Source organism: Microtus oregoni, unplaced genomic scaffold (genome assembly GCF_018167655.1).
Source record: "Microtus oregoni isolate MIOR12 unplaced genomic scaffold, Mior012 000005F_ref0000423, whole genome shotgun sequence".
In the NCBI taxonomy this organism is placed as follows: domain Eukaryota; kingdom Metazoa; phylum Chordata; class Mammalia; order Rodentia; family Cricetidae; genus Microtus; species Microtus oregoni.
Window position 1 is genome coordinate 8943657 of NW_024543064.1, and position 51194 is coordinate 8994850.

Below are 51194 nucleotides of genomic sequence, written 5' to 3' on the forward strand. Positions count from 1 at the left end.
AGACCTTACATACTTATATAGTTCAAATGTTTGACTGGCCCAGCTGTGACAGTTAAGATTATAAAGGTAATGAAAGGAAAAGATAGAGAAAAATATCTCCATCCCTTCCAGGTGAGGAAGGCCCTTTCAACCATGGTCTAATGGAGAATATTGCTGGGTTTGTGTTACATTAAAACTAAGAGCCCAGCGGTGGTGGCATACCCTCTAATCCCAGCACTCAGGAGTCAGAGGCAGGAGAATCCTTGAGTTGGAGGCCAGCCTGGTCTACAGATCGAGTTCCAGAACAGCCAGGACACATACACACACACACCACCATCCCACCACCACCACCACCACCAACAAAATACCCTGTCTTGAAAAACAAAACAAAAAACTCCACAAAACAACACACACATAAACTTTTTAAGTGAATCTTAAAAATACTTTGGATTATCTTAGTTTCTTTCTAAAAATTACATTTGTTTATTGATATATGGGGGGTGGGCAGAGGAAGAATATGTACCTGAAGAGGAACAACTTTCAGGAGTTGGTTCGTTCCTTCCACCATATGGTCCCTAGGGATCGCACTGAGGCTGCCAGGCATGGTGGCGCTCACTTTCTACCTGCTGAGCCTTATTAGCTGTCCAGTTAAGGACTTTTTAAACAGTAAGGGGAAGGCATGAATGAGGACAGCAAACACATACCAGAACAGAGGAGGTATTTCTGCTATCTGAAAAGGACAAGGGATTAATATCTAGAAGATACAAGGAATTAGAGCAGATCTACAAGAAGACAGGAAATAATAACGATCGGATGAAAGGGTGTTGAAAAGCAGTTCACAGAAGGGGAAACCCGATGACTCAGCAGCAGAGAAGAGAAGCTTAGACACAAAAACTTCACAGAAATGCAAATGAGGTACCAGCGGGTTCCGCTTCACACCCGCCACACTGGCCCTAGGAAGAAGCCCGCTGATGACAAGTTCAGGGGGAAACGTGCAGAAATAGGAACTCTCTGGCCCTGCTGGTGGGGTGTGACAATGTGGGTGGCAGGGAGGAATCGGGCAGTGTTGGGGAAATAGATACACATGTACCCGGTACCCTGTGGTCCCACAGCCCACTCCTGAGACGCTCCAACACCCATGAGCCACACCAGCTTGGTTTACAAGGATGGATGGATTGTAGCAGTAAGGATGCTATGGAAAAGGTTTTCGGTCAGGCCCAGGACACACACACACACACACACACACACACACACACGTGCGCGCACACACATACACACCACACACACGCACACCACACAATACACCACACACATACACACCACACACACACACACACCATACACACACACCACGAGCCTTGTATGGCAGGATGTGAATAACGTTTGTTCTACCCTTTAGATCCAAAATCCAATAAGCAAGTGATCAAGAGGAGTTATATTAAAAACAAATTACGCTCAGACCAACCACGGAATTACGAAACACCTAGGAAATACAAGAAAATACAATAGAGGGCAGAGAGGCCATTTACAGAGGGAAGCAGAGAAACTGAGGCAAGGGCGAGGGCAGCTATTGCTTGTCCACAGAGGGGACCAGCATCTCCCTATGTCCCTTACAGACAGAGGGAGAGAGGCAGTGAGATGTGGAGGGGCAGTGGGAGTGGGTGGTTGGAGAGAGGCAGAGAACATGGAGAAAAGGAGAAGAGGGTGTGGAGTCAGAGGGGTGAGGGATGGGGGAAGGGCTCTCAGACATCAGGTGAGAGGGGTCAGGCCACGGTGGGGCTGAAGGGAGGCAGAATTGAAAGCACTTTGAAGATAAAGGGGGCAGGGCTGGAGGTGTAACTCAGGTAGAGTTTACAGAGCTCTGGGTTCTAATCCAAACACCAGAGAGAGAGACAGAGACAGAGACAGAGAGAGAGAGAGAATAAAAGGGGGGCACTCATGAACCCTGGGTCCCATTCCTAGCATGGCATGAACAGACTCCCTGGTGAACACTCTGGTAATCCTAGCCCTAGGAAGGTGGAGGCAGGAGAATTGGGAGTTCAGGGTCATCCTTAGCTACAGAGTAAGTTTGAGGCCAGCCTGGGCTGCATGAGATCCTGCCTCACAAAGAAATCTTAAAAAGTTTGAGAGAGAGAAGGACGAGAGGAGAAAAGATAGCTGTGAAAGGGACCACTCATGGAGGTGAGATGGCACGCAGATGTGGGTCCTGGGAGTAGGGAGGTCACAGGGCAGGACCCAGTGAAAGTGAGAATGTGCGCCACCTCCTTCCAGAAGCCCTGCTTTCTAGGTTTACCACCTGGGGCAATTCTCTCCTGTGCCTCCAACAAGACTGTGTTTGGCAATACACCAGACAGAACGCTGTTCATCCCCAAAGTCCACAGCTGGACAACAGTGAGACACCGGGTGGATCTTGGGGGCAAGTACACAGCCCAACTCCGCACAGCGGGGGGAGAGAAGTAAGCCAGAACTGAACTCAGCAATGTGGGGATGCTCTCACTTCCGAGACAGTGCTGTCTGCAGGCAGGACCATGCTCCTGCTGTTTGGGTTTGTACAGCTGAATATGCATGCATATGGAAGACAGTTTACCCTTCAGCATCTCCTGGGATGACATCCAGGAAACCCAAACCCATGGATGCTCACATTCAGGATCCCTGCTTTTCAGTATATCCATACCACACATGTAAAAGAGCATGGTGCTCACGGATAACACACACATTTTCCTATAGATTCCAAGTCATCTTTATACAGTACCTTTATAGCTTTATAAATTATCTTTCTATAGTACACCTATATGAGTTTAGCAAATAAACAATAATGTCAAGGGAAAAGCTCTGTATGTGTTCAGTATGCACATAGGTTTTGCTTGTTTGGTTTCTAGAACATGCCTAATCCCTGGTTGGGTAGCTCCCAGGATGTGGAGCTTACAGATCTGAGTGTTCACTGGAGTCTTCTAGCACAGAAGACAGCACGTTTGTTTTCATAGGAAGCCCCAAAATAGACTAGAGAAACAGTGAACTCACCAAGTTGTCCTCGGGAAGAGATTGCGGGAGTGAGAACTGGAGCTCAGAGTCAAAGACCGTTAGTTTAATGATCAAGTGAACGAGTTGGAAAGAAGGGGCTGGAGAGATGGCTCGGCAGTTAGGAGTGCTTGCCGCTCTTTCCGTTCCCAGCACCTGTGGCAGGCTGCTCAGAACCACCTGTGACATCAGCTCTAGGGGATCTGATAGCCTCTTCTGGCCTCTGAGGGCTCCCATAGACTCTACATCCACTCCTACGCATCAATAAAAATAAATCTTAAATTGGGTCCTCTGTGAGAGTAGTAAGCACTCTTGGCCTCTGAGCTATCTTTCCACCCCATCTATTTAATTCTTACTTATTCTTTTGTGTCGTGTGCATCTTGTGTGTGTCTGTGCACACGTGGACATTTGAAAATGTGTGTGGGGTGTAGAGGCCTGAGGTGGATGTAGGATGTGTTTCCCTCCACCATTCTTCGCTAGATTTGGCTAGTCTGGCTAGCTAGCTTGCCCCGGGGGTCTGTGGTCTTCATTTCTCACATGCTGGGATTCCAGATTGCCTACCACACCTATACAACATTTTGTGGGTGCTGAGAATCTGGACTCTAGTCTTCAGGCTTGCAAGATGAATGCTTTATCCGCTGAACCCCATCTCTCCATCTCCTTATTTATTTCTCTTTCAAAGTGGCATTTATTGATCATACGTTAAAAAGAAACACCCCTATATCACAACTATATACGATGCACACCTGTATACAATGTACACCTATATACAAAGTAATCTGTCCTTCGGGAGGGGTCAGGTCCAGGACCCACCTCTCTTAGGTAATGATTTAGCAATAAATTCTGTTCAAGAATTTGGCAGCTGTTTTTAGAGCGCCTGGGATAAGAAAACTCAGATTGAGAGATTTTGCTTGCTTCTTAGCAACCTTCCCCAATTACCTGGGCCCTCTTGGAGGCCTGGAGGTGGAAGATGTGTGTCCCCAAGCCTTCCCTTGGTTCAGGGGGAGCTGGGGACAGGAGACAGAATTTTGGGGTCAGTACCCCACTTCCCAGCATGAATGACTAGCTTAGCCCAAGATATGCAGTTGCAAGCGCGGGCTTGTGTGTTCGTGTGCACTCATGCGTGTGTGTCTGGAGGTTACAGATGGGAAGACAGCTAGGGGAGACAGTTGTGAGTCTGTGGCTAACACCAGGCTTCCTGTTCATGCCTTAAGACTGTGACTCACCAAGGGGCTGGCCCCGCACACTCAGGGTTTGGTGATAAGCACAGGCAAGAGTCAGTCAAAAAAAAAGGTCCTGGCTGGGACCACTGAGCGGGAAGTACAAGGGCTCCCTTTGCCCTGAAGCATCCCTATATGATGAAAGTCCCTGGACCTCTAGAGGCCACATTGGAAGGAACTTGCTTTGTGGCTGTTTCCAGGCGTTCACGTTGACAAGAATATCAGAGATTCTCCCTCTCAGTGGAAGTTGCCTCTCCCAGCATACCTTGAGCCACAGTGTGCTGCACCTTAGCCCCTGATAGTTTCTCTCAGTTCCAGGTATGTGTATGGGCTCATTAAAAAAAAAAAAAAAAAAAAAAAAGCAATCAGACCATCAAGGGGCTGGAGAGGTAGAGACACGATCCGAAGAACAAGCTAACTAGACCAACCAGGGGAGTGCTGGGCTCAAGTGAGGGCTCTACCTCTACATATAGGGAATTGAGGAAGACGCTTGCCATTAATTTCTGGTCTCGATGCTCACGCACACATGTATGTGCCCCTGAGTGCGTGCGCATACACACACACCACCACCACCACCACACATGCATGCTGCTGCAGAAACCATTCTTTCTAGAAAACACTGGAAGAGCAAGAGTGTGCAGCTATGTGGAAGTTATTATCCATGCTGGGTGAAGTCTTGCCAGTGTGGATGCCCTGGGGTTACCCGTGCTCTGTAAGGAAGTCCAATGAACTCATCGGTTTCCCGGGGTGAACCCTCGTAGAATCATACGAGGAGGGGGTAGGCCAACACAGGCACATCACACAAACAAACGAACAAAAAGGTCATGGGATCCTGGCACTGGGGCCTTTGGGGCACAATTTCTGGCTCCATTTCTCTACACCGACTAGAGCTGGAGTGCTTGCTCCCAAAGGCTTGCTAACCAGATACAGTAAGTGCTCAGTTAGCAGCCTGGTCAATCCTGCACCCCTTGCCTTTCAAAGGTGAGTCTTCTGTTGGCAAAGCTGCCAGCTTTTGGGGTGTGAAATGACAGGTTGGGGCTGCCCTGGGAAGTGGGGAGAGGCTCAGGAACCCCATGGCCAGGTTCATATGTTATGTCTTCAGGCCCTGAGCAGGCCACCATCCTATCTCCGCTAATTCAATATAAGAACAATGGGGCCTTTCTGCACTATAGGGTTTATGGGCTAAGAAATCCATGGTAGGGTGGTTAGAGCCAAGGACTGACTGGTTTAGACTGGATTCTAACTCCGGAATGTACTCATTCCTTCATGCCCCCCTCCACTTGGTGTTTTGAGACAGGGATTCTCTGCGTAGCCCTGGCTGTCCTTGTCTTCACTGTATAGACCAGGCTGGCCTTGAACTCACCGAAATATACCTGCCTCTGCCTCCCTAGGGCTGCCACTAAAGCCGTGCACCACCATGCCTGGCTGGTTTTCATCTCTTTATCGCCTCCTGTGTATACTTAGAAGTTCTACTCATTTCCACTCTATCGAGCCCTGCGATGTGTGTGTTTCCTGGGTACCAAGGGGATGGCCAGGGCAGGCTGGTGTACCTGTGCTGTAGAGGACTGTACAATGCAGCAGTGTGAGCAGCCACTGTGCTGGGTAGGAGCTCCTTGGCTGCAAAGGCAACTAAACTGGGTTTGAACCTAAGGTACCCCCTCCTAGCTGTGTAAGGTCCTACAAAACTGCAGGAGCATGGGTAGGTTGGTGACCGAGAGTGGCCCTCCAGCAACTGCTAGTTTCACAATTACTAATCGTTATTAGTGTGAACCATGAGTGATCCCTGGTGAACACTTGCAAGGCATCTGCACAGGTGCCAGGCGAACTGACGGGGCCGGTGGAGGGTGGGGTGTTTTCACAGAAGAACAGCTGATGCTAGAAATAGCCGTGACTAACATTAAAGTCAGGGTGCAGCCCCCATGATTGGTCTTGGTGGCTTTATGAGAAGAGAAGCACACACACACAAACACACAATTTATGTGTACCCCCTTGCCTCTTGCTTTGTGGATTTTGCCGGCAAGGCCATCATCATCGACTGTGACCCCTTGATCTTGGACCAGAACCATGAGCCCAAATCATCTCCTTCTCTCTATAATGTACCCAGTGTGCGGTGCTGAGTTTTTAGCCACAGAATACAGACTAAGATAGGAACTAGCCTGTGGCCTCCTGTGTGTGGCTCCTCATAGCATTGTTCCCTAACTGGAGAGGATGGATCAGTTGGACCCAGCAGGCAGGATCCAGGGCAGACCACTGACTCTTGCTTCTGACACCCATCCCTGACTTTCAGCTTTCTCAGATACACCAGAGCGCCCCTGATCTTCCTTAGGAGGCTTAGTGGCTGCCCCTCTTCAGGGTTAAGGTTGTGGATTGTGTCCTGTGTCTCAGAAACACGCGGTCACCAGGTGATTTCCCAGGCTCCTGACCATCAGGTGGGATTTTCCATCCCAAGAAGGTCACTTCCCAGTTTCTTCCCCAGCACCTAGAAGTACCGTCCTTTGGGTTGCTCTCCCAAGGGCCGGTGGCTGCAGGGCTTGCTCCTGTCAGCCTACAGTGGAAGGGTGTGTATAAGGAGGGGGGCATCTGTCTTGCTGCCCATCCCCCCTCACCTTGTGCGGGGCTGGAGGAATACATGCTGACTTTGGGGCTGGTACTCAGGTGGTAGCTAGTGTGAGCGCTCTGATGGGGGTCTGTTCTCGCCGAAGGCTCCACGCATGTTCAAGGGAACTTGAACAAACGAAATGTTTTAAAAAGAGCTGTACCTATGCAATGCTGTACAGTGTGACAGCCCACTCTGAGGAAGCAGGCATATGCCGTATGTTACGGGGCCATAGCATATAGCTTATATTAATAAGCTCTGAAAAGATGCAAATAGTCACATAGTCTAGCTCTGGAGCAGTGGTTCTCAACCTGCGGTTCGTGTATCAGACATCCTGCCTGTCAGATGTTTACATCATGATTCATAACACTAGCAAAATTACAGTTATGAAGTAGCAACGAAAATCATTTTATGGTTGGGGGGGGTCACCACGACATGAAGAAATGTATTAAAGGGTGGCAACATTAGGGTTGAGAACCACTGGTCCAGGGTCTAAGTGAGTGCATGATCTAAGATCCTTTGGTTCCCCAGAGCGGGTGTCAACTTTGGGACTGTTTTCCCCAGGGTCCTACGGCTGAGAGTGGGGAGTCGATGAGATTTGAACCGAGTAACCAGAGGCAGATCAGCTGAGGGGAGGCCCACCTTGGGCAGCCAGTCGCAAAGCCAATGGGCATCTATCTCCAGAGCCAGTCTTGCTCTTCACTGGAAAGGCGACTCGAAGGGAAAGGGTCGATGGAGAGAGACTGAGTCACTCGGGGCTGGAAGAGATGCTGGAGGAAAAGAGCCCCTGAACCCCTAGGGGAGTCCAGGTGGAGGTGCCCAGGGCCAGCAGAGGACTATGCGAGGGGGCGTGTCTTCAGACCCGTGGCCCCGCCCCTTCCCGCCTCGCCTCCACTTCCCTACCCCCTTGGTCTGCCCTAGCTCCCGGCCTGGGGCTTTCGCTTTCAGTCACCAGCTAGAGCGCAGAGGAGCCAGTAGAGCTCCAACCTCAAGGGCGGGAGCCACTGCAGCCCCTATGGCGTCCTCCACCCTCTGGGTCGCTCTGGTCATCGAACTGCAGCTGTGGGCCGTCGGGCACACTGTGCCCGCCCAGGTGGGTGACTCTCAGGGTCACGGGGCAGGGGGAAAAGCAGCGCATTACGCAGTGCCCATTGTGGCAACACCACAATTCCGGGACAGCTCGCGCTGTCCCATCCCCAGCCGACACGCGCCACGCGCCCCTGGGGAGCAACCAGGGACCAGAAGCCCGGCACATTGGGAGCCTGGGGTGGAATTCGGGTTCCGGCAGCCTTAGGTTCCAGAAATGCACTGTGGTTCTCTCCACGACGCGGCCAGTTCTTGGGTAACACCCAGCCAGGCTCGGGAGTACCGTTCATTTCTGTGACGCTGCGAAGTCCCTTCTGTCCTGCACGCTTGTGGCGGGAAGGACCCTCCCGGGGTCACTGCCCCACTGTCCGAGCGCGTTGCCTATTCTGAAGACTTCCTTCTCTGGGCCATGGTTAATCTCTTTCTTAGAATTACTGGGGCTGCTAGTTGTCGACCGGGCCAGGAGTCTAAGTAGGCGCCTAATAGACAGTTGGGCAGTGAGTCACTTCTCTGCCACTTAAGAGAACCCTTCCAAGGATCCGCCTGTTTGTTCAGGGGCCATTTCAGAATGTTCTGTGTGTGCTGGGGACAGTGGAGGCGAGGGCAGCTACCCAAGGAGCCCCAGGAAAATGGAGAGAGGAAAGACCCTAGTAGCCAGTATTCTCATTACTTACACAGGAACGAGGTCAAGTCTACAGAGTGGTCTCTTAAATTTTTCCCCCTTCCTGTCTCCGTGGTGGGTAAGACAGGGTAAAGGAAACACAGATTTGGGGTATGGGAAGCGAGACCCGGAGAAATGGAGGAAGCTCGCAGCACAGGATATGTCTTTGCTTCGCTCCCCAGCTGGGCTGTTGGGCAAGCTTTCTGCCTACGGAGCCCACCCTGATGGATAGAGGGTATTTACCTGTCTGCAGGAGAGGAAAGTGGGAGGTGGCTTCTGCGGTGTCATGAAGTGATTCAATGGCTCAAGACCGTTGGCTGTTCTCGGGGCTGAAAGGAATGGACCCATCCGCAAAGGATGCTGGTCCTCGGAGGTATCAGGGATGGACTCCAGATCAGGATGGTCCCAGTTCTGAGAGCTGGGTTTGAATGTGCATGGCTGTGGTCACCGGCCCGACTGGGGATTGTGCTCAAGGAAGAATAGATCTTTGGGTACTGAGCTTGGGCCTGTCCCTGGGACCAGGGAAGGGCAGCGCAAGGCCCTGTGGGACTCAGGTGGAGTGCTGGAGTGACTGGAGGGACTTCCTTCACACTCCTCTACATGACCAGTCCCAGGTCAACTTAGATTCCTATCTTCTGCGACTATTGCCATGGACTCTTAGCTGGTTCGCCTGTTCCCACTCCCACAAACCCTTCTCTGACAGAGAGACCTTGCTCACGCCCAGATGTTTCTCTCTGCCTGTCCGGGAAACCTCTGTGGCTCCCAGTAGTGGGGGCTGGACCTTACCTTCCATGTCTCCCAGGCCAGAGGGAGGTTTCTGTGCTGGCTGCTCACATGCTATGATTGCCCTGTGAAGCTGATGTCTAGGTGACTGCCAGTGTGCATGTATGTGCCCTGTACACGTTTTGTCCCCTCTACAGCCTTGCCTCTTCCGAGCCTTTTGTAAATACCAATTCTCCAGAAATGTCTGTCCGTGTCCCCCAACTTAGACATGACCTGCTCATTGGAACACGGATTCCATGCTACCCTTTATTCTCTGTATGTCTTACCTGCCTTAAAGATGGGAGGGACCTGGTGCTAAGAACCGTGTACTCCTCCTTCTCATGATTAATTCCACAGTAGCTCTTGGTTTGGGACACTGAAGAGCCAGACACTGTTGGGTGCTTTGTCACTGATTGGCACTGAAACTTCCCTTCCAGCTGTTACTACAAGGTGGGTTCCACCGTTCCACTGAAAGGTGTGACAAGCTGTGGCATTTCCCAGGACTGCAGAACGGGCAGGTGATGAAGTGGGATTTGAAGGCAAGTTGGCCTCACTCCCAGCGTTATTGCCCCTACTTCCCACTCATAACCCTGTTGTGGGACTCAGAGACGTTGTGTGTAGCTTGACTGTAGTCCTGAGTACATTGGAGCAGGTCCTAGGGCCAGCAGATTTACTTTATCCTTGGGGCTCTTGTCCTCTTTGATGGGGACCCCCCAATTTACCTATTCATTAGTTGGCAAATAAATGCATGTGAAGACAGGATAGGTGGGCACTGATTCTGGGCAGAGATAGGGCATCCCTACCCCTGGGAGTCTCGGGGCTGAGGGCCACTGCTGGTTGGGCCACGGTCTGCAGCATCTCATGCTGGCACTGGAGTGGAGTTTGGTACCCGCAGCACTGCTGAGTTTGAGGGCTCTTTCCTCCCTTTCTCATGTCATTGTCTTTTGTTCACTGGCTGGCATCCTTCTGGGGCATCTGTATTGTGACTGAGGATGTAGCCTGGTGATTGGAACCTTCAGATGGCAGTGGGCTGGTGGCCAGGCCCCCTAATACAGTGCCATCCATCCATCAATTCTCCCAGTGTTCATGGATACCTGCTTCACACACTACCTACTTCCTAGCTCTGGGAAGCCACCTCCAGAACCCTAAGAGCCACACTGCCAGAAGGTTACATACCTTAGAGATGCAGGTTTTGCTCAGAATGGCGCTTGTGACCTTGGTCAAGTCTTTTGTTTACCTCCCTGTTCATGGAGAGAGAATTTGCTTGGCCTTTCTTCTTTCTTCCTTCTTTCCTTCTGTTGAATTATCTCGGGTTGAGAAATAACCAGGCTAGCTAAAAGATAGAGCAATTATATTTTTCTTTATTATAAGGGGCAAACTCACAAAACAGGAACGAGAAGTCCAAGCTCAGCTGTGTAGAGTGGGAACCACAGAGAGAGACCGCACCTGAGCCTCACTGGCGTTTTTCTCTGGGTACCCAGAAAGCCACGCCCTAATTTGGTCCCACCTCTTAAAGTAATTGGCTGACAAAGATTCTCCATCATCCATCCATCCTTCCTTCCTAGTTCCTTAGTTGGTGAGGATGACCTTGAACTCCTGATCCTTCTTTCCACAGCTCCAGGGCTGGGATTGCAGCTGTGTGCCATCAACACCTGACTTATATAGGTGTGTCCTAGGCAGGCACTCTACCAGCTGAGCTATATGCCAGGTACTTGCCTGGCAGTTTTGGGTTGAAGAATGGCCTGGACTATTGTCCTGGTGCCTGGCCCATTGGCTCCCTGAAGCATTTTTCCATCCCCAGGGCTGGGTGACACTTTGACACTTTATGGTCCTTGCTACCCAATACTAGAGGAGTAGCCAGGATGGCTTTGTCAGGGAAGGGGAGGTTTGTCACCAGGGCTGGTTTATGTGTTACATGTTACATTTCTTGTTGTTCTTGTTGGCAACTTAATCCCGGAACTCAAGGCAGAATCATCAGTTCAAGGCCATCCTTGTATACATATGGAGTCTGAGACAACCCAGGACTTCATGAAACTGTCAAAAAAAAGAAAAAGAAATGAAAAGCTACCAAAACATTAGACTAAATGTCAAAGATATTTGTCTGACCTTTGTAGTGACTCGTGACCCCATTTTACAGCTAAATGTGACAGGTTTGGTGGGTTGACTCAGGTTCTGGTGACCTTCCTCTTTCAAAGTGTCTCAGAGCTCACAGCCTTACTCGGCTGTCCAGTGGGTGTGTGGTCTGAGCCCCCGCCCCCTAGTACAGTGGAAACACTCCCCTGCCGGCGGCCTGGACTACGGTGTTTCCCAGGCTTTAAAGCCACTGGTGGCTGTTTGAACCACAGGTAGCCTGTCCTGACTTGTTTATAGGCAGTGCTCATAGCTAGGCGGGGAGCCACAGTGTGCTTAGACTCCCTCTCTGGGAGCCATAGGACCCCAAAGCTTAGGTGTCAGATATTCAGTTGCCCCAAGTTCCTGCCTCAATGGCTTTGCTGCCTAGCACTCCAAGACCAACTTCCTTCCTGTCACTTTTTCCTGCTCTACTTCCTGCCCCATGCCCCCTAGTTGGGCCCCTCAGTTCACTTGCCTGCCAGCCTGGGGTCTAGGACCCCATGTAGCAGCTATGTGGTCAGGAAGTCTCTGCCCCACCCCTTCAGCGGCAGGTGCTAAATGTCATTTGTGGGTGATGAGGAGTATGTTTGATGAAGGAGTCCATAAGGCCCTAGTGCAGTGGTTCTCAACCTATGGGTCACGATCCCGTTGTGGGAGTTGCCTGAGACCATCCTGCATATCACATATTTACATTATGATTCATAGCAGGAGGAAAAATCATGGTTATGAAGTAGCAATGAAATAGTTTATGGTTGTGGGTGACCACAACACGAGGGACTGTATCAAAGGGTCGTAGCATGAGGAAGGTTGAGAACTACTGCATATAATACATGTCAGTAGATCCCAGGCTTTCTCTAAGCTCTCTTCCACCTGCTTGTGTGTGTGTATGTGTGTGCGCGCGCGCATATTCCTGAGATTCTGTTTACTTATGACCCAAGATGGGGAAGCCCTCTTCTGAATGGATGCTGCCCGGTCCCCAATGCCCAAGTCACTTCTAAGACAGCACAGCCTTGAGGAAGGAGCATGGCCTGGGTGTTAGCAGAGCCATCTACTGGCTTGCTGTGTGTCTTTGTGCAGAATATTTAACCTCTCTGAGCCTAGACCTTCCAGCAGCACCAGTCTCCACGTCTCCTAAGACTGGGGTGGGGGATGGTAGCTATGTGACTCAGCAGAGAAACGGGATGATATCTGTTCCTCTCATTTTTTCCTCATTTCTTGCATGTACATATGTAGATTGTTGTGTCTGCACGTGTGAAGGTGCATGTCTGTGTGTACGGGTGTCCAAATTGTCTTCCTCCATCCATCTCGACTTTATTTAATTGAGATGGGGTCTCTTGCTGAACCTAGAGCTCACTGATGGAGTTAGTCTAGCTATCTGATTTGTTCTGGGGTCTCTGTTGCTACCTCCCCTGTGCTGGGTTTATAGTTAGCTGCCACATTCATGTGGGCCCTGAGAAGCCCACCTCTGGTCTTTAGCCTTATATGTAGGCAAGTGTTTATCTGCTGAGCCATCTTTCCGGCCCTTCTGGCTCCACTTTAGTCTCTTTTGTTTGGCCTGGGATTATTTCCTTGTCTTAGGCCCCATTGACATCAAGACTTCATGACTGCCGTCAGTCAGCTTGCAGAAAGCTGGGATGCAGATGTCCCAGACAGGCCTGGGAGTTGGGAACTTAATGCCTTTTCTGCGTCAGCGGGAAGGCGTGTCCCCAGGCGCTGAGGAAGTCAGAGTTTCCTAGCAGTGAGCAGCACAACTGTCTGGGAGCCTGCAGGTTCAAGGAAGCCCTAGTGAGGAGGATGTTTCCTCGAAGAAGCTCTTCCTCACCCGTGAAGGGCACACTCTGATGCCGATTCTGGCCTGACAGTGTGTCTCCCTGTCCTGGGATGCAGGGTAGGGGCTTTAGGTTTGGGGCCCACCCCTCCTGTGGGACAGGGGCTCTGCAGCTCCAGGACCCACCCCTCTGGGACCCACATCTTGTTTCTACCTGGATACCCTGTGATGTCATAACTGGCAGTGACACCAGTGTGGTTTGGGCTGCTTGGCTGTGAGCCAGGGAAGAGGAAGTCTTCTTAGGTCACCAGCGGAAGGTTGAGGGGGAGAGAGTTCCTTGTACCCCGAGTGTGAGCCGTGCTAGGGCTCTGATGAAAAGGTACCCAGCATGCTCCACCTGGGACTCTGCCTGACTCTTGCCAGCTTGGGTAAGATGAGGCAGACTGCCCGACCTCTCTAAGGTCTTCCCCGCACACCCTGTTTCCTTCTTGCTTTTTGAAACAGAATCTCACTTTGTAGCTTCAGCTGGCCTGGAACTTGTTTTGAAGACCAACCAGGCTGGCCTCAAACTCATAGAGTTCCACAGGTCTCTGCTTTCCAAGTGCAGGAATTAAAGGTTAGCGTTCCCATACCAGGTTTCGTTTCTTCCTTGTAGGGGTTAGGTCTGTGGATGCTGTACTGTTCCTCATTTAAGAAGGGCCTCCTCCCAGCCCGTTCGTTCAGTGTGGGAGGCTGCAAGAGGGCACGCAGCCCCAGTGAGTACACTCTACTGTTGAAACAGCGTCCAATGACCTGCTCGTGGGTGCTGGGTCCTTGAGAGGCCTAGGGAACCAATGCTGTGTTCTCTTTGGGATCCGTGGCCCTGGGTTAACCCAGCCCCTCTGTCAAGACATGGGGAAACCCCCACTACTGGGTATGCTGTTTGTCAGGGTAGTCAGGGTGGGTTTCATCTGACCTTAGCCTTAGGACCATAATGACCTGGTGGGGTTCAGGGAGCTGAGTTGGTGATGTTGAGAACTGAGTAGGAAGTGACACGGAGGTAGGTTTTACAGGCCATCCACAAAGACATTTTCTGTCCTCTCAGGACAGGGCAGAGTTGTGGATCCTGAGTTTGGAGTCTGGGGCCCAGGCCTGGTGTGGCTTCCACTGTGGGCAGGAGTTGGGTCTCTAGTTCTCTTCTCTGTTCAGAATCTTCATTGCCCCAGTCCTGACTAGGTCAGCAAGGACCTCTCAAATCCAGCATTGGAATCCAGGCCCGCAGCTGTTAGGAGGGGGCGGGGAGGGTGGAGCTCAGTAGTTTGAGCAGAGGGTGGAGTATAGCTCTGGACTGGACAGTGAATTAATGGAAGGGCTCAGTTAGCAGAACCCCTGCCAGTGCCCTAGCTAGCCCCAGAGCGTGGCCTCCCCAGCTGACCTATAGCCCTGGCTTCTGCCTACAACTCAGAGCCAAGGTTCCTAATGAGGCTGTCTCCAGCTGTTCCCTCCCAGACTCCCTAGGCCTCTGGCCATGAGCCTGGGTCCTGCTCCTTCTTGGTCTCTCCTGCAGGAGTCCAGTCATCTCCACTCTTTGCCCATCAGGCCCCTGTGCGCTTGCCTCCCCATGGCTTCGTCATGTGGTCACACTCCCACCTTCTCTTGTTACCCTCTTGATTCTCCCCACATTCTGTCCTTGTGCTAGGACTCTGGGAGAGCTTTCCCAGCCTTGAGTCCCAGAATGTAGCAGACTGGAGATGAGTGGACACCAGGTGGAGGCTGGAGCGACCGGGGACGTGTGGGGCAGGAAGTTTGCTAGAGTCAACAGCGACACTTGAGGCTGTGCCACTTGAGGCTGTGCGTCTATGGGCAGTTTGTGAAAGAATGCCAGTTACATTGAACAATTGCTGGGCCGGGCGTGGTGGGTTGCATATGTAATCCCTTGGGAGGTGGAAGCAGGAAGATGGAGAGTTCCAGACCAGTATTGTCTTAAGAAAAAAAAAAAAGCCAGGCAGTGGTGGTGCATACTTTTAATCCCAGCACCGTGCAGGAGGCAGAGGCAGGCAGATCTCTGTGAGTTTGAGGCCAGCCTGGTCTACAGAGCGAGTTCCAGGACAGGCACCAAAGCTGCAGAGAAACCCTGTCTTGAAAACCCACACCCAACCCCCCAAAAAAGAACTATAACTTTGCAAAAGTTATATTGTATATTATTTAATGTCTTTATATCAGACCCAGGAAATATGTTGTCAGGTTCATTCTACAGAGGGAAAGACCTTTGTTTGTTTGGAAATACAACAAACAGGTTGGGTCTGGGGCTGGGGAGATGGCTCAGCAGTTGAGGGCACTGGCTGCTTTTCCAAGGACCAGGATTTGATTCCCAGCAACCACATAGTGGCTCACAACCATCTGTAATTCTAGCTGCAGGAGAACTGATTTCCTGGGGCATCAGACACACACATACATGCAGGAAAAACTCTCATACACATAAAATTAAAAACAACATGTGGGATGTTGGTGGCTCATGCCTTTGATCCCAGCACTTGGGAGGCAGAGGCAGGAGAATCTCTGAGTGTTTGAGGCCAGCCTGGTCTAAAGAGCAAGTTCCAGGATAGCCAACGCTGTTATGCAGAGTAACCCTATCTTGAAAAACCAAAACAAAAAAACTAAAAAAGCAGGCTGGGAAGGTGATTTGGTCTTCCTCTACTTGCTGCTCTTGTAGAGGACATGGGTTCTACTTCCGGCACCCAGATGGCAGTCAGCTGTCTCTAACTCCAGTTCCAGGGGATCCGAGGCTCGCTCTGACCTCTGCAGGCACCAGGCACACACATGGTACATAGACAAGCATGTAGGCAAAGCAAAGCCTACATAAAATAAAAATAAACTCATCCTTTAAAGATGTAACAAATATACAAAGATACAAACAACTGTGCAAGAAAGAAGTCATGCTTAATGTGTACAATAAATTAATAATTAATAATTAAAGAATAAACCCCACAGAAAAATAGTTCCTTCAAGACACCTGCTAATTAGGGACGCAGTCTGAGCTCAAAGCCAAGCTTCCTTACCCCAGTGCCTGCTGCCAACTACCACACGCTCCCCGCATCAGGAGACAGGCAGTGGGAGCCACCGACAGTTTGGAGGGAGGCGTGGCCTGAGGCAGGGAGTAGATGAGCTGGCATTCCGGCCACAGTGTGAAGGACAGATAGGGTGGAAAGGCTGGAGGCTGGGAGGCTGCAGTGGTGACTCAGGTGAGGTGGAGAGAACTGCAGAGCAGGGAGGGCGAGGGGGAGCTGAGAGAGAGGAGGCTGGGGATCAGGGCATCCCCCCCACCTGTATTATCTCCGTCTTGCATAGATTACTGCCCAGCCTGAGCCAGATGACCGTTTTGGTCATTGTCATTGGCTGGCCTTGAAATCACTGTGTGTGGGAGGATGAACTTCTGTCTGATCCTCCTGATTCCCGGCCCCAGTTGCAGGATTACAGATGTGCATTCATGGCTCTTTAGAGCAGTGTTGAGCATGGAACAGGCCTCATGTATGCTAGGCAAACTCTCCTGACTGAGCTGCACCCAGCCTTTTCTGGGTCTTTCACTGTCAGCCACAGGAATGACCATGCCCACAGCCACCCAGGCTGCCTACTCTGACTGGGGTGGATTTAAAGCTGGTGTCTGCGGTGCCTGCTGAAAGCCAGGCGCGGGTCTGATGCCTTGAATGTGGATGCATGGAGCCCTTCCATCCTCAGCCAGCGGGTAAGAGGGCTAGGCCTGCTCATGGGCCGGCCTACTGCTCTCCCCAGCCAGAGCCGGGCTTCCATCCTTCGGGATGCAGGGTCACGCTTTGGCTACCACCCAGATGTGATGGCGGTTGATTGGCCCACTCCATAGGCCGTGATCTGAATGCCACCCTTCAGTCTCTGGGGACGCCATCTTGTCCATTTCTTGTCCAGTTCTCATGTGAGCCAAACTCAGCTCAATGAATGGGAAATGAAGTCTTCTGTTTTTGTTGATTAGAGCTGCTTCTATTAGATACCTGCCCCAGCCGTGTGCGGCACCCGTCTCTTCACATGCACTGGCTCAGTGAATCACAACACTTGGTACAGCGGTCACGGCACTGTTCTCATTTTGTAGATGCCAAAACCAAGGTGGGAGGAGAAGAGAAAGGGAGTTTAGCCAGGCTCTGACTCAAGGAGAGATCACAGTAGGGTGTCAGGGCCAACACAGGGGAAAGAAAGAATTCACCTAAATCTGGTCTAACCTGGGAAACATAGAAATAGCCCTGGGTTGTCACAGGAGCCCCCTGGAGGGATCTGTGGCTCCTGTCTAGGGTTCAGAGGTTTCCATGAGAGTGAGATGACGGTGGGGGGTGACTCTGAAGAAGCTAAGGGGTCTACTCTGCAGAATGTGTGCTCAGAGGTAGCAGCAGGGGTCAGGGTGCGGAAGAGGAGTGTGGGAGCCGATGCTCTGTTTCTGTATCAGGTGGCAGGTGAGCCGAGGGCAGCAACAGATACCGGAGTGTTTTTGTTCCAGCCTGAGGGCAGCAGCATTGCTGAATACTTTTAAGGAGGGCCAGTCTTGGAAGTAGGAAGGTGGCGTAGGTCTGCCGGCAAAGGGATGTTTGCTGGGGACCAACAGTGAGGAGACTGGCGAGCTGCGGGAGGTTGAGAAAGCTGTGCCCAAGGGCCTCAAGGAGGAGATAATGGAGAGGGTGGGGCATTCTCCATCACCCAACCCACTATTACCCGGGGCAGAGACCTTGGCATGCAGCACCCTAAGAACCGGATCCCAGCGTGGGTTTCCTGTCTGCTGCAGCTCACTTCTGAAGCTTATCACAGAGGAGGGATGTGTCACCCCTGGGCCACCCACCTGTGATGTGGTTGGTCCTTTCTGACGCCAATGCTCTTTGTTTCCATGATGGTTGACAGGCCTGGCTGCCTAGGCTTTGCGTCGCTGTGACAGCCTGGCTTGATGTGACTGTACCCTCACAGTCCGCAGGGCTCCTGTAAACCTCCGAGGTCTTGCCCCCCAACACTTACCATGCAAATGATGTGGTCTCTTTAGTGCTTGAAGACAGCTTCCAGCTGTGTGTGTGTGCTGGGGGGTCCCAGGGCAGATGTCTCTGCTTGTCCCCAACAGCTGTCTCATTTACCCTGGAATGTGGTGGCCCTTTTGTCTGGAAGCATCGTTGAACTGTTCTCTATCCTGTGAAGCAAGACAAGACCATGGGGTGTGGGCTGGAGAGATGGCTCAGCAGTTAAGAGCACTGACTCTTCTTCCAGAGGTCTCAGGTTCAATTCCCAGCAACCACATGGTGGCTCACAACTATCTATAAGAGATCTGCTGCCCTCTTCTGGGTGCAGGTACACATGCAGGCAGAATACTGTATACATAATAAATAAATAAATCTTTAAAAAAAAACCACCTATGAGTGAGTGAGTACATGTGATAATTTAAAAAAAAAAAAAGACCATGGGGTGTGACGTACTTGCTGCACAAGCAGGAGGTCTTGAGTTTGATCTCTAGAACCCATGAAGAAATACCAGGGGTAGCAAATGCTTGGAACCCCAGTGCTGGAGAAGTGGAGATGCGCAGATCTCGGGTTCACTGAGTGGCCAGCCTAGCCAGATCTGTGTGCCTCAGACCAAAGGGAGACCTTATCTTGAGATGACGATGGAGTGTGCGCTGAGAAGAGACCACCTGGGTTGCCCTCTGGCACACACGCTCACACACATGTACCCCTGTGTATGCACTCCCATATGCACACATAGGACAGCTACATGTACACCCCCACACACATGTGCACCTGCACACACATGGAGAGGTGCAGATTCATGTTCACCCTCCCTGTCTACCCATCCATGCATGTGCACCTGCACATACACAAACAGACATGCACGCTCAGACACACAGACACACACAGACCACAATGATATAAAGTTGTCACAGCCACGGAGGTGGATGTAGCTATAATGAGTGCCCAGTCTCCTGCTCCCTCCATTTCTGCACTGTGAAACGGCTTTGGCTTAGTTTCGATTGCTGTGAAGAGACCATGACTAACACAATTTATAAACGAAGGCATTTAATTGGGGGCTGGCTTACAGTTTCAGAGGGTGAGTCCACGACCATCACAGAGGGGAGTGTGACAGGCAGGCAGGCAGGCAGGCAGGCAGGCACCAGAGCAGTAGTTGAGAGCTTCTATCTGATTCACAAGCAGGGTAGGGAGAGGAAAGAGAGAGAGAGAGAGAGAGAGAGAGAGAGAGAGAGAACTTCCTGCCTGACATGGACTTTTGAAGCCCCCTCCCATGTCACACTTCCTTCAACAAGGCCACACCTCCAAATCCTCCCCAAAACAGTTCTACCAACTAGGAACAAAACCTCAAACATATGAACATAGGGAGCAGTTCTCATTCAAGCCGTCAAAGGCTTGCACTGATCTCAACGTTTGGTTCAGAGAGAAAAATGGAGAAGTTCATGTGAGCGTGCCCAGAATGGCACCTCCCACAGTAGGTCCTTTTTTGGGGGGGGATCTAAGCCTTCCCAGCCCTTCCAGCTCATACAAAGGGTGTGTTGGTGGACACATACTCTTTACCACAAGCTGGTAGCTTCATGTCACCTTCTCCATCTTGTTTCCTTCCTGCCTCAGTGGTAGATTCATGCCCAGGGTCTTGCCATCTATCATCCATTTATCTCTCCATCTGCCCATCTCTGTATCTATCCATCTGTTCACCCACCTATCTATCTGTTCTTCCATTCATCGCGTTATCACCCATCTGTCCATCCTTCCATCCATCCATCTTCCATCTATCCCTCATCCACCCATCCATCTACCCATCCATCCATCCATCCACCTACCCATCATCCATCCATCCATCATCCATCCATCATCTATCCATCATCCATCCATCCATCATCCATCCATCTTTCCATCATCCATCCATCCTCCATCTGTCCTTCCTTCCTTCCTTCCTTCCATCTCCATTTCTTTCTCCCTCTATTTTTTTTTTTTTTTTGGTTTTTTCAAGACAAGGTTTCTCTGTGGTTTTGGAGCCTGTCCTGGAACTAGCTCTGTAGACCAGGCTGGTCTCGAACTCACAGAGATCCGCCTGCCTCTGCCTCCCGAGTGCTGGGATTACAGGCGTGCGCCACCACCGCCCGGCTCCCTCTATTTTTAATTCATCCATTTTTCCATTTCTGTCTCCACCTCCACCCATTTATCCTCTTTTAAGTCTCTGTCTACCAGGCTCAGTAGACCTGTTCATATTTGTTAGTGGGTGCTTAATTCTTACCCTAGTTCTGACCTGGGGGGGGTGCTTCCTCTTCCTCCTTTTTCTCCTCCTCCTTCTTTTTGGCAGAGTCTCTCTATGGAGCCCTGACTGTCCTGGAACTTTCTATGTAGACCAGGCTAGCCTTGAACGGAGATCTTCCTGCCTCTGCCTCTTGAGTTCTGGGATTAAAGATACAGGCCACCTCTCCACCCCCTGTTTGAGGTTTTGTCTTTTGAACAAGTGGCTCAAGTAAACATGCTGACAGCATGAGAGCAGTTAAGTTCACTTCCTCATTCCTGGGTGTCAGATACCCCACAGACTGCGGGTGGGGGTAGATCTGCATTTCTCCAATTCAAAGCAGAAGATTGGAGTCCTACCCAGCCCCATGAATCTCAGGACTTGTCTGCCCACCTCCCCCACCCCATCCCAGTTTGCATGGTCACTGTAGCAGCCCTGAGGCCCAGCTCCCAGGGCTATGTTTTGGAGCTCTGGGGAGCTCCCCATGCAGGCGTGACCTTTCGTTCTGTGTTGTGTAGGGGCTTTCTGTTCCTCATTGTTTAGCCCTGACGAGGTTGTGGTTTGGTTTTTTTGTTTTTTTGTTTTGTTTTGTTTTTCTCAGTCCAAAAGAATAAACAGGCCTCAAGGTTGTTGTTGAGGGAGGGCTGAGTCCCATGCCAGCTGCTGGGGCTGGGGTCGCACATGGCTGAGGAGAAAGCACCAGAGATCTTATTCATAGTGAAGCTGGGGACTAGGAGGGCCCTGGAAGGCAGGAGCTGAAGGCCATGGGCGGGTCAGTAACACGGTCCAATTTGGCTGAGGCAAGGCCCTTTCCCATCAGGCCCTCTAGGTCTGGCAGGAAGTTGTCCCCTAGCCAATCAACTTTTCTCTGGGCCACTAGAAACTGCTCAGGCTCCAGATGAATTAGGGGCTCCCCTGGTTACCACCACTCAGGACACTTGAGGGGATAAACTCCAGGACTGGCAGGGATAGGATCCAGGCCACCGACAGCCCGTTTGTGGGGAGGGAGGCTGCTGTTTGAGGAAGTGGAGAGGGTGGGGTGAAGGGAGAAGGTACTTAGCGACAGTTCCTCCAGGAAGGCTAGCCTGGGAGTTTTGTAGGGGGACACTCAGGCCTTCTATGTCAGCATTCTGTGGAATGGTAGGTATAAGAAGAGTTATGGCACTGTAATTTCTGGGGTTCAGGGTTCCCCGAGTTTCACTCTGTATGCCTTCCTCATTCCCTTCTCCTAGTTTATCTTGCTTTGTCCATGGATAGAATGACCAGACTGGATGGAGTCCAGCAGAGGACTCTCGATGCCTGGGGAGAGTTCTTTCTTATCTTTCCTTTTCTCTTTTTGAGCCGTTTGACTCCCTAGCCCAGAGACTACCCCATAGGCGTAGAGGGGTTAACCAGCACCACTTTGCTTTGGACACAGGCAGTGAGGCCCCGGGCAGTGTGGAACGCCCTTGTAGTGGTACTCAGCCCCAGTGGATCCTTTTGTTGTGAAATGGAAAGGGGAAGTGCCAGGATAGTGTGCGTGCACACGTGTGCATGTACTTGGTTGTGTGCGCCCCTGTCCAGAAGGAGTTGCAGTGACTTTTTCAGACTGGGTATCCGGCATGGCTGATTCTGAGACTTTTTCCACCCAGCTGCCTCCATGACCTCCCTGGAGAGGATGGCTCTGTTGGGGGACAAAGACAGGCCAGAACGGCAGGTACATTTCCATTCAGGCTTCTTGGCCCTGGTGCCCAGGGTGAGGATCTCTCCTTCAGAAAATGATATTGGAATTGCTCTCCTGCTCAGGGTAACATCTTCTGATCTCTCTTTTCTGTCTGGCTCTGGGTAGCATAGCTCACGCTGCAGCCCCAGAGCCCCCGCCCCATCTAGGGATACTGGGTGAGCATGGAAGCAAGGTAGGGGCCTGCATTGGGTTGTTCATCCAGGGCAGGTTTTGGGCGGTGGCCTGCAAAGGGACACACTCTGATGTGTGGACTTTGGCCAGAGGTCTCATGAGACATGGAGAGCCCAGGGGCAGGACCAGAAGAGCCGAAGACTGTCCACATCAGGGAACCCCAGTCCCTTGAGTCATAGCCCCTGGTGGCTTCTAGCTTGGTGATGAACAGGGAAGAACACTGAGGGGACAACACACGTGTCACTTGCTGCTGAGACCATGCCACTGGCCACAGGGCAGCTTGGTGATGTTCCCCAGACAGTGCTGGGGATGGGGATGGGGAGGGAAGGCAGAGGGCAGAGCCACAGCCCACTGATCCTGGGCGTTTGACCAGTCTATCCAGACCCAGTGAGCCCAGTGTTATAGCCTTCTCTGACTTGTTTACTGCCATTGCTGGGCTAGTTGGTGGACATTTTGTGGATCTACCTTGCTCCCATGGAGTTCAGTCAGGAACTGAAGTTCAGAGAGGTGGAGACACTTGCCTGTGATCTACAGCTTATTTTAATTAATTTGTATGTGTGCTTGAGTGTATATATGTGCACGTGTGGTGCAAGTACCTGTGGAGGCAGAAGAATTCATCAGAACCCCTGTAGCTGGAGTTACAGATAGCTGCGAGCCGCTTGGCATTGGGTATGTGCCTGGGTCCTCTACAGAAGCAGCAAGTACTGTTAACCACTGAGCCGTCTATGCAGCTCCAAGTCCATTTTCATAAGAGCAATTTCTAATGGAGGCGATATTTAAACAATTGCATTGTTCAGTTGTGAAGTTACATTTCCCAAATACACTATGAGTGAAAAATGAAATAGAATGCAATGCATGCAGATAAAAACAATTCAGTGGTTGGGGGAAAAGGAAAAGAAAAAAAAAAAAAGAAAAGAAAGTGAAACCTTGCCCCTCTAACTCCACCTTTATTTGAGGAGGCAGGGGGACTTGCCACGGTTACTGGTCCAATGAATGTTTATTAAGCTCCTATTGACCGGGTGATGGGAGCCTGTTGGTACAATAAAAAGTATAAACCAGCCCTCAACTTTGACCTAGAACCATTCCCTAATCATTTTCAGGTGACGTCAGCAGGAGCTTCAGGGATGATGGGTGTGTGTGTGCACACCCTCTTCGCACTTGGAGATCCACTCCTGTGTTTCCTCATGAGGTCACATGCTTGCAGAAGTGGCTAGCTCATGCTTGTCCCTGAAGGCTCAGATTGCCATCCCGTCTTTTGGAAGGAAGACTGGAGCTCAGGCAGGCGTCCAGGGTACTGGGACAGGCACAGTGGCCACAGCTGCTGCTGCTGCTGCTGCTGCGTGCTTGCTTCCCAGCCCCCTTGGGGATGTGCGAGAGGGCCTTGTGTTTCTCACTACTGGTTCTGTGCCACATGGGTGCTGTTTTCCTTCCCTCTCCTCCCCACCTGTCCGCCTTTCATAGTTTTTTATTTAATAAAAAAATAGCAAAAAATATAAATGTCCCTGAGTGTGTGTGTGTGTGTGTGCACCTCACGCATACAGGAGCCTGCAGGACTCAGAGGTAGAGTCGGATCCCCTGGAACTGGAGCTGTAGGCAGTTGTGAGCAGCCACATGGGTGCTGGCAACAGAATCCAGGTCCTCTCCAACAGTTGCAAGTGCTCTTAACCATGGAGCCATCTCTTGAGCTCCTCCTCCCCATCATTCCTGACTTTGCTGGTTTCTCAGTGGAGGTACTTGGCACAGCCATTGAAAACAGGGCAAGAGAGGCAGACAGGAGCCAGGCTCAAACCTCTGTCACTGGCTCTGGGACCGTAGGCAGGTTTGATAAGCCCTCTTTATAATCCCATTTCCTTTCCGTACGGCGGTCATAGTCCGTGTTGGCTGGCTGTTGGAGAATTGCAACGATACACTTACCTCGGGCTCAGTTCTTCAGGAAACAGCCTGAGGTGTGGCTTCTTGTGACGGGAGAAGGTTCTCAGGCAAGAGGGTGGGGCGGCAGGATGTGGCCACAGGGCCACACGGTTGCCAGCCAAGAGGTATGGGCGTTGGTCCTGGTTTGAGGACAAGGTATAAGCTTGTCAGTCAATGCTGAGGCCATTGGCCTGGCAGGGGGCGTCTGAGGAGGGCCAGGACCTCTCACTGGTCCAGACCGTCCCAGCCCACAGGACTGCGGCACCTGTGTGAGGAAGCACACAGGTTGCTTTCCATCTTGTATTGACTTCCTGAGGCAGCTCTGCCATGGCCTGTGTCAGAAGCTTGGATCTAGCGGTGACAAGGCCCCTGGCTCTTCCCTCTGCGTCATAGGTGCCAGCATGTGAGCATGTGTAGGTACCCCTGCGTGCATATGCACGGATGTGAGTAAAAGGCAACGCGGTGCCGTGTCAGAGCAATGACATGAATGTCGGAAGGGGCACGTCTATGTAGAGGAGGGAGAGCCTACAATGTAGTCAGGGGGTGTGTCTGGGAAGAGCTAGACCTCAACCAGAAGGACCGAGGGACAGACAGACAGGCATCCTAGAAGGAGAACAGCTTTGAGTGGAGAACCTCGTCACTGTGACCAAAGCCACTGTCTTCAGATACTGCACCGTCTCTCCGAACCCTACTGGGACCGGCCCGGCAAGAGGGAAGGCCCAGCCCCTCCACCTGCAGACGGCAGGGTGTCCTGCTGAAGAGGGAGGCCAGTAAGGGAAGAGGCCAGGGCTCTACTCTCGCAAGCCTTCCTCCTCCCCCAAAGCAAGAACCCATCTGTGAGGCCTGGTGACCGGTGTCCTGGAGCCCAGAGTCACTGTGCTGACGACCACCTCTCTTGCTCTCTTCCAGATCACCTTGACACCCTACGCATCAGAATCTGCGGACCTGTGCCAGAAGCCAAAGGAATACTACAACAAGAATGCCCAGTTGTGCTGTGCTGCGTGTCCGCCTGGTGAGAGGCAGATAGAGGCCGGGTGTTTGGACGGTGGTGCCATGGATGGAGTGCTTGTCCAGGCATGGGGAAGAGGGCCTTCAGTTCTCACTGGGCTGCTTCTAGGGGCATACGTTAATCATTTCGCCCTGGGCTTTTACGTATGATGTCCCTTCTGCTCAGCACGCTTCTCCATGTCTCCTCTTGGATAATACATACCTACATTTTAGATCCTGTCTCCTTGCCCCTTACTGCCATCGTGGCCTGGTACTTCTCCTAGCCCCACTGTGTGCTCCTCTGGGGTACAGACTGTAGCTTGGTCCCTGTGGAAGTCCCAGCACATGACTGCCCCATAGAGGTGTCTGTACATAATTATCAAGTGAATGAATGTGTGCCCATTTTATAGATGGCGTATCTGAGTCCTAGCCCCAGTGAGTAGCTGGCCCTCAGTGCTGAGTAGCCAATCAAGTCTATGCCCTCACTTGAATAGTATTCGTAATGTACCTGCTGTGTGTTCAATCTGCTGGGATTATAGCAGGATGCCGGGCGGATATTCCTGCTCCTCATCCTCGTGGAGTCTACTTTATTTCTTTTTTTAAAAGTAAGATTTATTTATTTCCATTTTACACGTATGGGTGTTTTGCCTGCATGTATGTCTGTGCACCACATTCATACAGTGCCCTTGGAGGTCAAAAGAGAGCGACAGATCCTCGGAACTGGCAGCACGATGGTTCTTAGTCACCAGGGCGGTGCTGAGGCTCTAGCCAGTCCTCCGGAAGAGCATCCAGGGGTCTTCGCTGCCGAGCCATCTCTCCAGCCCGTGTTGCTCTCTAATGGAGGACAGACACATTGCCTAAGAGAGACTGCGGTGCTGTCTGCCAGGGGGTGCTCTGATGGAGAGAAGGCTCCACAAGGCTGATAGAGACAGGCAAGGATATGTGCTCCAGGTGAAGCTGAGTGGTCCAGGTAGGTCTCTCTGAGCCCTGCAAGAGGGATGAGAGCCAACCACACAGTCATGCAGAGACAGTGGCCAGGAAGTGAGTGGAAAGCCCCAAAGTAAGAGCCTGTTTAGTGAGCTCAGGGAACCTCGAAGTTGGGATATGTGGTCCAGAGTAAGAGAGTGTGATGGGAGACGGGGATGACGAAGGAGGGCGACTGAGGCGGCTCAGTGTGTAAAGGCACTTACTATGCAAGCCTCATGACCTGAGTTTGATGCCCTGAACCAATGTGGAAGTAGAAAACAGGTCTCTCTCTCTCTCTCTCTCTCTCTCTCTCTCTCTCTCTCTTTCTCTCTCTCCACACACACACACACACTAACAACAACAATAATATACATTTGATTAAGCAAAATGAGCAGAGTCACCATGACGGATTCAGATTTTATTTACCGAAGGCTTTGTGCCATTTGCTTGAAACCCAGTGGGTAGGAACACAGGAGCATGTGTGCATGTCACCCTCCACAGTCACTTTGAGAGACCCCAGGGGACAGCGGCTTTTCTATTGACCAACAGAGTGTCTTTAAGAAGTTACAAGCAGGGCTGGAGAGATGGCTTAAGAGAGTGGTTAAGAGCACTGATTGGGGGCTGGAGAGATGGCTCAGTGGTTAAGAGCACTGCCTGCTCTTCCAAAGGTCCTGAGTTCAATTCCCAGCAACCACATGGTGGCTCACAGCCATCTGTAATGGGGTCTGGTGCCCTCTTCTGGCCTGCAGGCATACAGACAGAACATTGTATTCAAAATAAATAAATAAATAAATAAATAAATAAATAAATATTAAAACAGGAGGAAAAAAAAAAGAGCACTGATTGGTCTTCCAGAGGTCCTGAGTTCAATTCCCAGCAACCACATGGTGGCTCATAGCCATCTATAATGAGATCTGGTACCCTCTTCTGGCCTGCAGGCACACATGGAAGGAATGTTGTATATGTAATAAATAAATAAATCTTGTCCGTACTCTAGTTATGGGGAAAAGAAAGAAGTTACACGCTTAGAATAGCAGTGAAGTCGGCAGAAAAGGAACAGGGGAGAGGAGCTGGCTTCAGAAGAAAAAACAAACACATTAAAGGTTTGCCTTGGCGTTCTCCTGTCCCCCAGACCTTCAGGGATCCTGTGCCCTTGGCTCTGACAGGCTACCGGGTACTACATCTACATTGTTGTTGCCACCTCTTCCCTACAGTCCGTACAGCAGGGTAGAGAGTTTTAAGCAGCTACCAAGAAGACAGGCGTTGGCAAAGCAATTCCTCCTAGAGTGTTATTGACTGGCAGTAGCTTTTCCTAGTGGTGGTGTTTCAGCCACCCAGAGAGAGCAGAGAGGAAGGTGAGTTCAGAGGTGGAGATGGTGAGGGCCCAACAGACAGATGAGTTATGAGTCCCTGGAGGCACTGATGCTTTAACAAAGGAACTTCCTGGCGAGGGTTCTGAACCCTGGAATCCTTGTCTTCTCAGGCCAGCATGTGAAATACTTATGCACCAAAACCGCAGACACCGTGTGTGCCGATTGTGAGACGGGCACGTACACCGAACTCTGGAACGGTCTTCCCAAGTGCCTGAGCTGTGGTTCTCGCTGTGACCGTGGTGAGTGACCTGAGCGGGTGGTCCCAGCATCTTCCCTGGTCACTAGCCCTCCAGCCTAGGAAGGTGGATGGAGTTACCTGGTGGATGGGCCAGTTGTTTTCATCTTCCGGGACCTGAGTGACTGGGGACAGCTCTTTACCACATGTATGTATTCATGGGGTTGGAACCTGGGGCTTCATGCAGGTAATACAATCACTTTTTAACTGAGCTACGCCAATCCCCAGACCTTTTTTCTTTAATTTAAAAAGATTTATTTATTTTTACTGCATGTGTATGGGTATTTTTGCTGGCATGTAGTGCCCATGAAGGCCAAAACAGGGCATCAGATCTTCTGGAATGAGTTAGAGACCTTTGTTAGACACCACGTGGGTGCCGGGAACTGAACCCAAGAACAGCCAGTGTTCTTAGTCAATGAGCCATCTTTCCAGCCCCTAACTTTCATTTTCTTTGCAGTTTTGGGAATTGAGCATAGGGCCTGTGGTGTTCCATCACTGGCTACATCCTCCCAGAGCCCTTTACTTTTGAGACAGGATCTTGCTCAGTGGCTCAGGCTGGCTTTGAACTTGTAAACTGCCTGCCTCAGCTTCCTGGGCTTACAGGCCTGAGTCCCCAGACACAGCTTTCAATTTAGATTTTTTGTTTGTTTTTGTTTTTTTCAAGGCAGAGTTTCTCTATGTAGCCTTGGTTATTCTGGTATTTTCCTTCTAGAACCCACCAAATCTTCCTTTGATCTCTGCGGTGGGGGGAGCGGAGGGGCCATCTCTATGTCAGGTTGAGGGTATAGAACCGAGGAGAGCAGGGGCGTGTGTTCATACTGGTGGAGCTGGGAGTCCAGACAATGGCCCCAGGGACATTGTAGGCCGATGCTGAGGGACCTACCAGCTCTGTCAGGGAAGGCAGAGCAGGTGAGTGGAGGGAGAAATGACCTTGGCTGTCCTTCCCTCCTCCAGACCAGGTGGTGACCCGCAACTGCACGAAACAGCAGAACCTAGTGTGCACCTGCAAAACCGACATGTATTGCGCCTTGCCAGGGAAAGCTGACAGCTGTCGGCAGTGCATGAGGCTGAGCAAGTGTGGTCCCGGCTTCGGCGTGGCCAGTGCGAGTAAGGACCCCCTTCTTTTTTCATATGAACATTCCTGAGATGTCACAGGCATCAACCCCTCAGCCTCACCTAAGAACCGGCCCAGTGGCTGCCAGGTCATCTGTTAGGTGCTGGTTAAGCACCCTGGTTAGGCACCTGCTGACATTAGGGTCTAACCAGCACCCTGGTTAAGCACCTGCTGACATTAGGGTCTAACCAGCACCCTGGTTAGGCACCTGCTGACATTAGGGTCTAACCAGCACCCCAGTTAAGCACCTGCTGACATTAGGGTCTAACCAGCACCCTGGTTAAGCACCTGCTGACGTTAGGGTCTAACCAGCACGCTGGTTAAGCACCTGCTAACATTAGGGTCTAACTAGCACCCTGGTTAAGCACCTGCTGACATTAGGGTCTAACCTGCACAGCTGGTTAAGTACTTGCTGACATTAGGGTCTAACCAGCACCCTGGTTAAGCACCTGCTGACATTAGGGTCTAACCTGTTTGCCTGGTTAAGCACCTTCTGACATTAGGGTCTGACAGATCCAGGCATGAGTCACACTAAGCCCTAAGTTGGTAGGAAATCAGACAGGGTAGGAAGGTAACCCTGTAACAGGTCTGTGTACATGGATGGGCATGTGTGTACATGGATGTATATATGTGTGTGTGCAGACACAGCTGTGGCCCCAGTGCTAGGACACTCCCCACCTGGTTGCATGAAGTATTCATGTTGGTGACAAGGTCTGGATTTTCTCTCCAAGGAGCTGCAAATGAAAACGTGGTGTGCAGGGCCTGTGCCCCGGGGACATTCTCTGACACCACTTCATCCACAGACGTGTGCAAGCCTCACCGCAGGTGAGTGTTCAAAGAGCAGGGAGGGTGACCCCTGGGTGGCTGGGGCCCCGGATAGAGGACAGCTGGTCACCCGTTGTCTCCGGGACTAGATTCTGGGTCAAACAATGGATGATTTGAGCAGGAGCCTGACGTGGAGGAGGCAAGGCGGGATAGGGTGACTGGGTGGAAGTGTGTGGGCGTGGGAGGGGGTACTGCTAAGAAGGCATGACGCATACTCAGTACTTGATTGTTGACATCCTTGTCCTCCAACCTGGCTCACTGTCCTCTGTGAGTTCCTGACCAAATACTTACTTCCTCAGATGTAACATCCTTGCCATTCCTGGAAATGCAAGTGCAGATGCAGTCTGTGCACCTGAGTCCCCAGCTCTGAGCACCGTCCCACGGGCAATCAGTATATCTCAGCCAGCGCCGACAAGATCCCAACCCCAGGAGCCAGAGTCAGAGCACAGCCAAACTCCACCCACTGTCTCTCTCTTTGAGACAAAAGAGACCCCCCTTAAAAGTGAATCTGGTACCGCGGGTGGCATCTCTCTTCCAATTGGTAAGTCCCTGTCTCCAGAGTGACCCATCCAGGCTTGCAAGTCTGAGCTACTGGGGAGGCTGAGATAGGAGAACTGCAAGGCCAACCTGGGCTACAGAAGGAGTTCAGGGCCAACCTGGATGACTTAGTCAGACCCTGTCTCAAAATAAACATACTTTTAATAAAGAGCCAAGGATGCGGCCCATTGGAGAGTGCTTGACTAGCTTGGGGTTAAGTCCCCAGCAAAAAATAAAATAAAGTATAAAAGAGGCACTTTCTCTCCTGCCTTCTCTCCTCCTTTCTTGCTTCTCGAAGGTTCCCTGTGGGTGAACCTGGGAGCCTGGGCTCTGTCCTTCAGAGCAGATCCAGGTGTGGAGGAGTTGGGCCTCCAAAAACCTGCTGTTATCATAGGGAATCCCTGGGTGGGATGAATGTGAACCTAAGTTCTGGTTGCTGGTTCTGATGAACCCATTTGGCTTACAAGACTATGGACTGGCAGTGTTTCTGGCTGCCCTCCTGGGGTTAGCATGGCACCAAGCCGGAGGGAAGCCCCCGACTATGGCCCTCTGGCTGCATGTGCTTCACGGATGTTTATCTTCGGTTTGCCCCTGAATTTGAAGACCTCAGGCTGGACTTGTGGATCTCAGCCTCAGCCCCAGTCACCTAGAACCCTTGTTTCTGAGTACCCTGCCTTCTTCCTAGGTCTGATCGTTGGGGTGACAGCTCTGGGCCTGCTGGTGTTAGGGCTGGTGAACTGCTTCATCCTGGTGCAGAAGAAAAGTAAGGCTCTGCTTCCTTCCTGCTTCCAGACTCCCTGCTCCCCTCACTGCTTTCCTGGGTGCCCAGACGGGGGAGGGGCTGCTACAGAGCTCTATACTATCATAGACTCAAATGGATCAGGAGACTGCAGTTCCCTAGGAGCGTAGAGTCAGGGGAAGAAGGTACATCCTCTAACCTGGCCACTAGAAGGTAATGTCGATATCTCAGGGAATTGAAGTTCAGGATTTCTTTACAGGAAACCTGGGGTCTCTAGGATTCTGTGATCTGCCTGGATCTCTGTGGGTGGAGTGTGGTTGAAGCAAGGCTGGGCCCGAGGACAGGAGGGGCATTTGCGGGGGCGGGTTGCTAAGGGCAGGATGAGCTCCTCTGTGGGCGTTACCTGGCAGGCAGCTACTCCCTGGGCTGTGCCGGCACCACCAGCTCCACCCCAGCCACGCTGTGTCTGTTAGGATTGACGTCCTGAAGAAGCCCTACTCCTGACTTGTCCCCCTCTCTTCTTTGTAGAGAAACCCTCCTGCCTGCAAAGAGAAGCCAAGGTGGTGAGTATCCCTCTGTGGTTGTTGTCGTCATCATCCGCCTCCTCCTCCTCCAGTTCCTTTTCTAGGGTGCTGGGCAATGATACAAGCAGCATTGGATGGATGGGTATGGTGGTGCATGCCTGTAATCCCGATAGCTGGCACAGGTAGAGGCTGGAAGATCAGGAGTTTTAAATGCTCCATCAGAGCCAGCCAATGTCTAGCTACATTTCCACTGAGAAGAAACAGGCCAGGTCTTCCCTGGCTAGTCATAGCCAGGCTCTTTCCCTGAACTGTGCCCAGCTCCTCACTGGTCCCCATGAGTAGGGCACCCCCACTCCTCATTCTATAGCAGAGGAAACGTGACATAAGAGATACTGTCACTCTTGAAGGGCTAAGAGTTAGGTCTATGGTATGTCCTGGGGCTCAAACCCTTGAGCAGGTGGGTTTGGCAGACACCTCCAAAGCGGTCTCACACAGGCCTATCCCAGCAGGGCCTGTTCTCCAAGGTTGGTCACCAGGAGTTGGAGAGTCTAGATGCCATCCTTTGTCCAGCCCTGTGCCCTCCCAGCCTCCTGCCTCAGAGCCTTCTTGGGAGCCCAGTGGCAGTGTTATCTGTGCTAGCGTGAGACCATCAGGCAGGAGCAGCAGTGAGTGACTCAGCCCCTCCTCCGAGGGCTGGAAAAGGAGGGTTCTTTAGAACAGCAGAGTGTGACTTCATCCCCGCTGCCCCGAGTTGTGCCCATGGCCTCCTGTTTAGCATTGTCCGTACTGGGCTCATGCCAGCAGTGTGCTGAAGTCTTACAGACTCTCCCAGCCTGTGTGAGTACTGGCCCCAACTCTACAGTCTCGGGACAGATGGCCCCGACACTCTTAAGTAACTGTCCTGAGGTGGCACAGCTAAGGGGCGTGGCTTGGAACACCAACCTAGGAATGGATCTCAATTACTTAGCATGCAGTTACGGGGCCTCTCTCAGGCATGCCCACGTGGCCTTACACGTAGAGACACCCTTAGCTCCGAAGCCTACAGGAACCAGCCATGCCTCTGCCAGTCCCAGCTCTGCATAACAGGCTCAGGCCCAGAAATGTAGGCAGTGTCAGGTAAACTGAGGTCCTTGCTGCTCACTCAGTGGGTTCCCAGCCTGAGTCACAGGACTGTGATGGTGTCTGTGCTTGCAGCTTGTGGCTCTGAGCAGGGAGGTGACTGTGACCTTTGGGTTTTTTTTTTCTCTGCTTGACTCTAGCCACAGGCAGAGATGGGGAGGGCCAGCTAGAAAAGTTCCTTCTTAAGAGCTGGTGACTGACATTTATGAATGCCTCTGCAGGGCTACAGGGTAAGGCTGGGCCCAGGGTCAGACTGTGAATCCAAAAGGCCTTCCATCCCTTCCAGACCGGGGTACCTGGCTGGCAGGACTCGAGGGGAGGCAGGAGGATGCAGCATGTATTATTCCCACGTGCTGGCCTGGGTTCTCTTGCTGTGCCCATCAGTCAATGCCATTCCGAGAAGGATTCACCGTCTATGGACTTTTTTGGCCTCGTGGAGACAGCTTGTACGGTATCCTTCCAGTCCCGAGTCAGAAGCTGTGGACTGGGCAGGAATCAAGGCTACAGGACACACATGGGCATCTAGGAAGCCATAGCAGAAGTGGACAGGGCCCCCAGACCATGTCAGTCAGTGACTCTCTAGAGAGCACCAGCCTCAGGAAGGATAGCCAAACTATTGCTTTTGTACAGACTACACCTGGCACTGTGCCTCCCTCTGAAGGAAGGTCGGGGGGAGGTCCCAGCCCTGGCCTGGCTGCTTTTCCAGCTGGTGTGGACAGACAGTGCCCTTGGAATGGTATTTCCAGGACCTCCACACAGGTTGCTGTGAAAAGGGATTTTGTCTTAAGCCTCTAGAGCTGAAACCCAGTTACCCAGAAAAGGCACGGTGAGTTTTAGCTGACTGCACTGTATCCTAATCATGACCTTGGGCAAGAAATCCAGTTTCCGCATCTGCAGAGCCAGGGTGGCGCTAGTCTAGACTGAGCTTCTGAAGGAACCGAGGTAGCTGTGACCCAGGTACTCGGCACTCGGTACTCAGGTCACGTACAGTCTTGCCGTTATCATTCTGTAAGAAGCCACAGGGAAGCCACAGAACATCCTCTGGGTGAACCGTGGGAAGGGGGAGCTGAGACAGGCCAGTGAGGAGCCCTGTGAGTGGCCTGGGGGAAAGGGCTCCCTGATCTGTGCTGATTCATCGGACGGAAGGAACAGAGGGTAAAGGTGTTACGCTTTGAGGGCCAAGCCCGACCCCTGGGACAGCTACTTAGTCCCGCCTGTTCTAATGAAACAGTGACGGTGGCTCGGTTGCACCAAACTTGTTTATTTATGAGCACTAAAACTCATACTTTAGGTTTGGGGGATTTTGTTATTTTAGACAGGGACTCATGTAGCCCCTATTGGCCTTGAACACTAACTGAGGATGGCTTTGACTTTCTGATGCCCCTGCCTCAGTCTCCCCACTCCATCAGTGCAGGGATTACAGACATACCCCACCCCACACTGCATGTGTGGTGCTGGCGACTGAATAGGAGCCCTGTGCATAGTCTCTAGTCCCTTCTGTTCCTGCAGAGAACATGGGGTCAGTTCCCAACACCCACATCGGTGGCTCACAACCACCTGGAGCTCCAGCTCCAGGGGATCCAATGCCCCTTTCTGTCCGCCAAAGACTTATGCACGCCTGTGTGCCTACTCACACTCAGAAATGTATACAACTGAAACTTTTTTAAAAAGAGAAATATTGCTATCCTTTTTTTCTTTTTTAATTGAAACTATTTAAAAATATGTAAAAGCATGAAGGTCATTCCTGGCTGGCAGGCTTTGCCACCCAGTGAGTGGTACTTCTGCCAAATTCTTTCTTCTTTATTTCTTGGTTTTTTGAAACAGGGTTTCTCTGAGTAGCTTTGGAGCCTGTTTGGAACTAGCTCTGTAGACCAGGCTGGTCTCGAACTCACAGAGTCCCCTGCCTCTGCCTCCCGAGTGCTGGGATTAAAGGTGTGCGCCACCACTGCTGGTGTTTCTGTCCAGTTCTGTCCTGTGCGGGGGTTTACAGCACAACTGTCCTTGAAATCCTCAACTGTTTAGTTTTCACAACGACCCAAGGACATGAGCTACAATTGTTCCTTTACACAGAAAAACCATGGAGGCCCAGAGAGGTTAGGTAACTCTTTCAAGATCACACAGCCAGTGAGTGATAGTGTTATGAACTTAGATTCATGTGGTCTGGATCCAGAATTCAACTCTTAACTACCAGGCTGGGGACATCTCCCCACCATGATGGACAGCCTTCGGAAAGTCAATTTTTCTGTTTCCTCGTGTGGACTGAGTGTGTGAAGACAACGTATAGTGTGGGCAGAAATGTGTAAACTGTGGAGTGTGGGTGTTGGGGGTGACAGGCTGGGTGATGGGGGGCGACAGGCGGGCTAGACCCCAGCAGGGGGATTAATAGTCTCCCTCTTCCTCCTAGCTTCACCTGCCCGATGAGAATTCCCGGGGTACGACTGGCCTGGAGCAGCAACACCTCTTAACCACAGCACCCAGTTCCAGCAGAAGCTCCCTGGAGAGCTCAGCCAGCGCTGGGGACAGGAGGGCGACACCTAGGAGTCAGCCTCAGGCAACGGCCACAGAGGAGGCCCAAGGGACTCAGGAGGCCTGTGCGGGCTCCAGGAGTTCAGGTAAGAGGCAGGAACCAATTGGCCCCCTTCCGCTCTGTGCAGACAAGTGACCCCCCCCCACACACCTACCCGTTGAAGATAACCCGAGAGGAAAATGTCTTTAACACACCTGGCAACCGTGATGGTTGGTAGCTGTGGTTCTGAGCCGCCACCTGCCCTGGGTGGAGATCCTACTGCATTCCCCTGGAACTGGAGTTACAGATGACAGTGAACCTGTTGGGTGCTAGGAATCTAACCCAACTCCTCTGCAAGACCAAATGCTCTTAACTGCTGGGCTATCTCTCCAGCCCTATTCTTTTTTTTTTTTTAAATATTTGTTTATTTATTAGGTATACATTATTCTGTTTGCTTGTATGCCTGCAGGCCAGAAGAGGGCACCAGACCTCATTACAGATGGTTGTGAGCCACCATGTGGTTGCTGGGAATTGAACTCAGGACCTTTGGAAGAGCAGGCAATGCTCTTAACCACTGAGCCGTCTCTCCAGCCCCTCCAGCCCTATTCTTCAGAGGTTCTACTCACTATAGCTCACTGAGGGCGGGTCACTTTGGGCCAGAGGCACAGTGTGGGGACCTGTTGCATTTACATGGTCTGCATCATACCCTATAATCTAGGACAGCGACACCATCGCTATCTCTAGTGACTGGAGCGAGTCCCTGGTGGGGTTCTCCAGAACCCTGGGACTTCCTTTGTTTTGCAGTAGAAAGGTCAGGTCTACTGGTCTTTGTTCCCCTACCCCCACCCGCAGCAACACTGGCCGGTGGAACAACAGAAGTAAACATGAACGTGGATTTGGTTATTCACCCAGAGCTGCCCAACTTTCCTGGGACCATGAGAATCCAAGCAGGCTCCTTAATCCCTTGATCCTGTTTCCTTATCTGGTGATGAGCCATGAACCTCCTCGGCATGTTGATGAGCGACTGTAGCATTGTGGCCACGTTGGCACCTGACAGGGAACTGACAGCCTGCGGCCACAGCTGCCTCCCACACATGGCCTCCTCTGACACCCACATTCTGCTGCTCCACCAACTGTTGTGCCCTGTAACCTTCCTGGCCTGCAGCACCCCTGCCCCTTGCCTACCCACAGAAGCACTCATGCCTTTTTTTTTTTCACCACTGGAGTCCCCACCCTCAGCAGTATGTGAGGTTGTCAGGGTCTCTCGGTACAATCTGAGGATTCTCTGGGCCTGCCCTGGACGGAGCAGATGGCTCTCAATGTTTGCTCAGTGAATACATGTACTCACATAGAAACGTGAATTCATCTTTCTTGGTTTCCCCTTCTCCCATTGTGTGTCACTGTGGCTTTTTCCTTGGCCCCTGAGGATGTCTACCCATCCTTTCTCCTCTGATCTCTGCCCCCTCCTCTTTCTTATCCTAGACGTCCTGTACCCTGACTCCCTGACCTCTCCATTGCTTTGCTCTCTCCTTCCTCCCTCCCTCCCTCCCACTGACACCTCTCTCTACTATGGGAACCCATCAACCCCAGAGCTGTGCCCACCCACCACCACAAGTCATAACCCGCAAAGGCCGTGGTAACTTTACATGACCACCACAATGTCTTGACATAACACGCAAAGGCCATGGTGACATTACATGACATTTGGGTGCTGTGGAGGCCCAGGATAGAGATTTCTTGGTGGTCCCTTGATTTTAGCTCTTCCTCTCTCTGGTATATTTAAGGTTTCTCTGAGCAGAGTGGTTGGCTGGCTCCATTCTCACCTAAGCTTCCCTGTGCTCCAGCTTCTAGGAGTCGGGAGCCAGGCTGAATAGCCAGCCATTGGCCCTGGCAGGTTGTGGGGACTCAGCAGCAGTAGCAGCAGCAACTGACATACATTTGGGGGAACTGTTGTGTGGCAAGCCCCTCTTGTTACCCCCTGCTAGTCTGGCATCTATTCCTCACCAACTTAGGAAACTTAGATGCTCAGAGGGGCCAGGCAGGAAAATGGGGGCACTGACCCTGACATCTGTTCTGTCAGTGGCGTCTGCGTCTGTCTATCCCAGTGCAGGGATCAAACTCCTTGTGTATGGTAGGTAAGCCTTTCCCACTGAACTCTGCCTCCAAGCCTAGAGCTTCAAAATACTAACCCCTGAAGTTTAAATGTCGATGGTCAGTTCGCTTAAAACACTATCATTGCCGGGTGGTGGTGGCACACACCTTTAATCCCAGCACTTGGGAGGCAGAGGCAGACAGATCTCTGTGAGTTTGAGGCTAGCCTGGTCTATAGAACTAGAAGACAGCCAGGGATACACAGAGAAACCCTGTCTTGGAAATCAAAACAACAAAACAAAAATAACTCCCCCCCCAAAAAAAAACACTATCACCAAAATCAAAATGTACTTAGACTGATTTTGGTCCATTTAGTACTTGTTCCTGTTAAGTTACTAGGAACACAACATGAACTGTTAGAAAGTCCCTATGCCCCTTGATTCCAGGTCTGGGATGTGGGGAGGGACACAGGGTGATGGACAGGGAAGGAATCAACTGTGTCCAGAGCCGGGAGGACAGATAGGCTTATCGGAGAAACTAGACTTTGAACTACACCTGAGTGGCAGGAGGGAGGGCCTGTGATCAACAGGAGCTGTCCAGCCTGAGGGAACAGCACATGCCAAAGCCCTGAGGTCTAATGTACGCAAGGAGTAGCAGGGAGCTAAATGCGCTTGGAAGACCCGTGTGAGATGCTGGAACGTCAGGAGGGTAGAGAGAGTGGGTGCCATTTATGTAAGGCTTCAGAGGCTCTGTCAGAGACCAACAAAGGAGGTGACTCCCAGCTTCAAAGGGCCAGCTTTGGAAAAGTGGAGAGGACGGGGCAGGAGCCAGGATCGGGACACAGGCTAGTCACGCAGTTCAGAAGAGTGGATGAAAGCCTGCGTGGCTGGCACAGAGCAGGCAAGGAAGCTCGGTTACTTAGTTGGTAGACTGGTTGTGGAACACAACATAGACATTGCCCTAGGCTCCAGGTCTGAGCAGGGTGGGTTGTGGCACTGGGGACTGACTGAGCAGAAGGGTGATTGGAGATGGAGAAAAAGTGCAAGGCGTTTTCAACCTAAATGCAGATTTCTTAGGTGGATGCATGGATGGAGTCCTGGTTATTCTTACTCAGTGTCTCCAAGAGCTATGGTGCCTCGAGATAAATCAGTGGCCAACACTTACTTATTGCAGCCTTTAAAAATACGTATATAAAATTTCTTCTTCTTCTTCTTCTTCTTCTTCTTCTTCTTCTTCTTCTTCTTCTTCTTCTTCCTTCTCCTCCTTCTTATTCCTTTTCTTCCTCCTCCTCCCCCCTCCTCCTCCTCTTCTCCTTCACCTCCTCCTCCTTCTTCCTTTTATTTATGACAAATATTTCCCAGTCTCTTCTGGTCAAAAGTTCTTTGAGAGCCAGATAGTGGTGGCGCACACCTTTAATCCCAGCACTTGGGAGGCAGAGGCAGGCGGATCTCTGTAAATTCAAGGCCAGCCTGGGCTACAAGAATTAGTTCCAGGACAGGATCCAAAAGCTATAGAGAAACCTATAGAGAAACCTTGTCTTGAAAAACCAAAACAATAACAACAACAACAAAACAACAACAACAAAAGTTCTTTGAGACAATTCCATCCGATTTAGCCAATTGGAGAATAGAATCATCTGACTTGCCCATCCTACAAATGGCCCTGCGGATAGCATAGGTTTGTTTGTTTTTGTTTTTTAGGTTTTTCAAGACAGGGTTTCTCTGTAGCTTTGGAGCCTGTCCTAGAACTAGCTCTTGTAGAGCAGGCTGGCCTTATAGAGATCCGCCTGCCTCTGCCTCCCGAGTGCTGAATGCTGGGATTGAGGGCATGTGCCACCACGGCCCGGCTCTCTCCCGCAATCTTAACCTACCTCTGGGACAAGAAGCAGACTGTAAAGACATCCCCACTCCAGGACCCTCAGACTCATTACCTCCCCATCTTGTGCTTCACAGATTGTTCCCACGGCAGCCACGGGACCCATGTCAATGTCACCTGCATCGTGAACGTCTGTAGTAGCTCTGACCACAGCTCACAGTGTTCTTCCCAAACCAGCACCACAGTGGGGGACCCAGATGCCGACCCCTCAGGATCCCCGAAGGATGAGCAGGTTCCCTTCTCCCAGGAGGAGTGTCCTTCTCAGTCCCAGTGGGAGACCCCAGAGACACCGCTGAGCCATGAGAAGCCCTGGCCCCTTGGTGTGCCCGATGTGGGCATGAAGCCGAATCAACAAGGGTGGTGTGACCAGGTCACAGACAAAGTGGCCTGACCCCTGCAGGGGCAACGCCCTGTAAATGGACTCCCAATCCTTTAGACCCTCAACCCCCAAAACTTCATGACTCTCTCTGGGACCATTTCCTTTAGCAGCCTCTACAGCCTCTCTTGCCGGTCAAGTGAGGATTGAGGCAGCCAGAGTGGTGGGAAACTCCTGCTTTGGTGTTCCATGGGGCAGTCCCAGCAAGTCCTAGCTCTTCTGTGACCTCTGACTCTCCTGGGCTGTGGCCTGATTCTGGCTTCTGAGAGGCTCCAGCATCTTTCCCTCCCAAGGAGCTAACATCCTCATCCATAGGCTTGGAGAAAGGAGAGCACAGCTCTTCAGCCTGAACCCTGGCACTGCAGAGCGGTCCCAGCAGGAAGAAGGAAGTGGTGGTCTCATAGGGCACAGGGGCCCTTGAGGTTAGTGCTAGACTCTTGCTTGGGAAGTACCTCCTCCAAACCCACCACAATCCTTCTGATGCAAGAATCAGATGCACAGAGGCCCTGACAGGCAGGGTTCCTCTGCTTCAAGGTGCTGGGGTTGTAACTCAGTGGCAGAGGGGGCTCTTGGCATGCCCTGGGTTCGATCTCCAGTTCTACAGGTAGAAAGTAAGTACGTGCAGCAAGCAGCTGGTTTGCATCCTCTGCCTCTGACCTTCACTTCAGTGGGCACACAGAGGGCTCCAGCTCCCCCCCCTCCCCCTTCCTTCTAATGAGCCCTTCCAAGGCTATGCCTTCTTTTCAGGGACTCTCAGGGACTGTAGAGGTCCCAGGCCCCTGCAGCCACCTGCCTCCTCCTACCTCAGCCTGGACCACTCCCTCTAACTCCCCAATGCTTGGTACTGTACCTACTGTGACCCTGAGTGCGTGTCTGTGTTGTGGAACAGCTCATGGCATCAGGTGAACAGCCCATCCGGAAGCAGCTGAAGCCAGTGATTTTGCCAAAGGACTCTTAACCCATTTCCCCATCAAGGCGCTTCCCTAGCATGCCCAGATCAAGGAAGGAAAGGGGTCAGGAGACTCCTTAAGAGGCAAGTTCAGTCTCAGGTGCTTGGATTCCATGGTCACAGATTCCACTGGATATGAAGTTGGTAGTTAAACGATTGGAGATTCGTTACCATGGATACTCAAAAAACTCAGCACTCTGGAATCAAGACATACTCCTAAGACCTTCTGGTTAGGTCTCTGCACGGCGTCAGACTGAAGAGGCTGTGGAACGGAACATGTCTGTCCCCTGGTGGCCAGTCCTGGAATGACCTCGGGCTTCCCTGGCCACAAAAGCATGGATGGAAGGACTATTTCTGGGTGTTGCCTCAGCGCCCACCAGTGCTTATGTGGATCCCAACACGATGCGCTAGGAGTGTTTGCATTGTATGCTGGGCAGAATTCCTGCTTATAAATGCTTTTGGTTGTTTTTCACACGGATCCTTGGCTATGTCTGGGGGCTGGTTTGGGCTTTGTCTATGGTCCCTCTGGCCCTCCTCCAATGTGTGAGGATAGATGGGGGTCATGTTAGTGAGGCCCAGGAGGTCCATGTAGCGAATGGTTCTGGAGCCCCCGCCTCACCCCACCTTTACAGCTGCTCCTGGGCGTCTCCCACTTGTAGCATGCGGCTGCTGAGGGACCTTCCAGCCAGCTGGTCTTCAGGTATGTCCCCCGACTCCGACTCTCTCACCTAAGTCTGGCCTCCTCACTGTGTTCTGGGAAGCCCACACCACAGGTCTGAGCAAGGGCTGTAGTGCAAGCCCATCCCTGGGTGCTTAGACCAGCTCAGGGCACTATGAGCAGAGGCCGGGGTCCGGGGACAGTTTGCGTGGTGATCTCTGTCACATTCCTGAGGGATGAACAGCTTTCCAGAGCCTCTCTCTCTTTTGTGTGTTTGTTGAAGGGAGGGGTGATGGAGAGGTGGGGTAGGGTGTGTGTGGGGGGCTCGTATATGTGTGTGTAGTGTGGATGTGTGTATGCATTTTTGCATGTATGTGTGTTTCTGTGTGTGGAGGCCAGAGGTTGATTTGGGGTGTTCTTGCTCACTCTCCATCTAATATATTAAGGCAGGGGCTCTCATCTAAAGCCAGAGCTTGCAGATTTGGCTACTCTAGCTTGCTTCAGGGATCCCCCGAGTCTGCCTGTGGAGTGCAGGGATTAAGGACTGGCTGCTGTACCTGCCTGCCCGGCATTTCCTTGGATATGAGAGATCTGAATTCTGATCCTCATGCTTGAGTAGCAAGCACTTTGCCCACTAAGACGTCTCTCCAGGTGCTCCCTTTTTAATAAGTTCATGATGGACTGGCAAGATGGCTCAGTGGGTAAGGGCGATTGCTGGCAAGCCTGAGGACTTGATTGGATCCCCGGGACCCCTGCTACTTGTCCTCTGACCCCTCCACACGCGTGCTTCTGCACATGTGTACATGCACATACACACAATAAATGTAATAAAAAATTTTAAAATAAGTTGATCTTATTATTTTTTCATTTTTTATTAGTATCTGTTTATAGATGGGGATCTTTCTAAGTTCCCAAACTGACTGCACATTCCAGGAACCTTGAACTTGCAAATGCTCCTGCCTTAGCTCTCAGAGTGCTGAGATTATAGACATGTGTAACCATGCCAGGATGTTTTTGGCATCAAATTTTATTTATTTATTTATTTAATCCTATATATATATATATATATATATATATATATATATATATATATATATATATATGTCTTGTGTATTCCAGCCTGGCATCAAGTTCATCTAAGGATGACCTTGAACTTGGTATTCTCTTGCCTCTACTTCCCAAGTGTTTGTATTACAGGTGCTTTCATACTGCATGTATGTGCCTGGCATGTGTTGTGCTGGAGTGAACCCAGAGGCCTTGAGCATGCTAGGCAAACACAGCCAACTGAGTACACACCCAGCCCCAAACTTTACTTTTTGTTTGTTTGTTGAGATAGGATCTCGCTAAATAGCTCTCCCTGTCCTGGAACTTACTCTGTAGACCAGGCTGGCCTCGAACTCAGAGATCCACCTGCCTCTGCCTCCGGAGTGCGAGGGTGAAAGGCGTGTGCCACCACCGCCTGGCTTCCCAAACCTTACTTTTAACTTGTGAGTCATCATGAACATTGTTACCAAGCTGACAGCAGTACTGGATGGAGTTGAGTTCCCAAAGGCACCTGAGCATCATTCGGCTGCCTAGAATTAGGAACTCTGCCCTTGGCTTTGCCACAGCTCTGTTTACTAACGAATACTGATGGAGTTCAAGATCCCCCAAAACAATGGTTCTCAACCTGTGCATCGTGACCTCTTCGGGGGTCACCTGTCAGATATCCTGCCTAGAAGAGATTCACATTGTGATTCATAACAGTAGCAAAATGACAGTTATGAAGTAGCAATGAAATAATTTTATGATTAGGGGTCAGGTCACCACTACATGAGGAACTGTATTAAAGGGTCACAGCATTAGGAAAGTTGAGAACCACTGTCCCCAAAGATAGTGGAGGTTGGTAATAACATTTAAATATATATATATATATATATATATATATATATATATATATATAAACTTTTGCTTTGTGTGTGTCTGTGCCCATGTATGTGCCCCCCCTCTCTCTGTATGTGTATGTATGTATGCATGTGTGTAGCTCAAGGAGGTAAGAAGAGGGTATTGAGTCCCCTGGAACTGGGGTTACAGACCAGTTGTGAGGGGGAACTGAACTTGGGTCTTCTGCAGGAACATTGAGCACCCTTAACTATTGAATGAATCATCCCTTTAGACCCAAAAGAATTTTTTTGTTTTCTTTTTTTTGTTTGTTTGTTTTTAAAGACAGGGTTTCTCTGTATAACAGCCCTAGCTGTCCAGGAACTAGGATTAAAGGTGTGCATCACCACTGCCTGGCCCAACAGAATTTTTTAAAGTCAATTTTAAGAAAAGATTTATTTATTTATTATGTATACAGTATTTTGTTTGTGTGTATTTATGCACACCAGAAGAGGGCTCCAGATCTCCTTATAGGCAGTTGTAAGGCACCATGTAGTTGCTGGGAACAAAACTCAGGACTTCTGGAAGAGCAACCAGTGCTCTTAACCTCTGAGTCATCTCTCCAGCTCCCAACAGATTTTTTTTTTCTTTTTCTTTTTGGTTTTTCGAGACAGGGTTTCTCTGTGGCTCTGGAGCCTGTCCTGGAACTAGCTCTTGTAGACCAGGCTGGCCTCGAATTCACAGAGATCCGCCTGCCTCTGCCTCCCAAGTGCTGGATTAAAGGTGTGTGCCACCACCGCCTGGCTCGGAATTTTTTTTTAAGTTTAAAAATTTATCATTCTGCCAGATATGGTGCACTTTTTTAATCCCAGAACTTGTGAGGAAGAGGCAGGTGGATCTCTATGATTTAGAGGCCAACCTGGTCTACACGGTGAGTTCCAAGTCAGTCAAGACTACATAATGAGCCTCTGTCTCAAAAAAAATTCTACCATTCTTGAGGCCAGAGAGCTGGCTTGCTAGGTAAAGGGCCCAAGACCTACACGACAGAAGGAGAGAACTGACTGACCTTCTCTCACACACCCACACTCATACACAATAAATAAAATACACATAATTTAAAAGTTTTACAAATAGGTAGCATCCTTGGCTAGGACTGGAGGTCCATTGATAGAGTGTTAGCCTTGCATGCATTAAGCCCTGGGTTCAATCCCCAGCTCTACATATACTGGGTGGCCTGTAATTCCAGCACTAGGAGGCAGAGGTAGAAGAATCAGAAGTTCAGTCATCCATGGCTACATAAGTAGTTCAAAGACAGCCTAGGCTACATGAGAACTTATCTCAAAAAGGAGAAGGAAGAATAGAGGAGGAGGAAAGAGAATCAAAGAAGAAGAAGCTGCTGTGGTGGTGGCACACGCCTTTAGTCCCAGCACTCGGGAGGCAGAGGCAGGAGGATCTCTGGTGTGGGAAGTCCTTTTGTATGTGTGTTGCTTTTATTGGTTAATGAATAAAGCTGTTTTGGCCAGTGGCTTAGCAGAATAGAGCAAGGCAGGAATTCCAAGCAGACAGAGGAGGAAAGAAGGCCATGAAGCCACCGAAGGAGACAGACACCGGATCTTTGCTCAGTAAACCACAGCCACATGGCAATACACAGATTAATAGAAATGGGTTAATTTAAGATATAAGACTTAGCTAGCAATACACTTAAGTGATTGGCCAAGTAGTGATTTAATTAATATAGTTTCTGGGTGATTATTTCAGGTCTGGGCAGCCAGGAAACAAACAAGTAGCCTCTACCTACAGTTCTCTGTGAGTTTAAGGCCAGCCTGGTCTACAGAGCAAATTCCAGGACAGCCAGGGCGACAGAAGGAAAACCTGTCTTGAAAAACTAAACTAAACCAAGAGAAAATGAAAAGACAAATCTAGCATTATTCTTCTGATTAAACCTAGTTAGAGCTTAAACCTTAGTTTATAAACTATAACACTATCAAAGCCAGAAACACAAATATATTAAGTATCGCATATGTTACTCTTCTCTTTATAATGAGTAAACACCTCACAAAAGCACCCTAAGGAAAAAAGAGGTTTTTGGGTTTTTTTTCCTTATGATTCATAACAGTAGCAAAATTACAGTTATGAAGTAGCAAGGAAATAATTTTATGGTTGGGGTCACCACAACATGAGGAACTATATTAAAGCATCTCAGCATTTTTTTAAAAAAGCTCATAAACATTTTGGGAGGGAATGAGAGGGTGGAGGAAAGGGGTGTGGTTAAGACAGGGTCTCACTATGTAATCTTGGCTGGTCTGGAACTCACTAAATAGACTAAGACTGTCCTTGAACTCATAGAGAGCTACCTGTCTCAGCCTCCAAAATACAGGGATAAAAGCCATGCATCACCATGCCCAGAACTTCACGAAATCTTTGTTGAAAAATCTGGCACTGAAAATTGAAATACCAAGGCTGTGGGCGTAGCAATACAGAGCACTTGTCTACATTCTGTGAGGCTCTGCTTTCAAGCCCAAGCACAGAAAAGGAAAGAGAGGAAAAAGAAATTATGAGTCAATCATTGATGTTATTTTTGAGACACACAGTTTCGTCCTCATGATCACAGAGAAGCTAGACAGGTTAGCTCTGGAACCACATCCCAAGTAGGTCAAAGCACATGGGGGCACACAGCTAGTCAGGAACATGAGCCCATGGCCTGTCACGAGTATGCATCAGAGCCCGGCCCGTGGCACTTGAAAGTATGCTTGATGCTTTCACAGCAAACTACCTACTCAACAGGGGAGCTGCCACTTAAAAGCCAGCACTTGGTGGTGTGGTATGGGGGAGGCTCAGGAGATATCTCATCCACTGGGCGCACTGACTGTTCTTGCAGAGGACTGGCGTTCACTGAGCACCCGAGTGGTAGCTCAGAACCTTCTGCAACTCCAGCTCTGGAGGATGTGATGTCATTGTGCTGGACCCTTTCATAAATTGATTTTGTCAGGGCATTTTGTCATAGCAACAGAAAAGAAATTAAGACCAATGGTGGAAGTGCTGGAAGCATCCCGGGCTGACTTTCTCCTAAAAGATGCCCTATTCCTGCCAGAGGCATGCCTGCCACCAGGCATGCCCACTGCCAGGAGCTAACGTCACCTCTTATTGATAAAATGCTCCCCTGTCTTGAACGTGTACTCAGAGCAGAAGCTAGGTGTGGGTGTGCTTGTGTGTCCTGTGTGCTTGTGTGTCCTGTGTGCTTGTGTGTCCTGTGTGCCTGTGTGTCCTGTGTGCTTGTGTGTCCTGTGTGCTTGTGTGTCCTGTGTGCTTGTGTGTCCTTTGTGCCTGTGTGTCCTGCTGTCGAGCAAAGGTAAGAGCGCTTGTTGCTAAGCCCAATGACCCTAGTGCCGACCCCAAGACCCACATGATGGAGAGAACTGACTCCCATGGTCGCCCTCATGTGCAAAGACTGCAGTGTTAAGATGGGCAGGGTGGTGCACACCTGTCCTCACAGCATTTGAGTGGTGGAGGCAAGGAGAATCAGGAGTTCAGGGTCATCCTTGGCTACAGAGAAAGCCCAGACCAGATTCACTTCCATCAGAACCTGTTTCAAAGCAAACAAGTCAAAACCAACATTAAAGCAGACAGCGGTGCAATGTTTTTTACAGTCACCTTCTCTCTATATCTCAACCACAGGGACACCTATGATTACGCTGGACCAACCCTGATAGTCTTAGGGAGTGTCCCCATTTTAGGATCCTGAAAAGTAACACGGACGTAGGGTGCCCCAGATTCTTCTGAGGGGACCACTCATTAGCCTGTCCTGTCCTGTCCTCCACCACCCACTCACTGTCCAGATGGAGTTTTTCACTCCATCTCCTCGCAATCTGGGCCCTGGCTTTGCCCCTCCCTCATCTTTAGGTAGGTTACGAGGCTGCCTGTTCCACTGACAAAATAACAGACACAAAAGGGAATGCCTGGAGCCCCTAAGTCCCTCTCCCCCGCACCTGCACCTAGGCCCTTGTCCTTGGCTTGTCTGTGGTCATGGCCAGAGTAGTGTCTTTTTCCCACACACTTTCGGTCTACCCTACTTTCTCCCTCAGATATCTATTTTTATTTTACGTGTATGAATCTTTGCCTGCATATATGTGAATCATGTTCATACAGTGCCCTCAGAGACCAGAAGAGGGTTGTGTATCCCCTGAAACTGGAGTTACAAGTGGTTGTGAGTCACCATAAGGGGGCTGAGAATTGAACCTGGGTCCTCTGCAAGAGCAGCCACTGCTCTTAACTGCTGAGCTATCTCTCCAGGCTGTGGCATCTCTCTTCAACCAAATGTATCACTTCGGTGACTCTGCCTTGCCTTCTTTCCTACAGCATCAGCCTCCCTGTCTCCGGGTTTTCCCTGTCTGCTTACAGACACAATGATCTTTTTGTCCCTTTTGCAAAACAAGGTCCCACCTCTCACCAGAAAAGCTGAAAATAACAGTTGTTGGTGACTTGAGGCGGGAGTGAAACCCTGTGCTCTGGGGGTGGGCTGCAAAACAGAGCAGCCACCCTGGCAATGGTGTAGGAGTCCCTCGGAAAGCTAAACATATGAAATGAGCCCCCACATTCCATTTCAGGTACTGAAAACAAACCAAACATAGAACTATCAGATGATCCAGAAATTTCACTTCTGGATTATAAATGGAGATTGTTCTTTCATTTTTCCGGCCACCCAGACCCAAATGATGACACAGAAACTGTATTAATTACAACACTGTTTGGCCGATGGCTCAGGCGTATTTCTAGCTAGCTCTTATATCTTTTTTTCTTTTCTTTTCTTTTTTTTTTTTTTTTGGTTTTTCGAGACAGGGTTTCTCTGTGGTTTTGGAGCCTGTCCTGGAACTAACTCTTGTAGACCAGGCTGGTCTCGAACTCACAGAGATCCGCCTGCCTCTGCCTCCCAAGTGCTGGGATTAAAGGCATGAGCCACCACCGCCCGGCTTAGCTCTTTTATCTTAAATTAACCCACTTCTACTAAACTATATATCACCACGAGGCTGTGGCCGACTGGTAAGGTTCCAGCATCTTTCTCCTTTGGCAGCTACATGGCATCTCCCTGACTCACCTTCTTTCTCCCAGCATTTAGTTTTCCCGCTTAGCTCTAGTCTGCCCTGCCATAGGCCAAAACAGCTTCTTTATTAACAAATGGAAATAAAACATATTCACAACATACAGAGGGAATCCCACATCACTGGATATCTATTCAGAAGCATTGCAAACGCACTCCTGAATGAGTCTTTGATTGAACATCACCCCTGACTGCAGCATTGTCCATAAGAAGTACAAGATGGAAGCAAGAGGAGCACCAAAAAAAAAAAAAAAAAAAAAAAAAAAAAGAGGAGCACCACTAATGACAGACAAGGACACATGCAATGGGGTATTCTTCCTTAAGAAGAAAAAGGACAGGGCTGGAGAGATGGTCCAGCAGTTAAGAGTACATACTGCTCTTACAGAGACCCCAAGTTCAATTCCCAGCACTTATGATTGCACAGATGGATCACAACCATCTATTACCGCTATCTATCTCAGCTCCGGGGGATCCAACACCTTTAATTTTCATGGGTACCTGCATTCATCTGCACATGCCATACACATACCTTAAATAAAAACCAGAGCCAGGCATGGTGTCACATGCCTTTGATCTCAGCACTTGAGAGGCAGAGGTAAGGAGAGTTTGAGGCCAGCTTGGTCTATGTAGTGAGTTCAAGGCCAGCCAGAGTTACATGGTGGGCTCTGTCTCAGAAAACAATTACAAACAAAAGCATAGTTAGAGCCTATCTTTAAGAAATGCATGGTTGTGTCTATGTTAGAATAAAATCTGAAAGAGAGAGAAAGGAAGACACTTGACGTCAAACTCTGGCTTCCACATGCACACATGCATGCACACACATCTGTCTATACATGATGCACAGCCATCCACCAACACGTTATGCACATGCACACACAACTTAATTAAAAATAAAGAGTAATTCAAAGTTTAAAAAAAGAAAAATGGAAGCTGAAGAGATGGCTCAATCAGCAAAATGCTTACTAAGTAAATATGAAAACCCAAGTCCATACCCAGTACCCGAGGTGAAAAAAACAAAGCAAAAAACGGGCTGGAAAGATGGCTCTGTGGTTAGGACCTGGGTTCGATTTCCAGCACTTGCAATCAACTGTAACTCCAGTTCCAGGGACCCAACACCCTCTTCAGACACTGCATGTATGTGGTGCACAGACATACATGTAGACAAAACATTCATGCACATTAAATAAAACTGTGAAAAAGAAGGACCTACATGAAAATGTTCCATACACATAAGTGTGTGTGTGTGTGTGTGTGTGCGCGTGTGTGTGCGTGTGTGTGTGTATGTGTGCGTGTGTGTGTGTGTGTGCGCGCGTGTGTGTGTATGTGAGTGTGTGTGTGTGCGTGTGTGTGTGTGTGCGTGTGTGTGTGTGCGTGTGTGTGCGTGCGTGCGTGTGTGTGCGTGTGTGTGTGTGTGCGTGTGTGTGCGTGTGTGTGTGTATGTGTGTAAATGAACAAATGGAAGGAATGATGGTATGTGCTATAACATGAATGAACCTCAGGGCAGCGTTAAGTGAATGAAGATAGTCGTATAATCTCATGTGGCTCCTCCAGGAAAGATGGAGCAGAGTCGAATTTGTAGGTAGAAAGCAGGATGCTGGCTGCTGGGGGCTGGGAAGCAGGCAGCAGGTCACTACTGGGTGTAGGGTTTCAGTTTTATGAGGTAGAAAGGGTTCTGGAGATGGTCAGTAGTGAGGTTGCATGGCACTGTAAACAGTGAAATGGTTGATGGAGCGGGGGTGTAGCTCTCTCAGTAAATCACTTGCCTAGAAAGCACCAAGCCCCGAGTTCCACCCCCCCTCTCCCGGAGTGGCGGTGCAAGCCTGCAATCCCAGCCTTCAGGAAACAGAGGCAGGCATCAGCAGCTCCAGGTTGTCCTTGGTAGCATAGAAAGTCAGGGGACAGCTTGGATTTATGATGCCCTGTCTCAAGAAATCAAAACAAAATAAAACACTACAAGCAGTCCTTGCCAAATCCTGAGGACCATGTGAAGGAGTATTTGCCATTGATCTTGCTTTCCAGGCTCGGGGATACGATAGCTAATAAAATGGAGCCTGCCCAGGAAAGCAGGTAGAAATGAAACAGACGATCAGACAGACGAAGATGTGTTGGATATGAGGGACAGAGAAATGGGGATACCATCATGGATGAGTGGTCAGAAAGGAACTGAAACACAGCCCAAAGGGAGGAAGGAAGGACCAGGCCTCCTGCTCAGCTCAGACGACAGAGAATATACGCTAAGGTGGGCGTGTCAAAGAGCATCCCCCCCCCCCCCAGGTGGAAACAAGATGCCAGTGATGTGTCAGTTCTTCTAAACCCTCCCATCTGGTTCTTCCTTCTGCTTGCTGGTGTCCTGGAATCTGCCCTCTGCACCTTTTGCGGTGGCACAAAAGACTTTAGCAGGAGGAGAGAGAAGCCAGGCCTGTATTCGCTCCTCCTTATGTACCCTCTGGTAGCTTCTACCTGTCATTAAGCCATAAAAGTCACCCGCAGGGCCTCTACTTAGGTGGTGCATGGATCCTGCACAGTGAGTCTGAGGCTAGCATGGGCTATCTAAGACAGAGACAGATTTAGAGAGAGAGAGAAAGAGAGAGAGAGAGAGAGAGCTTGAGAGGGAGGAGGGTGAACTAAGCAAACCCATTAGGTCAGGGGCTGATAAAGGGCTGCAGGGGAGGGGAGTTGCCCTTCAGTTTCTGGCTACTTTCACCACTGGGCATTGAACACTTACTAAGGATGGGCCTCAGGGACCTAGCTCTGACTCACGCGCTGTTGAAGAGACAGAGGAAGCACTGGGTAATTAAATACAAAAAGGTACGAATTTGGAGCAACTGAGGCAGCCACCTGACTGAAGTCACCATTTAGCAGGCCAGGTGTGCCCCTGCTGATTTCTTCAGGACAGAGTAGTCTGACTGAGGCAGGGAGGAAGTGTCTGCCTGCTCCTTGTTTTTGTAGCTCATCCCTTGCTACTGGATGTGCGGATGCAGTAACAGTGGTTGGTAGCTCAACCCTTGCTACGGAACATGCTGATGCAGTAATAGTGGTCAGAACCCTGTGCCCTTCTGCCTCGAAGCTGAATTGCCATGGAGTGAATCTTGGCTGTTCCACTCACT

At 50.5% G+C, this 51194-nt stretch overlaps 1 protein-coding gene across 2 annotated transcripts; it reads left to right on the top strand.

Annotated features, from left to right (window-relative positions):
• Nucleotides 1–7760: 7760 nt before the first annotated feature.
• Nucleotides 7761–40952, top strand: LOC121448888 (tumor necrosis factor receptor superfamily member 1B-like). 2 transcript variants are annotated; one of them, XM_041653149.1, is made up of 10 exons: nt 7761–7906; nt 25168–25270; nt 27695–27823; nt 28774–28926; nt 29665–29758; nt 30058–30299; nt 30981–31058; nt 31563–31597; nt 35082–35289; nt 39227–40952. In XM_041653149.1, the coding sequence occupies exons 1-10, from the start codon at nt 7829–7831 to the stop codon at nt 39538–39540; spliced, it is 1434 nt and encodes a 477-aa protein (XP_041509083.1). In that variant the 5' UTR covers nt 7761–7828; the 3' UTR covers nt 39541–40952. The 2 variants fall into 2 exon arrangements, with proteins under 2 accessions (XP_041509083.1, XP_041509084.1); XM_041653150.1 differs by lacking the exon at nt 39227–40952 and adding an exon at nt 36036–36518.
• Nucleotides 40953–51194: the final 10242 nt, after the last annotated feature.

Excerpts from the sequence above, each read along its gene's own strand:
- LOC121448888 (XM_041653149.1), top strand. The coding sequence starts at position 7,829 with ATGGCGTCCTCCACCCTCTGGGTCGCTCTGGTCATCGAACTGCAGCTG. Across the intron at positions 30,300-30,980 it reads TGGCATCTCTCTTCCAATTG|GTCTGATCGTTGGGGTGACA; the intron begins GTAAGTCCCTGT and ends CCTTCTTCCTAG. Across the intron at positions 31,598-35,081 it reads TGCAAAGAGAAGCCAAGGTG|CTTCACCTGCCCGATGAGAA; the intron begins GTGAGTATCCCT and ends TCTTCCTCCTAG.